Genomic DNA, 72,089 nt, shown 5'->3' with positions numbered 1-72,089 from the left:
ATTAGGCAGCTGTCACACAAAGCATAGGCTGCAAAATTATCCCCTGTCAAAAGAAAGAGCAGCTGCGGGTGCCAATTACAGCAACCTTTCAACCCTTTAGGTACTGGAAACTACACAGAAGTAAATGAAGTACAATTAGTGATAACAAATCGATGAATTAGGCCAGTAAATTAGAAATTACTAGAAGGTGAGCTTAGGTCTCCCGTAATATTAAGGGCACAGTACACCCCGGGCAAGGGCACGAATGTACAGATTTCACATAGCATATCAGTTTCCTCCTGGCCATTTTTCTTGTATGGAGCCTGTTTTCCTTCATTGTTTTCCTCTCACAAGTCTTGTGCCAGAGTGCTAGTGCAGGGAAAGGAAGAAAAGCAACCCAAAGAAGAAAGAAGTTGTATTGCCTGCTCTTGCCTCTTTATCCTGGCAAATGCAGCTTCTTCCTTTCTCATGAGGAGGGTCTAAGAGCCAGCACAACCTATCTGTAGTTAGGATACTTCATTTCAGCCTGACATTTGACGTACTCTGCTCACAGTCTGCCTGAAGAAGGTTTACCCAGGAAAATAAAACAAAAACCAGACCAACTCAAACAATAAACTCTCAGTACATTTTATGCCATTTACCTTTGAAACACTTTACATGGAGCTTTAAGTGCAAGACTTTTGACTACAGAGGGAAGACACATCTCTCTCCATGTTCCATTTCCCTTTGATGAATCATGCAGTAACACTCTTTGAGCACACATACAGTCATGTATTCCACGTCCGCTAGCCAGCAACATTTCTCATATCCTCCTCATTTATTAATTTACCTTGGTGAACAATTTCCAAATAACCTTTCCCCTCCCCCTCTTTTTTTTAAAACAGCCAACTCGAAAAGTTACAGTGTAGTAATAACAAAAGCGGGGTTCTACAGAATACAGTAAGTTCAGTTTCTCCTCCTCAACTGCTGCCAATGAGACAGGTGTTGGAGTAACACCCTTCCAGCAGGTGGAGTCAAGTTACGCACAGATCACCATCGGCCAGTGCACTGACTCATCAGGCTTTGGGCTCACAAGACAACCACAAAAGCGTGGTCAGCTTGTTAGCCGCAAGGAATTCACAAAAGAAAAAAAGAGAGTCTAGAAAAACAGACTAAGAAAAAATAGGGGAATAAGACTAGAAGCATGGATAACTAACATACAACACCTCAAACCAATACTTCTGTGTTTACTTGCTTTGAATCAAAGACATAACTCTGGAACAAAATTCAAATTCCAAGATGCTTTCTACAGTTAGTTTTTCCAGACAGCTCACAATAATTTAAAACTAACTGAAGCTGCCATTTATATTGTCATTTCTCTCCTCCTTTCAATCTCCATTCCATTTTCTCAAATCCACCTTATCCATCCACACATATTCCTTGCAATTGTTTTGAGTAGTGAGGATAGTACTCCAAATCCCTTCTAGTAACAGTTCTGAACACAATACCTGTGTACTGACACTGTAAGTCATACATGAACTCACACAAAAGAGTGTATTTACAATCATGCATTCACCAAAATACAAAATATTGTAGAAATTAACTCACTGAGCTCTAAAAAGCAATCTCCTAATCTCTTTTTCTCAAGCCAAGCTGGAATATTTCACTGCAAAAGAAAATAAAGTTCTGGCTTTCTTAACTCAGGTAAGAGAGAGCATAATAAAGTCTTAACTATAAATAGATGTAAAAATGCTCATTTAACAGCAGTTGCAATATTGCTCATGAAGTTTGGCATTTCCTTTTGAGTAGCATATGGAAACTGTAGAGTACTGAAAGAGTTAATGTGTTTAGAATTCAGTTTCCATCATACTTGGGTGACTATCTCTTTAAATAATTTAAATCCTCTCCATCAACTACAAAGCTGTTTTGAAGCCATTTAGCTTTGTTCTTTACATGTGTTCTAATTAAGAAATGACCTTGTCATCACACACACCAGAAATCCTGGATTATTTCCTGCAGCAAAAATCCACGAAGCCAAAAAAAAAAAAAAAAAAAAGAAGAAGAAAAAGAAAAAGAAAAAAATACACACTTCTTCCTTTAGTGAGAAACTAAGGAAGTTGTTGGTTGGCTGAATGCTGAAGCAGTTTCACCGCATAATTTTTTTTTGTTGTTGTTGAATGTCACAGGGCGGGTTAGCGTGACCTTGAGCTGCATCAGCAGCACAGCAAGGGTCGAGATGCCTGCAGGCGCCCTTGTACTGGATTTGCAAGACAAAAACCTTCAAACTGGCTGAAGGACATCTTAAATCTCTTCAAAGGTTTTCCGAACTAATCTGGGCTGCTCTTAGCCGGATCTGTGCCAGTGTGAGAGGCAAAATTAAAAACAAGGTCTTTGACAGGATGTTGTCTCCTCTTAACCCTTCTCATGCAGAAGGCAGTATATCACAGGCACTCTGAAGGGACACTTTAATAAGCGAAAGACATGCATACAGTTCAACCAGCAGCATTCTTTCATAACAAAATTATGTAAGCAGCCATTTACTAAGAATGGTACTGTTATTAATACTGAGCATTCAGCAGGCTCTCTACATAGCAATCGCCAGCCCTCTCCTCCCCCCAGCTTAAACTGTCATTTTCCAACTGGTTTTACATTTTGTAACAGAGCACTGCAGTAACCCACTCAGGCTCTGCAGGCTCACTCCTAAGAATTCAGATGGAAGAGACTACTCTGCACCTCATAGTTTTAGGCCCTCACTAAATATACTGGGTGAAGACTTTTTGTCAGAGTGACAGTGGTAGCACCTACCAGAGTATGCTGTGTGCTTAGACACAGCAGGTTAGAGGAGAGTAAAGAACACCATGAGGATTGCTTCGCCAAGCATCGGACGTGTATTTTATGAGAAGATAAGAAATTAAGAAGCATTCACTTCTCACGTTAGCCTGTTTATTTCCCTCTCAGTCACCCGGAACTGAGAAGAAAGTAGAGAAGATGGTAATTACATGCGATGGGCCTACCAAGAGTTTGAGATCATGAGTGCATGTACTGGGAAAGAAAAAAAACAAACAGACAGCTAGCCTGTCTGCTGCTGACAAGTGACACAGTGGCTTTCTAAACACTTGAGCAAATGCACAGAGATAACCACTAGGAAAGGCCCTGGGAACACATGGTCACTCTGTGAAACCACAAATTTACCCAATGGATTTGGCAGTGCCATTTGAAAGCAACCATCAACACACTTAGGAAACGGACACCGTTTCTTCAGAACCATGGTTGCATGCAGAATCTCCAATTCACTTTCAAATTTCAGTAGCAAAGAATTTCCCAATGGAGGGTAGCTTTCTGCACTCTCAGTTAGCAAATAACAGGGATTTCCATATCTGAAAGTGGAGAAAAGACCTCACTGCCTTATCCTCCTGTTTTAGCTGCACTATTACTGACCAGATTAAACTATCAAACTTCTGCAAGAAAAAAACCCCACAGTCATAAAAATGGGTTAATATAGTCTCAGCTTAATTAAGAGAAACTAGCATCACACTTCAGAACGATCTTTTACTATTTCTAGGATAGACACCAGACAAATCCTTGAGGAAGGAAAAGGAGCCATTCATACCAGCAGAGGGTGCTCTAATCCCTCTCTGGTTAGGCACTATGGGTTTAATTTAGTCTGGTTTCATACAGCCATTTTTAAAGTACTATATTCTATTAAGCAAGAACAAAACATATTTAAGTTTACTGAAGGAAGATACAGCTTTGGCAGTTATATCACAACTGTTAGAACACTATCCTCTGTCTACCACTAAAATAGATTCGCTTTGTCATTCCTGAGAACTGCAGCTCTTCTCACAAAATATCCTGCTGCTACAAGACTTTAAGAATTTTAAGCATTAGTTTTCAAGTAACATCAGCGATGGTGCCTTTATATCAGCAGAGAAGGAACTTATACAATAGAAAGGCTTTTCCACAGATCTACCAAGGTTTCTAAGGCGTTTATTATGCTTGGACGAAGGGTCACTGTGTTCCAGCGGTGCCTGGCTGTCAGAGCATCCTCTGCGATTACTCAGAGCACCTCAAGGCTTGCTTCACGCTAAGGCACTGGCCATAAGCATCTGCTTCACAGTCACGTGTGAAGGAAAGGCTAAAGGTGGCATAACTCAAAGCACGTGTTCTCCTCCATTTTGGGGCCAAGGGAGATTGATCAGATCATGCGGTCCATTGATCTTCCTGCACAAATGTGCTCTTTTTGTGTTCTTTGGATAACAGAACACCATACAGGCAGCCAACTATGGTTAAAAAAAGTTTGATCATTTAGCCTATTACACGGTTACTGCAGTACCGGGTCCTACACTGCATTTCCTAGAAATCTTTCTAGTTCAGCCCAGAGTTATCAGGAAGAGGGATGAGGAGAGACCAATTTTAGTAGTCAGCATGTTACATATTAGTCTAACATAAAATACTAAGAAGCATCTTCAGGGCAACGCACAGCTGAAAATTGCAATGTCAGTGGTTTCTTAAGTTTTTCCAACACATAACAAAAGGGGAAAATACATTATGGGGGTCTTAAAACATTAAGTGTTGTGAAAACCCCCAAAACAAAAACGAAGAACTCATGTTGCAATGTTCCAGCTGAACAGGGTGATTTAAAGATGCAATGAAAGCTTTCAAGCCAGGCACTAGTTGCTGCCAAGTATGGGACAGATTGTGTGGCCTTGCCAAAAGCAGAAGCCAAAACCCAAAAATACAAGTTAGCAGCTTTATTCTAGGGATGCAAGAGTCCGGTGACAACTTTTGAAATTACGGTGTCTTAAGAACCTCACACAAAAGGCAGTGCATGTGTGACCACATCTAATCTACCCCCACTTCAAAAGCCACAGCAGCACCCTGTTGCCCATTCGCCTAGAATTCAACCATGATGACATCATAAGATCTGTGAGATCAGACAGTCTATCATTTCTAACTATCTGATAAAAATGGTCTTTGTTGCTACAATTTCTCATGGCTGGCCACTGCACAGAGGCATGTTATTCTCGGAAGTAAGGCTATCCACTTGGCTCCCTACGCAGGCATGCACACACAAACGCACATAATCCCTATATTGGACGAGACTAGCATTTTACAAGAGATCCAAGTTCAGGTTGTTCAACCTTAATTCTGCCATTTTCTAACTGCTGATTCTGACTGTACAGTCTTAGCATTTTTTAAACATAAAGCACCTGTTTTGTACGCAGTGTACCTCCACGCAGCAGAAAAGGATAAAGATGGTGGAGCATATTATAATGTGCTCTCTTCCCAGCTGGACCCCATTATTAAGAAAAACAGTATCTGCTAAAGCAAAGATGCTACTGATAAAAGCATTCCCTTGGGAGCAAATGCAGATACTCTCCTTTGGTGTTAGTATTAACAATGAGCAGCTGAAAAATTGTCCTATGACCATGTCACAATGTTGCTGACCTGTATTCCTAGCAGTATCAAAAGCAGCTCTTGGTCTAGCGCTGCGCATAAGAATTCCCTACAGAGGCAAGAGTTGTAAATTATGATTCTCATTATTATACATTCTGGTACACTGTGTAAGAGCTAGCTGTAGCCTAAAACAGTCTGACAAATTTTTAAATGCGAATTGGGTAAGAAGGGGCTACTTATTTTAAGTAATCTCATTAAATAGAAAAGTTGATAAATTGGCCTTTATAGTACTAGTACTATAAAGTAGTACTAACATAGTACTAATAGGTGTGCTTTCATGAAAATGGAAATATCACCAAATATGAACTAAGTACTGAAAAAACAGATAAAATATTGTCACAGATTAATCTTAGAATTGAAGACAGATACAAAGAAGCAAAGATGGATGAGGCTTATCATTAGTGCAGATATTAGTTTTAAGTATACTTAATATAGCTAGTATTCTAATACTAAGTATAACTAGTACATTAAGTTAATAACATAATCATTATTTAAGAATTACAGATAAAGTCAAGAAGTACTGAACAATGTAGATCAAGAGAATCAAAAACAGCGATCCTTTCAAAGTCCAGAGAAAGAAAATCGTAAGAGCTTATCAGTGTTTATACTTTAAGGAAGGAAGGAACCTTATTCTGCAAAGATCTTGCTTAATGCTCAGGCAACTTCCCTTCCAAGTCATTTTCCACAACTTCCCCTTTCATCTGCCCCTAGCTAGTAAAACCAGACATTAAGTTTAGGTCTCCCAACAACTCTCAAATAGTCACAGCAACAATCTTCTGCAGGTGTTTTGCCAAAAGCAGTAACTTACAGATCTGCAGATAGCTCTCCATAATACTTTTAGACACGGATATCTCAAACAAGTAAGGTTGACTACTTGCACAGACAGCAACTACTCATTTGGGGGATTTTGTTGTCTGCTTGAGACATCTCAGATACCCATCTAAGAATATCATCATCACTTTGTATTATATACATTCATGAATGTGGTTTATACTAGTACTTAGCTTGTGTACTGATCAGAAAGTACATCAGCACTCACAGAAGAGTAAGGACTGTATCCGTGTCTAAAAGTGTGTTTTGCTAAATCAGTGCTCTGAACCTTATTGCAGGTTTTTCCACACTGCTGTGCCAGTTTATTTTATTCAGTACAAAACCACCAACCACCTTTGAGTTCTACTGCTCAAGGTCATTTTTAACATTCACAAGCACAGCTTTTTGGCTGTCTCCAGAGCAGAGAATTTTTTTTTTTTTTTAAGTGCATTTAAGAGCAAAGTGATGTCTGGAAACATCTTCAAATGGTGAAAAACATCTTTTAAAATTGCCTTAATCAGTTGTCTGTTAATAATTCAGTTGGCTACCTTCATTAACTGCAGGTTCTAATTCAGCCCTCAGACTCTGCAGCCACCCCTATCTAGAAGGTATAAACATGATGTAAAATCAGTTTCACCTCCTTCAATCTCACAAATCTAAGTTACACCTCCCACCCTAGGTCTTTGAAGACATCCTGTACAGAATCAGGTCCTTGAGTTCCTCTCCCTGTTCTGCCAAAAACAACTTTTTCTAAATTTGCAGTTAAAAGTGGGGCGTGGGATAGCAGCTGCCTCCATCCAACAGTAATTTGCAATATAAATAATCTGAAAGTTTCTCTATATTATGATTTTAGAAACTTAAGACTGACACGAGTGGTCCCTGATCCTTTTCCTTCACCACCCCAACCAACCTCCTTAGACTTCTCTATCACTTCTACCACTACTTCCTTCTTATATTTAGGGATGTGCAACTGAGAAAAAAGAAACACACGCTTATTTTAAACATTTGATTGGAATACATTAGCCATTTTTAATATTTTGTCAGTATCTGACTGCCAAATATATATCAAAAGCCCAGGGGAAAAATTGTTGTTTTTTAAACAGCATTCACAACAACTATGTTTTAGAAGCACAGACTAAAACTTCTATGGCTGAAGAAGCTTGACATGCTCCTATTATATGTATATCCATAATGCAGAGACCCATCAGTCTCTCTATAATCACAGAAACGTTAGATTGTCAATATCCACCTTCAAATATTCCTGTTTAAACACTTTTCTGTTGTCTTTGGAAGTGTCAGATATCTTTCAAATCAAGAAGCAGCATAACGATTTCAGAAAAAAATATAGTTATGGAAAGTGAAAAACTGTAAGCATGTAGCAGTCAACCATGTTTTGTACATACGCTATTTGTTTCCACGTGCATGCTTATCTGTTACATGTGCATACTTCATACTGGTACTCCAGGTCATTTTAAAAAAAGAGAGCAAGAAGCTGACAACCAGGTAAGCCCAACAAAAGAATGAAGTATACTTGCACAGTTCCAGCAACAAACACAGTAATACTGTTACCATGGGTCCAACAGCCACAGCCAAAGCCAATATTAGTCAGCAGTGACTTCTGGTTATCAAGCTTATTTGGGTACTCGGTTGCCAATTCGTTTTCCTTCTCCCAAACATGCTTCAGCTTATCTTCAATGATACCAATTCCTAGGTCATACAGCAATTCAAACCTCTTCTGTTCTCCACAGAGCAGAATGCCAGAAATCCAATGGAACTGATGCATTCTCTTACCTCTTGTTATTTCACTTTACAAAATCTTACTCTTAAATTTAGATTGCAGATTCTTTGCCTTAACCACACTCAACCAGGCATTCCCCATTTTACTGCATACATCTAAACTTTCTGCAGCCTTAAAAACTCATGTGTTTATAAATCTCTAGTGTCTTTGTCAATTATAGACCTCTAAACTCTATTTCCTACTATATAACTTAGCAGTGGTATTCATTCTCACATTAAGGTCAATAGAAGCTTTAGTAGGAGCAGGTGAGATTTATACTGTTTCTAGTCAAAGCTAATACAATAAGCTCAGGTATGGACTGAGTCATCAGAATCAATAATGTTTTTAAATAAAAATAAAATTAAAAGGGAAAGGAGAGAAAAAAGTTCATAAGCAATTACCTTGAGCTATTCTCTCTTCCCTTCCTGAGAAACCCTAGACAGACCTCTTCAGAAACAAGAATTCTCAGTCCTTTTATAATAAACATCATCGCAAGTAATTAACATACAGCCTCCATAAAATGATCACACAACAACTCTATACTCATTACAAATTTTTAACCTACAGCAGATTTTAACAAACTACTGGCTTATGAAAACATAGAGCATTCTAAAATTGTTCTTCTTTTTCAGAAGACACACAAAGTGTGTATGTAGTTGCACACCCCAAACCACAACTCCAGTTTCTCAAAGTGCAAAATGGTCAGTTCAAGTTTTGTTAATTCTTAATATTTTGACAATAATAAAGTTGTCTTCATGGCTGATTCATTTAAAGAATTGGAAATACAAAGCTTTCACAAATTTTTTTTTTAACGCACACAAAGATTTCAAAATATTTACAAGAGCTTTGTCACTTTCCAATTACTTTCATTTATGGATGACTAACAATATTCAGTGCCAAACACAGACATAAAATGCATTCTTCAAGAGGCATGAGGCTACATAAAAACACAGATTTGCTAAATGAAAATTCTGTGAGAACAATTATTTTCTCAAATAAAAACAAAATGAAGCAACTTAAGATAATTTTTTCTGCTTTCTAATTTTGCATTAACAATACAAAAACAGTCTGAGCTATTAGATGTATACACTGCCAAGTCCCTAAAAATGGAAAAACTCTCTCACATTATTTCATCTTTCCCACTGCACTACTGAACTACTATTGAGAAATCATGGATAAGCAGAAGTTACAATACTGGGAAAAAGCAAACAGTACTAATATTCAAAAAAGATACAGGAGGTGAAATACACCAGTTACTACTCGAAATGTAACTTATATCCTTTTAAAATAATTGTATAAATGAGTATCAAATATCATCCTGCAGGTTGTTTCAGCTTTCAGTAGTTAATGGATCAGCCCTATTATGGAAAGAAAAAAAACAGCACTGGACCATAAACCTTTCCTCATTGCAACAGAGTATTAGCCTTAAAAAAAGAAAAAGAAAAAAGAAAAAAAAAAGCAACCCCAAAACTCTAATTTATTTGCTCACAAGAGCAAAATTAAGCATTATGATACCCTCTAAGAAGACCAACAAATCTAACACCTACACAGAGTGCACCTACGCAGATGGCCCTACACTGCAGCGAAACTCTCTAGATTCCAGACACTACCCAAAGGAACTGTGAGGCTCATGAAACAGCCTTGTCCTCTCAACTCCCACATTCACCAGCTGAATATGAAGAACTGGCAAGAAACATCTGTGAGAAGAACCTCTTAGAAAATTTCCTTCCCTTAATCCTCATCCTGTGAGGTTTTCCACAGCAGGGGCAATTTGGCTCTAGAATATTCATGCTCACTACCACCTGACATCAAGGTTCATTTATCTGTGAAAGAGTCTCCAAAGGATAATAAAGTGAAAGCCCTAAGACAGAGCATTTCAAAGCTAGACCAAAAAAAAAAAAAAAAAAAAAAAATGCAGAAAAGCAGTAAGGATTACTCCTGCACTAAGCAGAGACAATAAACAGATAATCATTAGAAAACTACTAAAATCTTCCAAAAAAACATTTCCCACTTAAAAAACGGAAAAAGAACCTGGTCTCTAGATATGACAAATTTCAGCATCTAATGTAGTACCTACATTTCAGGGAAGCTGGGTCAGAAATTCATATAAAACCTCCCATCGTATTTTGTAATCCAAACTGGAATGCCCAAACTGCAGCTTGCAGGCGAGATCCAATCCACCGTAACAATTCATCTGGCCTGCAGCCCACTCCCCGCTGTCTTCTTCCCCAACAGCTAATTAGATATGGGAAGAGAGCAGGCGAGGGCTGGAGGAATTATTCTCGCATCTTATTTCTCACTGTAGTCTTCCACAAGAGCCCTGCAGCCCCCTCTCTATTGAAAAAATGGGCATAAATATCATGCAGTAGTAGTGGTGGTCACAGTGCTGCTACATGGGGCAAAGCTCACATGCATCGGTAACTCTATATTGCCCATACAGACAATATTTCTGCTACAACATATACACAGTCCATCCTTATGCAGTTATCCATATGGTTATAGAGGTTGTCATCTGTGGTCCAGATACTCTGTAAGAAATTTTGCTCCCTAGACAGGTTGGGTACTACTACTACTCCAAATCAACAGGTTTCATCTCAATCCAGGCAACAAAAGCCTTAAATTCAAACTTTTTTTTTCCTTTCAAAATAGGTACAGTTCACTGAGGAAGGCTCTCCAAGCTGACTGAATAACATTTAGCTGTAAGTTGAGAGTGACTGCTAGCTGCCATCACAGCTAGATCAGGGCATGCATACTAATGTTCTTGGACTGCTGCCATATTATCCATATATGTTTTATTATAGCTCATCTCCTTAATGTGCAAGAAATTTATCTTTGATTCTTTCAAAATTAGGGGGGAAAAAAAAGAGTTGATACTGTAGAACTGGTTTTAGCATAGTTCAGATTATTTATACTGGGTCACTGTAAGCTCTTTTACCAGATTTTTCTCTTTGTCATCAGACACAAGTAACCAGTAAATTATTTTCCCTTCTGAAACACAAGGTCTAGAATTTCTTAATAATCATGTAATCTTCTAGTTACAATTCTTCCTTTTGTAGTCAGGAGGTTTCCATATTAAAAATACAGAAAAGAATTTTGCCTAAGGAACCATCTTTGCTATTTTACCAAACCTTACTACAAACATGTCGATCAGTAAGTTAAAAAAAAAAAAAAAAAGTGGCAGAACCTGAGCAGAAGATATATATCCACATGAATAAACTCACTAGTTTCGATAGAAAATAAAAATGTGCAGAATTGATCCCATAAATTCAAAAGCAAATTAGTGACAATTTCACAAGAAAAAACACCCAACATTAATCACAAGAAATATGGAGATCTCCTCACTCTTTAGGTAGACAGGGAAATCAAGGAATGCAAATAAGAAAAAACTTTATTTCAAGGACAATGAAGGCTCTTTGATATGTACTTTTGGAATGAAGCTACTAGATTCTTTTTGGTTATTTAAAAAAATAAAATATAAACAATGCTGGCCCAAAATGTTGCTTTGAGGATGAACTATCAGATGTCCTGTGAGAACATAATTAACTCTAAAAATTGGAATATTACAATGGTATGAAACAACTACAACCCAACCAATTACTCAGAATTTACCAACCCACATGCAAACTAGATTTACCAATCTTTTATAATGGTTTAGAATACACAGAAAATCCTTTAATCCACCCATCGAGAAAGCATCTTTTTTGTCGTTGTTGTTTGCTTTATTAGATTTATTTCCGATTTCACTTTAAATGTAAGCAACTTTTAAAGTCATACTTTGTTACAATCACTTGCAGATATCATATAGTAACATTCACCAACAGAGAAATACTTATTACATGTTTCAGGGATTATACATGCCACCCCACCAACTGCCATAAGCAAAACTGCAAGAAAGGGCCAAAAATTCTGATTAGTGTTCTTTTGCCGTTATATAGCTGAACTCCTCCATCACAGAAGTTCAAGTTTCAGTTTTAAGTAGTACAGTCTGCACGGTTCATTAAAAGCACAGGACAATCTTCAACATTTATCTGAAATCTGGTTTCTGGGTCTACCACTGTATGGCAGCTGTATGTGTTATATTATATATGTGTGTACGTGTGTGTGTGCATATTATATATATATATATAAATAAAAATGCATACACAACAGTATGCTTTATGCACTGTATGCATGTTACCCATGTTTCCTCATTTTACAACTAGCCTGAAGATCCACTTATAATAGAGCATAATGAGACTACCCTGAAATGTAACAAAAACTTTGTGTCCCCCATAGGATTTGGGATTTGAAGTGCCGTTACTGTCCCGTACGTCACCACAAAGAAATCATGCCACTGCTGCACAACATAGACTGCCTTATTTTATCCACAGAAGGGGGAGCTCTTTTCCTCTATCAGTTGTGTGTGGCCTTCATACTCCTGTACCTTGTTCTGCATTCCTGTTCTACCTTCCAAATTTGCTGCAAAAAGCATAAAGGTCTAAACATTTCTATGGTCCTTTTAAAATAAAAATTTTAAAGTTTTATCAAGTCAAGCTTGCAACCTGCTGAACTTGATAATGTCCCTTTAAATTATTTTTTCCCTTTAATCAGATGTTAAGACCAATAGTTCTAGCCTACCTGCATCATGGTAGTAGATTATCCTCCTTATTTAAAAAAAAAAAAAGCGCAAGTTTAAGACTGTGTTACTGTTACAATTTACAAAACAAACTGTGGAAAAAGAGAATGATTTAAGTGTTTAAGTATCATCCCACTCTGGTAATCACCACTTCAAGTTTGTAGGATCATAGACCCATGCTCCAACATAAGTGCAACTATACTGCATGTTTAGATGCAGTAAAATAAAAAGCAAAGTTCCTTAGTAGATCTTAAAGTTATACCTAAATAATTGAAACAAATGCTGTTCAACACTTTGGTGGATGCAAACAAAATATTTCCCTTAGTGAGGATGAACTAAACTAAAGATGAACAGGCAGTCTTCTATCACAAATTTTAAAGATATGACTCCTTTGGAGGGAAAAAAAGAAAAGTTCTTTTAAGCATGTGGCTTGATATATGTATGACAGGTCGATGTAGAGGAAATGCAGAAAAATATTAACTATTTCTAATAGGGATGTTGTTTGGTCAGAATGTTTTCACTCTTCTGCATGATGCCTGTGACAGGCTCAGAGTGTAAAACAAGCCGTACGGTGTTGTTGCCCTGAGAAGGGAAGGAGCCGTTCCCCGGAGAGGGAAGCAGCTCTGGACAAGCAGGCTGCCTCCCACATGGGCTGGCTGAAGAGGAAAGGGCTGGGCTGGGCCAGCCCCCTGACTCCAGCGCAGCTGAGCACCTGCCCTGGCTCAGCCGCTCTCTTCTAGTCTAAAGGCCATAGGAAAAAAAAGCAGAAACCAAACAGCAAAGGTACGGTTTTTGACCGAGTTTTGTCTTGCATTACAAAATTTTTGCAATGGGCAAATGTAGGTGCAAACTCTCTATCAAAATTGATTTCTCCAACCAGAACTTGGCTTTTCTTCACCCAATTACTACAGTAATTCTTTTGTTTCCGGAAAAGTTTACTATGGGAGAGGATAAGAAAAAGAGTATGTTCCAATTAATCCATACTGAAGTTTAAAAAATAACTGAAGAACAATACAGCTGTAGAAGGGTAAACAAAAGAAAAATTATTGTGAAGTTTCAAGATGGTTGTTGCTTCTTAATTTTGAAGGATGAAGAAGGATATAAATGTCAAGAGAAGGCAGAAAAAAAGCTGATAAATTATCTCAGAAATTTTTAATGAAAAGTTTAAAGGATCCAGGTTTAGTTCTTACCAGGAGAGAGGATATTTGAGACAACTTATTAAAGGTTTTCAAAGCTACATAAAGCAACTGATTGAAAATACAAGTAAATACAAGTCAGGCAGAATTTTTTTTAAAGCTAAGGGTAGTGGAATAAACTCCTAGAGTTTAAATGAGTTCTAGGAACACCCAAATTAGTTTGAATTAGCAATGGACCAGCAGCTTCAAGAATTTTTTTTTCCCTTTGTAGAAGCCAAGTCCTTAATATAACATGCCATCTTTTTAGTGCATCTTTTAGGTGATCTTTGGTATTGTACAGTATTTTTGTCTTTATTTAAAAAGTAGGTTGTACATACATTTTACTGAAACATTTACAGAGATTCATCTCAGAAACAATAAAAATAAAAAACGACACCACAATAACACATAAACCAAACACACAATTCTCATGCATGGACCGGACTTAACCCTGCCCCCCCCCCCAAATTGATATATGAACAGAGGCCACACAATGATTCAGATACCTCCATCCCATAAGAGGTTTTGACCTAAAAGCTAGAATGGCCTTCATTCCCCAAACCAAGGCTGCTGGAATTACAGAAGCTTGGAAACCTGTGTGCCTGGCCGGGTCTGCGGCTGACAAGCAGCTTTCCCTCCTCAGCTTCCTCCCATCTACTACGAGGATCATTAGAGCAGTCCAAGGCTGAGAGACTATTTTGGCTTTAATCCATGCCTGTAAAAAGGCATGGATACAGACTCCAAGGGCTATGCTGAGCTTACGCAGTCTCAGAAATTTGTCCTAATTTCTCAGAACATTTGAAACTGCTCTTAATTTCAAGACTGAACTCAATGGAAGACCTGTCCCCACCATATGCCTTGAAAAAGATGCAAAAGATAGACAGGAAAGCAAGCAGTGCTCAGTAATACTGTTCGGCCAAGTAGCATAAATAGCGGCAAAAATGTAAAAGAAAAAGGCAAAGATTCTGAAAAAATAGACAAAACCATGAAGAAAAAACACTGTCCATTAGAAAAGAAAAAAGTAAGGAATAACTAAATGAAGAGCAGGGAAAGTAAGAAAAAAAATGTTGTAACATAACACAACCGTTGTGTCATTTCCTACACTTCAAACAACATACATGCATGCCCTGAATAGTTTTATCTTAATCCACGTCAGCTTGTTAGTTTGTTTTTGCTACTCAGCTCAAGATTACATCCTTCTGTTTCCCAGCACCGAGAACCTTTATTAGGGGTATGTCAGATGGCAGGGCTCTCCACCCTGACCATTTTCTGGAGTAACACAGCTGCTTTCTCTTAAAGCTCTCCAACCTTCTCAGTAGCATCATCTTCAAACACTTTTGAGTTATTGCCTAGGTCACTTACAGCTCCAATGCAAGAGCAATGCTAGCGTAAGCCTGCACTGCAATACTTTAAGGGCCAAAGGTCAGAACACATACATGAGCGTGGGCAAGAGACACATGGCTGGGGGAGATGCACACAGAAGGGGAAAAATGCAGTGAAGGAAGAAGAGAGAGAAAAAAAAAAAGGTGTTTCCAAATATGAGCACCAACTAGAAAATGAGAACCACATATTTAAAAATAAGTTTAGTCTTTAAAAATATACTAGTTGAAGAATTAGCTTTACCAGTCCCTTAGCTAGTGTTACTGGCTGTTAGTGTTACTTGACCACCCCCACTCCCCCACCCCGTCAGAGTTTCATTTTGAAAGAACTTAGATATCTTCATTACCAGGTGAACACAAACAAACTGAGCTTGTACAGAGAAGATGAGCACTTTGTAAGAAAATAGGGTTGATAATTAGAACAGTATGCTTATTCTTTGCAATAAAAATTGAAGAGATTCCCTACCATAAGGCCAACTTAAAAAAAAAAAGCTTTAATAAAGGAAATCCATAATAGGCATAAAAGACTAAAACTGACATCCCCAGACCCTAAGGTTTTTGTTGTTGTTGTTGTTGTTGTTGTTTTGAAGGATTGCTTCAGTGCCTGGGCTTTTAACACAACTTGAATAAAAATCTGCTTTGAGTTTATCCCTATCAAAATTTCCTTAAGAAATTTAACTTGAATGCATTTAACAAGAACACAATTCTAAAAGATTTTTTTCAATTAATTCTAGAGACATCCATTATACTATGCACGCAGAGAATACTGTATCAACTGTACAATATGCTGGTATTCCAATTAAAGTGCAGGAAAATTTGTGAGGAAAAAAATTAAATTGTGTTTGTAAGTGAAATAGATACATATATTTATTTATTTAGGAACTCACCAGCATAACAAATAAACAAAAACCTCTAAGCCCTAAAGTTATAAAAGTAGATTTGTATGGATATAATATCAACCCAGAATTTTTTTTATTTATTTTTTAAAGTTACCTCCATATATTCCTTAGAGCCCAAACAAGATTCAAATTACAGATTTCTTTCTTCTCATTAACAGCAAAACACCAGTTCTTGTGTTTTCTGTGGCTCTGCTTAATGATGCACTGCAACACTCCTATTTTGCCCAGGAACGAGCTTAAATAAATCATTTACTTTTCACGGTCCACCAAACATGTGCTGGGTGATTTACAGGTAAATACTAAGCCTGTCACTAAAACGTACACTCTACTCTCTAGTAATGCTGTCCCTATGGAGCTCGCGGTCTGACCACTTGTCACATCTGTGCACACTCACCTGTAAATCAATCACCGCTATATGAGGGCAATGCAACAGGCTACTGCCTCTAGCTCTTTGAAGGAGGTTCCTGCTCCCAGCACAGAGTTGGTAGAACCATATGCGTGGTCGCTACTTGCCAGTGATGCTGCAGAACCCAACCTCGTAGCTCCAACCACCGCTGGTGTCCCCGTACACTGACACAAGAGGAGTGAGGAATCCGAACCCATTTACTTCTGCTGCCCCTGCTTCATTTCCTTGGGGGTCCGAGGGGACAGCAGGGGGACGATGCCCACGCCATACTTCAGCATGAATTGTTAGCCCTACCCAGGCAGATCTCAGGAGACCTTGGCATGCCAACTTCCATTTTGAAAAAGGTGTTGAGTCTTTACTCAGCTGGGACTGAGGGCATTTGACAGTTAACCACAAGCTGTAATAACAGAGCACCCTTGCATTTCCATTCTTAGATGTGGCTGCCAAGCCAGAATTCACCAGACCAAAAAAAGATGTTTACAATGCAGGTGTCTGTATCTGAGCAGGTCATGTTAGTCTCCTTTTACAGTCAGTGGAGAAAACTAGGCTCTTCTACAGGTGGAACTGATCTCATCCTATAATATGTGTCTAAAGGAGGTCAAATGAATCACACCCTAGAAATCCCTACTTGTCTCCATTGCCTGTTAGAGTTGCACAAGGTTCCTATTTCTTCTCACTGTGTATGAATAGGGCTCCCCCCTACACCAACTCAGAGGTAGACTTTTATAACATAGGTAAGAAAAATCCTGCTCTTTATGTCCTAGCTCCAGCATAACCTTCTCCCTCATTCTGATCCATTCTGATCATTTAAGTATTCATAGTTTTCCACCCTATACAACGAATGCCTGCTAGCACGTAACACTAATCCTTCACCTAAACACACTACTTCATGTCAGGTAAATAAAAGCAGTTATTTCAACATGCTTAGCAACTTGCACTTATTCCTTCAGCATTTTTCTTCACACGTCAAAAAACTGCCTAACCCTGGTAGCAACTCTTTGCACTAGCATATAAAATTCCTCTCTTCATACTAGCCTTCAAAAAAGACTTACCAATAGATCTCTCCCTTTAGGTATGACCTATATATTTCTTCTTGTCTATTTCCTTTTAGTTTTCCATTTCTTAACCCTTTTTCCTTTTATTTTTATTTTTTAAAGTAGAATCCAAAATCTACTGAAATCAGTGAGCCTTCAGTGGACTTTGTATCAAGTCATCTGATGAGTTTTACCTAAATTACCCCATATTTCTTATTCTTATTCTTAGAATGTCCTTGCTTTTATTTGGATAATTGAGAACGAAAATTTGAGAATATTCTCAAATTCTCTAATTCCACTTCTGTATTTCCTAATCTTTTCCAGTGACAAGTAATTTCTTTCTCCATTTCTAACTTCTTTCTTCCCTTTTCTTCTCCTAAAGGCTTTGTTCCAGAAATTCTCCAGAAGTGAGACTGACTGAAAAGGATCAAAACATTTTCAAAGAGGAAGGTGGTTAGACTTTCCTTTCTCTGCTGCCCAAAGCAGACATGCAAGCTGCACTCTGTCAGCCTGCAGGACTAGGCAGTCTCCCTGAGAAAATGATGCACAAATATAGCTGTGCTATTAGAAATTGGTCCCAACTCCCTGAACAGGGAGGTTCAGGGCTTTAGATCAAATTTATCCCCCCCCTTCTCTCTCCCTATTCCTTCTATATTCATTGTCACTTCGGTTGGCTATTGGGCATTTGCCAATAAATGCTCAGATGTCTCAGTAGTTGCAGGAGAAGATAGTTTTTCCAGGTCAAAGTTATCAATGTATTTATATTCCAACAGTTCACTCTGAAATTAGCATTGCAGTTGTTGCACAGCACTTGAAATAGTAGCTGTCCTTCTCAAAATTGCTTTTGTTCCTGAGCATTTTTCTTTACTTAATTGACCAACTGCCTCAGAAACGGCATGGCTAGGAAAGAGCATCAAACATCATCTTGTAGGGCAAAGTGGGCCTTATTACATTATTTTCACCAATGAGCCTTGGGGCTACTTAAAGAACTTAGCGATGGTTTTAATGGTTTGACAAACCTCCTTTCCCAGAAGGAAGGAGGTTTTCCGTGACTGGCAGTGAGCTGCAATGTTTTCCACAAAGCTGAAAAAAAACACTGTGTACCTAAATTTAACTTACTATACTTTCAAACTGGTCTCTGGGAGGAAAAGTTCATGCACAGCATTCAAAGTTCAAAAAACAGCCCTTTTGTGTATATACGCACATATGCTATTTTTCTTTAAAGTGCATTTCACATGTCTTCCCTCATGGCTCAAGTATAAGATCTGAATGTAACGATTATAAACCCATATTAATCTTCCTTTCTTCAGAGGCAAAAGAGAACAGGAGAAGCACTGAACAATTCCTCGTCTCCATAGGCAAAGAAATAAGATAGGCCTGGCACTGAGCCCTCGCAGCAAGCCGACTCCATCAGACCAGGTTGGGGAGCGCATTCCAAAGTCAAAAGTCCTTCTCAAAGAACTTCCTGCCAATGGCTACTTGACATTAAAAACTAGGATGATCTAGGCCAAGTATTCCAGTTGACATTAATTGCTATGTTGGATCAAAAAAGCAGGCAGTCTCTCAGCCAGAGCTCAAGTCACGTTAGGCTTAAAAGCAATCAAGGCCAAAACCTTGAATTGCACCCAGAAGCCAAAAGGAAGCCAAGGCAGCTGCTGTAGAACTGCCCGAGCGTGTTCTTGCCACCCATGCCCTCCACACAGACATGCAGCTGCCTACTTCACAGGCTGAAACTTCGTAGCCACAGTCAAGTTCAGGCTCAGGAACAGGCTACCCAGTAGCCTCATGTGGAAGTCAAAGTCAGAGATCATTACAATGAAATCAAGACGCCAAAGACAATCATTTTGTCCAGATGCAGGAGACAGTCTGCTGGCTCTAAATACTTAGGAAAAACAGCAAATTACAAAACCCTTGTAAAAAAGAGTAGATGAAACACTACTTGCAGAAACTAATACCCTCCTGCACTTAGTGCTTTACCTCTGTTTTCTGCTATTTTTATCTCAATTTTATCTACATACTGCAAGGGGAAAGCCTGTGCAACATCTGGTTAGAAAGGAAACATGATCTGGAAATGCAGATCACCTTTATATTGACAAGAGTATGAGATAAACTGACTCTCAGTTATCCATAAGAGAAAACAAGTGCTTCAGTACACCATGCACAGGTTAGTTGGAAACAAAACAGTCACTCCCAAAGAAAAGATCCTAAGCAGGAATATCCAACAGCATTTTTTGTTTTGTTTTTTTAAAAACAAAACAATCCTGTTCAACTATCACATGAAATAAAAATGATTGCAGGCCGACTTTTTGAAGGTGAAGTAGATAACAGTTCTGAGGAAGAACCTGGTGAAAGAAAAGTAACAGCAAGATAGATCAGTACAGGGACGAAAGTCAAAGAAATGTATATAAGTCCTAGAGGAAGGGGGGGGGGGAAAGGTACTCAATGCTATCACTGTTGATGAGGCAAAGACCAGAATAAAGGATAAAAAAACCCAACTCTGAAACATTCATCTGATACCTTTAAATTGTTTTTAATGGAAGAAAATTAGAGAGAGTCATAATTTAGAGAATTATCAATGCAAACACAAGAAAACAGAATTCAATTCACAGTTCTGCTCCCAGAGTTCTGCTGCTGGCTGATGCCAAGGGTGGGCAGATTCTGGAACTACTCATTTTGAAGAGGACATCTCTCTGCATATTATTCCAGTGGTTTCTAAGACATTAGCTACAGAACAAGAAGAAAATTTCAAGCTACATAGTGAGTTTATACAAAGAAGACCCAGAACTCCATGAGCCCCTTGCCATCAACATATTCTCCAAAGCTGCTACTTGAACAGAAAACCAGGAGGCTCCCCTTGAGCCTCCAGCTTGCATAACACAGCCTTTTAAACCACAGAGATAAAAGGAATGGATTAATTTTTAAAGAATAAAAGATGAAAATTTATAACAGTACTCCATAACTAATAGCAGGTTTCCAAATAATGATCAATATTTTCCTTTGTATTTAAGTATTACTGAATCTTAATGCTTTTTACATGCCCAAATGCCAGAAAAATAAATTTCAATATGCTAGATAACTATATTAGAGTGTGACTGTATTTTTTGAAGCTCCTTGCACACCCAGTATGGGTTAACTGTCCATTTGTACTGTTACAAAGAACTTCTTTTAGCACTGTAACACAATAGCCTAAGCGAAGATCCGAGCTAATATTTAGCATACAGCCTGATAGCTACATGTCTGCAAAGAATAGGCTGATTCAGACAGCGTAGACCCAAACACAGTTGGAAAACCAAAGTCCACAGTAAGTCTAACAATATTTGTATTATTTAATTCAAAAGATTAAGAATACAGTTATTTTTCAAAGCAGAAACAATATCTGAAAGAAATGATTTAGCCAGCCAGAACAGCTATTTGGTAATTACAGCACACGCAGTACTGTGGACCACTGGGTAGCTCAGCTTGTCCAATGACAAGTCAAAAAGACCTTTTTTGAAGTAAGAGTTACTTATCCAGTACAGATATTCAACACATCATATAAATATTCAAATACTGAATTATTTACAATTCCAAGTTTAGCCCAAAATTGTTTGTGTCAAGTATAGCTTTCTAAAATTCTAGCCAGAGCCATACAAAATCCCCAAATATTAACATAATGTTATATTAAGCATAAAGTTTTTTGTTGTTTTTTTTCCTGTTCTATAATGTGCATAGTGTTCCAGACCCAGATAAGGCAAAAAAATGTTCAAATATGGCAACATGTCATCAAAAGCAGCTCCAGAAGTACTTGTAATACACATTTCTTGATGTAAACCAACAGGAATCATTATAGTCCGAGTATATTACAGGGAGTAAAAGTCAGCTGAATCTCCCCAATGGTTACATTTTACAAACTAGAGTGGCTCTCATCCATGATATTTACAGTCAGCATAAAATGCTGCTGATCTATTAATACTTTAAGAGGGGTTTTTTTGAATTTGAAAAAACAGTCATTCCTTTTCTGTTGATTCATATACTGAAGAACATCAATACTTTATGATAGGTCTCCTACAGTCTTCATAGCTAAGCTTGGGAACATTGCATGTTGTATATTACACGTACAAACTCTTAGTGCAAAAGGCTTTAGACAGCTGCATAAATTAAAAACTGATAACTGAATGAAGGATTGCTACGGTACCAAAAGGTATTGTATACCAGCAAGTCCAGCATCTGCGTCACCAAGGGCAAAATGCCTCCAGAACTGCAGATCTGGGTGCCCTTTGCCCAATCCTGTTGTGTGTCGCAGCCGGCTAAACCCTACCAATTTACAGGGGGGACAGGCCAAGGTTTCATTCTGCCTTTGCACAGCCTCCAATTGCCAGATCTTTCTGCCTTGAGCAGAGAATCCAAACACTAGGACTATCCAGAGCCTCTTAAGATGACTACAAAAGGAGAAAGCTAGAAAGGCCTTCTTGAATTAAATGTTAACATTGCATATGTACACAATATACACAACTCCACTTCTCCCTTTGGGATATACAGCTTTGGAACTGCCCATTTCAGCATGAAGGTTTATTAGTTCGCACAATCTAATCCCACAGCCCCTTCTTTTCCCCCCAGCTCTCTTCCACTGCTGTCACCAACGTTTCCATATCACAAAGTAATACAGGAGAGTGTTTCTTGTCACAAAACAGCTGTAAAAAACATAAGAGAAATTTATTTTATTTTGATTCAGGATAGTGTTGTAATGAGTTATAAGTAATATGTTAAGAGGCTAAAACCCCCCCCCACAAACAAACAAAAAAAGTGCTAGTATTTTCAGCAGCAACAGTGAAACTACAGTGTTTCAAACCACTTGTCAACAAATGCACCACCAGCATTTCTAACCAGATTTAACAACTAAGAATTTCTGTACAAAGCATTATAAGTCACTTTGACAAAAGCAAGCAGTGTTCGTTTTTCAAACCCTACTCACTAAACTTATTTTGGCTAAAACACCATATGTCTTATAAATATAAAATAGATTGATATATTCTAACATTAGAAACAAAAGACTATAGACTTATCTGTTTAATGCAAGACCTGCAAAGCGGTAAACTGAAGAGCTTATTTCCATTTTGTCTACTTCATTTTTTCAGTTTGGCTATTACCTATGGGAAGTTTTCATGTTCCCGAGTCAGAAAATAGTTTCATGAACCCTGGAACTTATGAAACTTGATCTGCTTCTCCTGATCTACGCCTTCTTATCAGAAGTATACTAACATTTTCATGTTGATCTAGCATTTCTGCCTAGAGAGTATTTTTGATGACAGGATTGCTTGCTTGTTGGAACAGCAATTTTGTAAACTAGCCTACAGGCTAAAAAAAGTGCAACAAACTCATAAATAACTTAAAGCCTGTCCTCTTCACTTGTTATTAAAAAGCTTACACGAAATGAGTGGTCTTCATAAATTCTTTTCTGTCTAAATTAGTTTAGCCAATTAACCAATGCATTTAGAAGTTATGAAGTTACTGTAAGTTCACACGCCTTTTCATAGAAAATTGGGCTAGAACAGTCACTTGTTAACAACCACGTTAAGGATTTGCATTCTACACGGAAAGAGTGCAACAATTAAAGAGTCGGTCACTGCAGTTCACATTTAGACACTTTTCTATACAAATAGCATCAGAAACAAAATTTGTCATTCCGCTTGTCTTTTGATTTAAGTCAATTTCCTTTGGCAAATACAAGCTAGAACAGAATATCCCATCAGCCTGACTCAAAAACAGTCTCTGTTAAGCACCTGATTATACTTCTTTCCTCTTTGCTTCGGAGAAAAAAAGATTGGAAAAGGAGAACAAAATAAAAAGAAGCTTACAATATTGATGCAGCCTCCTGGAATGAGGCAACACTCTTTGCTCAGAAAGTCACCTCACACTTATAAGACCTTGTATTTTCTTTATCCGTCTCTTGCTACTGCTCTGTCATCTGACCCATAGGCTCAGGTCACGATGAGCACTACTGGACAGGAAAAACAAAAGCAGTTGCAGTCCCCGTTTTCCTTCACTCGCATTTGTGTCCTTACACAAATCTTTGCCCAGACATCATTAACTGGATCAGTGAACTTGTGCCAACACTCTCCAGGGGACACCTAGTTGTGGCAACACACAATTAGGTAAGGAGCACGAGGGACTGTTATTTCCCAGCTGCTGTACAATATAACAACACACATCCAAATATAGCCCAGGCTGCTGTTAAGCGTTACTTCTAAGCCAATATAACAGCAACCTGACAGCAAAATGGGAAAGCCCACCGTTCCTTATCCCTGCTACTTCCACCATTAGACATTCTCCCTGCCCCTTTGATCCATAAAAAGCACTTTCCTTCCTGAGCCTGTGATAAAGCCATTCAGGGTGCTAAAACAGCATTAAAACATTTACATTTTTAATAGGTCAATTTATTTTCTTAAACTGGCTCCCCACAGGTAGTGACACTGTCCATCACAGTGAAGTGGCAAGATTGCTGAGCCAGGGGTAGGACTGCCCTGGTCAGAGAAACCTACCTGGAATGTCAATCTATGTCCTCAGTCTTTATAGGTGAGGATTCACTCTCATTCCTCTGTGGTATTTTCATATCTAATTAAGTGAATATGCCCAAGATTTCCTTCACGTATGTAACATCACCCTTTCCATGTAAGCAAAGTTTCATATTATTCGTTAACACTGGCTTAAAATTAAAATTAATTAGCAGAGGTTAGACAACCTCCATTGATGAGAGAGAGAGAGAAAGAAAGAAAGAGAATGAATGAATAGGGATATTTCTCCCAAATGTATGCATTTTCCACTTGAATTTGATGTTCTCACATTCATTGTTGAAGCAATGAAAGTGAACCAAGACAGGTTTCCTTCATAAAAGGAACGAATACCATGGAATTTTAAAGTGTTAAGCGTGTCCATTTTTGCATGTTGGAAGAAACACATACAGCTATCCCTTTAAAAAGACTCTTTCAGGACCAGAATCTTTTCTTATATTCTCTCTCTCTCAGGTACATGTTTATATGCTATAATTACTTTGAGGATGCCTTTCCTAGATTAGTTGTTAAACCAAACTCTGGGAACTCCCTATTCTCCTCCCTTCATGGAGCCTCTCTCTGCACAGATAACCTTGTTGAGCCTGTCTGGTCCACTACTGAAAGCAGCAAGGATGTGGAAGTCAGTCTCCCAGGGGTTTGCATCCCATCCTTTCACACTAAGAACAGAAAAAAACAAACAGAGGAGTCAACCTTGTATACAAAAGCAGGACACAGCATATACAGGCCAAGGCCCATAACTTCCTATAGCAAATGTGGGCTGTTGCGTACCATCACACATGTGGACCATGCAGTCGCTTGTTGCAAAGCCCAAAGCTTGTTGCAATCCCCAAACAAAAGAACATCCCCCCCCCCCCAAAAAAAAACCACCCACATGTATATAAAGAAAAGAGACTACATAAGCATTCATGCCTTCACTTACAAGCCAGCCCAGGCTTAGGCTCGACAATATCTTTGTAACAGAATAAACCCACCACAGACTTCATGGTATAAATATGTACCTAAACCTTCCGGAAGTTCTTGCCTTATGCTGTTTAAGTCTGATATGGCTCATAAAAGTGACAATTTTAATCATCAAAGTCTGTTTATATATGTTTATTTAGAAGGGTCTTGTACCTAAAAGCCCGTATACAGAACACAAATACTTCATATATCCAGTGAGGAGAGTACAAACTCTTCAAGGAAGATTTATGTTGCTTTGGACTAAGCCAGCTCTTCCCATTTCACTGGTAAACAGCTGAAAACACTGTAGGGGTGTTAAAAGTGTGGGGAGGGGGAAGGGGGAAGAGGAGTGTTATTTTATATCAGCACAAGCAATGAGCAATCCATGCAGACCAGAAGTCAAGCAGCTGCTGATCCAAGTCAAAGCCTCTCCCTAGAGGGGGGTAGTGCAACAGGGAACTGTTCATTTACTTTGCTGCCTAGGATAACTGCATTTTTTAATGACCCATCATGCTTTGCTAATTTTACATCTGTCAGAGTACATGGCCCAGATTGCCTACCAGGCTCAGAGCAGTACCATCACTTGATATATGCATAAAATATTTTATAAAAATACACTGTAAAGCTAATTCCTACAGAGATTCCTATCAAAGTACCAACAAAAAAATCTAGCAAAAGAATAGACTCTGCAAGTTCTGTGCAATGACAACAGAACATATAACAATCTAGAACGTCCAATTTTTAACCTGTTTTACAATATGTCAAAGTCAGATAACTTTCTCCACTGGTTCTCCACAGATGCACAACTTATGTTGTACCATTAGTCTGAATTTTGTCTCAAGACCACTAGCAGTCTCTACTTTCATGGATCAGAGCAGACCACACATTCAGAAGGGCCTTCAACAATGCTCCTACCAACCTCCTTTCTTCCACACGAGACAACCTCTGAGCATTAAACAAGCTTTGCATAGACTCCTATTACTCAAGTATGGTTCCCACAGTACCTTCCCTCTCCACACTACTGCTCTTCCCCTCCACACTTTCTCTTTCCTCTAAATTGTTAAATCAGTTGCAATATTAAAGGACACTGAAACTGGCCTAAAGGGATTATTTAAAACTCCTGCCATCCATGTACTGATAACATTTATTTTATGAAGAGCTTCCTTCCCTCCTCACCCCCCACCACACACACAAGAAAAACAACAAATCAAAGTTGCAGTGTAAAATTTTGGTGATCTCCATAATTCCCCAACCAGTGTTAAATCTAGCAATGCCAGTATCAAAGCCCCCAAGTTCCAAGTATTTAAGGCTAAGTCTTAACACTTCTATCGGATTCCCTTGAGTTTCCATTAGAGGGCTTTCCTAGGAACTAATGGTTTTTGGGTTTTTTTGAACACATCTCTAATGAATGTCCACTGCTAGATTCAACTCAGTTCTCCAGTTCATGGGTTAACCCCCCAGTAGCTCTCACTTACATTCACAGCAAATGCTGGATTGTTCCTTTGGACCGGGACAGCTCAGGTATTTTCCCCTTCACTAAATGCATTTAAGGCAGGCCCAACTTCTGTCCACATCTTTGCTTCCAACCAGTTTGCTACACTAGTACGCCTGCATGTTATCATTCCTTGCTCCCATGGAATATATTAAAACCTAATTTCACACACATATAGGGGCATGTAAGAAGGTATTATCACTTATGCACAAAAGGACTTGCGTGATGTTGTTTCTTTTTTAAACTAGAACAAAACATAAAACATTTTCTACTATATTTAGAGCATCCAAGACAAAAATATTTAAATAAGAGATGGCAAGCTTAAACTAAAGTCCTCCAGTAACTCCACAAAAGTAGTTGAGATTAGTTCAGACTTATTACCTATGCATGTATGACCAAACAGTGGCAAACAGTACTCATGTAAACTGAAAGGAGATGATGCTCACGAACCAAACAAAGTATCAAAATACTCAGTGCTGGCCATATACAATGGAAGACTCCTGTTTGTTCCACACTCACTGAACAACTGCACATAAACCATTTATGCTTTTGCTTTTCCAAAAGAAAATGTTTTATGCACATATTGCACATGAGCAAACTACAAAGAGTAAGTAGCACACGTATGGTAACCAAAAAGAGCTAATAAAAGCATGCAAAAGATGCTACTTTTTTCTTCTCCTCTGTAATCTTATTTTAGTAATTAACAGTTATTTCTATTTATCTTAAGGAGTTTACTTGTAAATAAGAAATACAAGAATACAGCGCTGGAGCACAACATTAGTCAGGGGGGTTGTCAGAATTCAGAAAAGTCAGTTTATGAATTATGTTTATAGATACACATTTGTGTACATAGTCTAGTGAATGAATAAAAAAAAGTGTGGGGATATCTACCCTTACTTTCATTAGTAAGGCTATCGATGCAGGCTGGAAGGTAAGCATGTGGTTTTTTCCTCCAACTCACTTTTATTTATTATTCCTGAAAAGCATTGCATTACTGGAGGCACTTCATGATTTGAGGAGAACAAAACTTGATTTTCACAGAAATGGTTTTAGAAGCGACAAGCATTCCATGCTTGATTATATCCAGAGCAAGCCCCATTTTACACAGGCTCTCATTCATCAAAAATATAAAAACAAACAAAAAAGTATATGAAACAATAACGATAAAGTCCTGCAGTATAAGCCATTTCATTTTTCCTAACATTTCTACAAGTAAGTTTTGCCATCACTATAATTTCAAATATGTCATGAGGTGGCTGTCTGCCCTAATTCTTCCTAATGAGAATGTATGAGGCCATTTGATAAAGGTTTTAAATACAGAATCTAAATTAGGATTAAAAAAAAAAAAAAAAAAAAAGCTGCGTGCTTCATCCCTGGAATAGTATGACAGGTGTTCAGGAACTGAAAAATGAACCCCATCCATTACTTCCCTCCCAGTCTTAAGAGCATTTGAAGTTCTCAGTCTCAGGAGCTCTAATATATATGTTGTCACACACACTTCTAAAAGCCTTTCTCCTATGTGTAATTTTGATACTGAAGCACAAAATCTACAACATTCAGCAATATTTCAATATTTTCCTTTACTTTTCTGAAGTATCTAAACAGACACTATTCTTTCCACAACCCAAGACATCTTTATTAGAGTTCTCTAAATCCCACAGATGCTCTCAGAATGACAAAGGTGAATTTAAGAAAAAGTTTTCTACGGAAGTTAACTGTATGCTCCGCACTGAACATCCGCATTTTAAAGTGAATGTAAGGTGCTCTCTTTGCTCAGTGGGGAATGGCAGCAAGCAAGGAGACAACAGACCATCAATTCTGCCATCTCACTACCACGGAGGGACCCTTTGGCAGAGGAATGGGATAGGTAACTGGGGTCAGTAGCACTGTCGCAGATAAATCTGACAAAGTCCATCTGCCAGAGCACCAAGTGATAAACTAACAAGAATTAGATCTGATAGCAGATCTACAAGTGTTTATAGCCCATGACTCAACTTTCCCTCCTGTACAATGACCTTTAAGGTGGACAGGAAACGGAGACCAGCATGTTTATATGTTAAATTCACACAGTGCGTTATCCAAAGAGTTACTGATATCTGAGGCTTTAAATCTACTTAAGAAGTAGAAGGGCAAAGGCCTATGAGATCCCCCAAAGGCTGCAGTAGAGGAAATTTGATCATTTCTGTGCTCCTCCTCCCTTGTAGAGCACAGACAGTTTTCTTCAAAAATTAATATCAAATATAAAGTTAAGAGGTAACAGCTGCCAATAGCCTGATCATCAGCACAAGGAGGATATTTTGAAAGCTGATTTAATGCTCAAGTTCAGTTCTGAAAAGACACCATACAGCTGGTATTTGCATAGGCAAGATTCTGAACACATCAGAACTATAGGATCATTATCTTTCAGCGTTGTAAGCCAAAACTGAGTCAAAAAGTAAATGTTGAAATACTGTTCATCCCCACCATTGCACATTATAGTACTTTGAAAACAAAGCCAGAGGAAGGTAATGGAAAAGTGAAATTGCTCACTGTTTGAAATCCTAAAGAGCACACTGAATAGACTTTCTGCATTAAGAGAATTCCCAGTAGAAAATGACTAATGATAGAACTAAGGCCCAGGAGATGAAGTCTGGGAAAATGATCATTTATATATTTCAGATCAAAAACCAATTCACGATCATAAACTATGGGCCCTAAGGTTGTCTTGGACATACGAGAAACTCTAGCTATTGTTAACTAAAATCACAAAAGAATTCTGAAGAATGGATTTAGGGGCCTCAATAAAATATTTTCAACAAACATACGCTCAGCCAATGAAATATCCTTCTTACACAGCCACTCAGCAAGAAGTCAGACTCGGTACAGGATTTCAGTAGGCTACAGAAGTCCCACGAGTGAAACAGACCAGTGAGCCTGAGCTAAGCATAAACTAAAATTTTGAGGGTCAGCCTATTTTACACAGATGTTAAACGGTCCAAGTTCACTTCCTACCAGGTAATCTCTGGATTAAAGAGTCTGCGGTACTTCCAGTATACTACTCAAAAACCCAGACAAATCTGAAAAATACAAGGTAGAGCACTTGCAAAATGATTACTCTTCAACCCATTTGAAAGGCTGAAACAGAGATGCAAGAACAAAGCCTTTGCAGGGGCTACTTTGAGGAGACGGAGGAAGGAACATACGTGCATGTGGGAGGAGGGGAAATGTACTCATATCCCTTCTCTTGGCATTGACCGTTCCTACCAGCAAGCTTAAGGAAACAGAAGTAGGGCTCTCTGAAGTAAGTGTAACATCCTGTAAAATCATTTCACAGAAAGTTTGTGAGCAAAAACTTAAGACAGCTACGTTCAAGAGCTATACCCAAAAGACACCATCAAACTTTCATGCTTGATACTGCAATCCAAAGACAAACCAGAGTTCAGTAAATGTGATTCTGCACAGCCCTGTTATCTTTTCATCTCTACAGTTAAATCTACGTGGGGGAATGGAAAGAGGTTACAAAAAAACTATCAACATAGTTCATTAGTGTTGCTTTTGCATCTACTTTGTAATAGAATAAAGCTTAAGACAGCAGAGAATTAAATTCCAGTAAATTGAGAGGACCACTACTGATTCTTGAGAAATTACTTTATTCTCCAGTAGCAAGGAGGAATTTTTCTTCTAGAAGCGCTGCACTCTTACGTGACCACTTTTGAAGAGTTAAGAGCAAACTTGCTCTTAGTAATGTTAGCTAAGCAAAAAGAATGGTAAAGGTATAAGGATTCTTGCCTTATTCCCCATAAATAGGACCTGAAGCAACAGATACAGAACATTTTCTGCTAGTTGCTTTCCTCCCCATAACCATCCTCCTCCTCTACATTATTCAGCAAGGTCTAGGACTTTAACATGTGATCTTGGAATTAAGGTGAAACTTCGGCCTCACTGAAACCAACAGCACAACTCCTCCTAACTTCAACAGGTGAAGGATTTCATGCTTATTTGTTCCCCTGTCTAGTTTTAGATTATGTTCTAGTTTTGCGCTCTAGCTCCTGCTGCCATACGCAAGCGAGATTTTGTTTACCTGTCTTCAGAAACCACCTTTACAGCACTTCAAGTTATGACTGTTACGTACTAACGAAATCGCACATGTGGGAAGCGGGGACGAGAACCTGAAGCTTTCAGAACTTAATAAATAAATATTTTTAAAAAGGCAGCTCTTCCACATCACTTAGAGGGTAGCTCCAGAACCTAGGAACAGTCAGATCAGAATATTCATTGTGTTAATCAGCCTTTAAAGGCTATTCTTCTCATTGCTGCACAAACAGTTTATCACATAATATTCTAGTAAGCAGAAGAAAGCTTCCTCAAGAGTGAAGAGCCTAGGTAATACTTTGCTGCATGAGAAAGAAATGGTAAAAGTACTCTCCAGAATAAGGCTAACCTAACCAGTACTGGTTTTTGTCTGAATGACTCCAGAAAGAGAGCTGTGTAGAAAAAGGTGTTTTCAAGTTTCAGGTAGCTTGAGAGAAGTTCCTTATGGAGCTCAGCTCAATACAGGTCTGGCAGAACACATGCACTTGGACACCATCACTCACCAGGGAGGCCTGTTTTTATCAGCTGGGAACTGCATTTCTAGAAAAATGGCTGCAAGCAGAAAATGAAAAAAAAAATGTTTTATTGCAAAATGTTTGGGAAAAAGAGTTCTTTGTAATAACACTTGTCATGTCAGACTTGGATAACTACAAAAACTCTGAAATGACTGAAAAACACACTCAGGTACATAACCTTTTCTATAAACAATACACAAAACAACTATATTCAAATGAAGTTGAAGAGTACTGACAGAAAGAAGAGTCTTAGGCCCTGTTCCTTCTACTGCCTGAGAAACGGAAGGTAGACTGAAGGCAAAAAACAGTTACTGTTTCTGCCATTTTATACTTCTTTTCACCTTATTTTGGCAGCAGTAAGAATAAAGGCAAAGAAGTTACTGAAGAACAAAGTATGAATCCCATGCTTAGAAAAGAGAGAGGGGGGCAAAGAAAAGATACAAGAGGAAGTGGATGGACTATTTATACCAATTATTGTCCAATATTTGTGTAGTTTCTTCATTAACATGTCTTATGTAAAGGCCTACAGCTAAGCCTTATAGAGGGTCCCTTTACAGAATGAGGAGAAAGACAGTCTGCAATAATAGTGTGCAATGAAGATAAGTTTTCCCAATAATGCAAGCTACAGCAAATACACAGAGGTCAAATAAAACTATTATTTGCCTTTTCAAACATTACTTTCTTCAGCTGCTAAACAAAAACATTATGAAGCCATTTTACGCAGTAAAATTTAACCTTATATTAACCTTCCATATTAAGTAAACAAACCTTTCTAGCCAATAAGCATCTCTGTGAACTCTCCAAGATGATAAGCAATACCTTAATTACATTCATTTACATGACTTTGAAATTGTTCCAGACCAAAGTCGAAGACTGCAAGGTCAAAGAGTATGGAAAGCTAAAATAAGGAGAAATCTACAGTAAGCCAATTCACGCAAGCAGGATGCACCATCCCCTCTAACCAGTTGGTAAAGGCCAGGGAGACCAACCAGGTGCCTACCTTTTCATCAGTTACATGAAAGCAGCAAATCCTTCAAAATACGAAAGAGCACGAGACAATCTTTTCTTTTTTCGAATATGATTCAAGTTGGAAGCAACGGACAACTCAGAATTACTTCTGATGCCTAATGACCAAACAGTATGAATATCTTATAAAATATTTTATAATAGTCTAATTGAAAGGCACAATACAAAGTAAAAGAAGGGATGTTCAAAAAACCCACAGCAGATTATAGAATATTATATAATTGTTAGTGACAGTGCCCTGTTATATTCAGTAATGCAAAACTGAATGGTTTTGCACAAACTTATCTAATAATGAAAATGGAATCATAGTGGAAAAGCCACCATACCAATTTCACTACTTCATAAACTGTGGAGACTCAGAGAGTAGCCCTGGCCCAGTGAAAACACTGTCAACCTTCTGTCATCACCAACAGACCTAGGACTGCATCTTTAGGATACGGGGAAAAAAAAACATCCTGTGTTGTAGTCACAACTACAATCTTTATCATGTTACCTATAAACCTTTATTATTGAATCTGTGCTATACTTAGAGCAGGAAATGCTAATTACACACAATCAGCAATTATAAAGATTTTTAACAATGACCACTGCAAGAATACCAGTGAAGTATGTTCTATCCTGAAACAGCAGAAAAACAGGCACAACGTCCATCCCGTTCCCAAGATACTGGATAATGGCTCAGGTATGATCAATAGCAATTAAATTAGCTGAAATGTAATATACACAAAATATAATCCTGGAACTCTCCATTAGTGCAGTGTGCATGTATTATAAACATGAAAATATTACAGGTATGAATATATAGAAATCTAGTACTGCTTTTGGATTTAGGCAATCACATATCAATGCACTGCAGCTGACAACATTTTCTTAGTATTAAATTAGATAAATCTCTCTACACTCTCACTTTACTAGCCAAGCACTTTTTATACAACTCTCAAGCCAACAACCTTCTGCAATTTAAGTATGATTTAGTGCAAGAGAAGCAATGAGTATTATAAAATTTATGCTTGTCCACCTTCTCTCCCCACAGAGAAGGGCAAGATGTTTTTTCATGTAAATATGTATTAGATCCAAATCATTTAAATAGATATTATTCCATAGAGAACATGATGCTGCATATGCCCATTTCAGCTCCATGTTACTAAATAAACTGCAGGATAATGATGTTGCCTTCCTCCTCCAAAAGGAGGATGAAAATATTTCCAGGCTTTTCAAACATAAGGAACAGACTCACAAGAACAAAAGAAGAATTAAAGAGGTTCTTACAAAGCTAGGTAAGGTGAAAACAACTTTTCCAAAAGTCACAAATTAGCAAATCACCTCAGAAAACAGCCACAGCTGTTACAGCAAAAGTACAGATCAGGTGTGTGGAGCAGTCTTTAGCATATGAACATCAAATCATTACTATCTTCAATTTATTTATTTTTAAACTGAGAAAGGGTAAGAAAATCATGTTTGCTAGAAGAAAAACAAGAATTTTTAGACAACTGACTAAAGTTAAAGTAGGAAAATCAAATGCAAGGTGCCAAATGCTGTTTCATACAGTTTTATTTCTCAGCTGTATTTAGCCACAAGTGTCACTGCTTGACTGGAGGGGAGAAAAAGAACAGGGAAAGCTTAAACTGTCTTTTAAAAGTGACAGCTTTAAAAAGCATTAATTTTAAGTGAGCACATGAATATCATTAATTTTGTTTTTATTTTGTGGCAAACAATCAGCATCTTACCACAAAGTACACTCACAGTTAACAATTTAAATAAATATATGATTTGAGTTAAAGTAAGAAAGATTGTCATTGGTTGTGATGCTATTGCATATTATTTGGGCCAAAGTCAGTATCTTACACCACAGTCTGACCTCTGCTTGATTTTAAAATAGGATAATCACCTTCAACTATGTATGAACCTTGAACATTATCAAAAACAGTTTTATTGCATCAACGATTTATTAATAGTCTTATATTAATAGTAATGTTACTTTGACTTTACAAAGTCATAAAGATGGCAAGAAACACTGTCAAGACTTATTGTGCTACCTATTTTATTTTAGGCTTGTTAGGCAACCTCATGATTCTGTAAGAAAAACTATCCAGAGAATACTAGCTACAATGGAAAAACATCAACAAAAATATGCATGTATGCACGCTAGTTAAATAATGGAGTAGGAAGAATACAGAGAATGCAACCAAGCCAAGTATAAATACTGAACCATTTTAAGTAGTGAGGTTCTCTACTATCCAACTGGGTTGGAACTGAATCTATTACTACTGAGGCAAGTAGCTCCTAAACAAAGACATTTTAAAAAAGCAATGCTTATAAAGACAGGTTGTGAATCTTATGTAGAAACGTACCACGGTAGCTTTATGATGAAAGGTATTTCCCTTCCAAGTAAAGCATTACAAAAGCGGCCAAAACTTACAGGCCCAAATTCAAAACAAACCTGATGAGGAAACATTCCACTCAGACTTTTCCAGTTCAAAACACTTGCTTCAAAGTCCCTGCCATGATTTTCTTATTGTAAGGCCAATTTTATAGCAGTTATACTCATTACAAAATAGTTGACAGTTTAAACAAAGAACAACCAAGAAAGTACAATATTCTATAACTGGCATTTACAGCACTGGCCTTGGACTTCTAATCTTTACCAGACAGGCACACAAATCAATCTATCAGCTCATAAAGGTGTGCTTTTTTAACCTCTAAAACAGATGGGATTGGCCAGAAATGTCTGGCATGTCAAACTGCTAATCACTGTTGCCCTTTGCACAAAATAACCCACTTAAGTTGAGGCATGGTTGCACTGTAACAGACATTAGTCTGTGGGAAACCCATTTAACTGTCACATACTCCTGCCACTCCTGCTCTCCCTTAATTAAGCCTAATGCCTTATGCTTTGACCTTTTGTTCTAGCCTATTAACCCTATCTAGTACAAGTTCAAGTATGTTAAACTAAAAAGTTTGCTGTAAAATATTAAATGCCAAGCTACAGAAAAAAAATGAGGGCCATTTTTCTTATCCCACAAGTTACCAATCCCTTTACCTCTAATTTACTAGACCAACAAAATGGAAGCACTGCCTGTGTTAATTCCTAGAAGACAAACATAACCATACACTAATCCGCTTCACAGAAGTACAGTTTCCTTCACTTCCAAAGCATACCTTTTCCTCTTTAGAGAGGAAGAAAAAAAAGTGAAATTTTTGTTTGCAACTTCATATTCTCAGGCTTTTGTTTTTTCCCCTTGAACAAGAAAAGAATATACTATCAGTCAAGATCATAATACACCCATTTGTTGTTCTCTGAAACCTATCATTGAAAGTAAAACATAACTGTTTTACAATGTTCAATTCTTCTTCAGCTAGAGGCTGCCTCTGCTAGTCTTGCTCACACCGAGTTGTCACCTGGTTCCTTCAACAGCCTCACTGGCATCAGCCGGACTATCTGCAGAACTGAACACAAGTTTACCCTCCTCTTCCTTTCCATTTTCCCTGGAGGTTCCGGTCCCAACTTTCAAGAGCTTCCAAGTAGGAACTATGACCTTTTTTCAGTTATACTTCCTATTTCCAATTGGAACCATACAAGTTTCCTTTTCATTTTCATGACAGCTTTCTCCCTCCACCTCTTATTCTAATACCTTAGGCAATGACCTGCAGTCTGAAAACTGCAATTTTAAATAGGAACTTATGATCAGGTTTGCAAGACGGAAACTCTTCCCATACACTATACCCAATCATTTTTATAACGGAGTTCAAAATATTTCATTATTCATTTTCATAGAAAAACTCCGTACAAATGATTGGGACTTCAGTGTACAAGAAGCATAGTTACCATTGCTGTAGTTCTCACCTGTATCTTTTCGTGAGCTGCATCTTTGGGAGTTTCATGTAAAAAAAATGTTAGACTTAAATTTAAAACTCACGGACATGATTTATAGTTTTTACCCTAATGCTACAGGCTTTTCATGGACGTATGCTCAGTTTTAGACAGCCTGACTACCTTCCAATCTTGTAACTCTTACCCCTCAAAGGTTAAGGTCACAGCATCAAACAGAGCAACAATTATGTCTGCAAAGCAGTACTCTCTGGAGTACTAAATGGTCCAAAATTCTGATTTGAAACAAGAAATCCAAATCCAGTGAGAAAAACAAATCTCTGTATTGCACTCTGCATTAAAACTATTTATAACGGTACACAGTTCAGATTTGTATACAGAGCCAGGTATTCTACAATTAATGCTCATAACCAATAAAGCTATCCTCTTCCCCTCTCCCCTGCAAAAAACACAACACAGCACAATTGTTTTATTATGCTGGTTAGAAGTGGAAAAAGGAATGCAAACTGTCATAATTTGCAGCCATGTCTACACTGATAAATACATATTCTCAAATCTTAAGCTTAATCACCTGACAAGCTGACATCCTTGGTGCAAGACACTTATTTACAGCTCACACTTTTAGAGGCCAGGCTGCATAAAATACCTTTTAAATGAAGGTGAGGGAATCTTAAAACAAAGCTTTCAATCACTTATAACTACTTTTGAAGACATGACATCTCAAAAAGCTTGTTTCCACAAAAGCCACTGTCTATTAAGTTCTATTATGGCTGTATAAGTGACCATCTGCTGCTGACCACAACTACAAAGTTTGAAATGGCTAATTAAGTGCTTATCTTGCTGATTCCAAGATCAGCAAGTAGTCATAAAATTAACTTTCCAGTAAATACAATTGCCCAGAAACACTGTAGCAAGGCTAGAGGGTTTTTTTTGTTTGTTTGTTTGTTTTGTTTTTTTTGAGTAGTCAAACAGCAAGCAGTATCGGGGGGGGGGGGGGCGGGGGGAAGATTCCTCATCTTGATTTTCCTTCATTTCCAAAACACTGATTCTGGATGAATCCAAATCTCCCAAATTTTAAAAAGGAATGTATATTTTCTAATGATTTCACTTTACTGCATGCTATTGTGTCAGAGATGCTCAAGTTTCAGGACATCTACCACTGTCATATGAGAATGAAGTCAAGCACCACATGAATTTATTAGAGGAAAATATCCATTTTAACTACACAGATTGCAGATATAAGGATATATACTAGGAATTTTTCAGGCTGGGATTTGACATGATTGCCTTCAGCGTTCTAGAGCTTCCCTACTAATGCTCGCAAAACTTGCCACTGGAGGCAATGCAAATGAGTCCTAAGAGAGACCAGAAACAAAACAACAACTGCTTGTCAACCATTACATGCCCAAATTGTATTCTTTATGCTCATCAGCATTCTCGAGTTCTTAGGCATGCACGTAGGCCCACTGAGTACAGCAGGGCTACTCAAGTGAATAAAATTACTCACAAACCAAAGCGAGTATACATAAGCAATCACTGGACAACACTTGGAGAATTATCCCCTGGTATCAAAGAAAAATAGGATTTAGGAAATGGGAACCAAGGGAGCACATCCAAACAAACTGACAGTGATGCTGAATGTCTACAAGCTACTGTAACGTAATATCTAATAATGATTTTACTGTGACAGTCCCTTGCCACAGAAGCTCAAGTCGGACTACTTTATTAATAATAATAATAATAAAAAAAGAGAGAGAGAGCTGTAACAGGGTAAATTTTATTTAATCTCCTCTTTCACCCTGAAATTATATGTGAATCAGGTTCTTCTCTATTTAGTAACTACTCCCCAAACAAGTAGACCAAATCTTCAGGACTTACCAGGCAATTCCATACAAAAAAAATTCAAACACTACAAAAATCCTTATTTCTGTTTAATCAGCACATATTAAAAAGAACTCTTACACCAGAAGAGAGAAAAATTAACTTGAAAATTTATCATTTTAAAACATACTGTAATCCTAGAAGAATTTATATAGGGCAGAAAATTGTATTATGGATTTGGTAAGGTAAGAGAAGACCCCAAACCAAAAAGACAAGGTAAATATAATACAAATGAATTCATTTACCTTGAAAGTGGTCCCATTGGGAAGGCTCTTCCTTCAGGAGTCCAAGGATGTGTTAATTTTCTTCCTAAACACTTCCATGCTTGATCTGTAAGGAATAGCAAAAATGACCCCATGAACATCTGTGTACCAATTTCTCCTATTCTGATTTTTATATATATATATATATATACACACACACACAGATTACTTATTGTTAGTCTAATACAAAGTGATGCTTCATTTTGTACATTAAGTTCTCCAAATATAATTTTTCTATTTCAGAAGAAAAATATAACTCTGAACTCCAGAAAGCAAAATCTTCCAAACAGAATCATTAGCAAAGCAAGTGCAAATAACTTGTACTCTCTAGCTAACTGGACAATATTTAAGAACAAAACTCTTGTCCAACTTTGATTCAAAGAGAGTCCTGTTTTCTTTGATTTCATTTAAAAAGCTCCCCCTTCTGTGTAGTGATTACTACTTAATACTTGAGGTTTGCATCTATGAATATCTAAATCATATTTTTAAAGAGCCCTCATTAATTTTAGTATACATACAAGGAAAACATAAGGCCACAGTAAAATTGCAAAATGTAATGCTACATAGCCTCAAAATTAATTAGTAAAAAACCTAAACCAATAGAAATGTAAATACTTGCTTTTGAGAAATTGAAGAATGAAGTAGTTTTGGAAACTACACTTAGATCATGTTATCCACCACAAGCATCATCTTAAAAATTCTTCTCAGCTCTTTTCTATTATTCCTAAATGAACTTGTGCTAAAAGACGCAAATTTACAGGTAGCCCAGATCAATTTTGTGATTTGTACAGTTTGAATGTTGTTCTTGTGACAAGCCTCATTATGAAAGTTTATGTTAAATCCTCTGTCACCAAGTTATCACCCTTTGTCATATTAAAGTAGCAAGTTTGTACACTTAAAATAGTCAAATTTAACTACAATAAAAATATAAACAAGACAAAAATAGACATTCCCCCTCCTCCTTGCTTGGCTGAACTCTGATCTTCTCTTGCTTAGCGTATGGAGAGTTTCTCTCCTTTTTTTACTCACCTTTAACTTCTACCCTCACAGAAACTATATACTGAATTTTTTTAAACGCAAAATTTCTCCAGCATGGAGAAGAGGACTCCCCACTCTCAGGGAGTGGGGGAGGCAGGGCAGGTAGAGAGGGAGGGGAATGGGGTGAAGAGAGGTGGAGTGGGAAATATGTACATTGGGGGCAGCTCATAGCATTTCCTCCTTCTGCAAAACCGCTTGGGCCAAAGTCAACTTAGAGAATCAACTCTGACCAATGTAATGCACTAGCTAGGAAAAAGATACAGGTGTTGATACAAGGATCAGCATCCAAAAAAGACCTATTCAAAGCTTTCAGGTCAGTTAGAGATAACAGAAGCTTGCTGGACTACTGCCAGCATCAGAAGGCAACAGTGGATCCATTAAGCTGAAAAATAAGTAAATACCCTTAAATACTACATTCAGAGACTATTTCAGATCCTTCCCCTGTATTCTTCACAAAATAAAATGTCGATTTGCACCACAGAACAGTAGCAAGCCTCAACATTTGAATTCAATTAGGAAAAAAAGAGATTAAGTTATCACTGCAGTCAAAATAAACAAAGAAATGGCAGGAGTATAGTCAGTAGCGACAATAAGTAGTAATAAACATACTTCAGAGGTCTTTCCAATTTTGTTTCAAAGAGCAAATAAGCAAGATGATAGAATCTTCTGTGACCAAAGGAAAGAAGGGAAGGGAGACCCCTTAGAGGAGAAGGAAGCAGCACTTTTTAAAAGTATATTCATTTGTTCATATCATCTTAAACTGAGGAAAAAAAAGTTCTCTCCAGTATTTCTGTTCTGTATTATAGATATAGACAAAATTTTGTCTATATCTACTCCACTGATGAGTATTTTATTTAAATGCTACCACTTCCACGAGAAGGCAGCTTTCTACCTGACTGAAAAAAACCTTATGTCCCCATCAAGGTTCAATGTATACACAGGATTTCCTTTAGGTCAGCATTAAACAATTCCTTTGCATTGTTCCAAGCAACTACATACAGTTTATAAGAGTTCAAAAAAAAAAAAACAAAAAAACAAAAAAACCCCCACAAAACACGAGTCCTTTGTTATTTCTGGGGAAAGTTAATTACACCTCTTTCAATAATGTTTTTAAAAAAAAAGATGCAAAAACGCTGTTCAATACTAATATTTTATCCCCAAAAACTTAGTTGGCGCACTAGGTGTGTACACCTTAGAGTGTTGTTTTTTTTTTTTGAGCGTCTATTTGTTTGCTATCATAGGTTGATGAAAAACTACAGTTTAAGCCTGACTGTGGCGACATTAACAATGGGAATAAGACAATCTCCTGGGACAAGAATGAAAAATTATTTCTACCTTTGCAGAAAGCAGAGCTCACTTCAACACTTAAAAAAAAGTCTTTTTTCAATTTCCTTTACAACTCCATTTTCGTAATGCAGGTGGGCAGCAGCAGTGAATCCTAAAGTTCACCATAAAACAATCGGCATCACAGCAACAAGCATCAGCCTGATGTCATGTAAAACAAAAACACTCCAGATTTTCCGTGAGCAAGACATACTTCTTAGACACAGTTCAACACAAATTCACTGAGTGCTTTTTGAGGCCAATTAAATATTCCCATATTTGCTTTTAAATAATAAAAAATTGTTTTTAAACAATAGTTGCAGTCAAGGCTCATAAGCACTTTTTACATCTACCAGCCGATCTCTTCTGACTGCTCTCTCAATTTTCTTTCTCAAGATGAGAAAGAACAGGCCAGAATTCTTTGCCCAATGGAGTAGAAGTTTTTCTACAGTAAACTCAATCTCTTAAAAACTGGTGACTAACAGAAGACATGCAATTTCTGCTTTTAATCTGATTTAGTCTGTAACTGAAATTTTGTTTTTTCCTCTGTTGAAGACACAGCAATATTTAGAAATAAAAGGTACAGAACAGAGAAAACAGAATTTCTTTCAAGACATAGTAATTAAACAGGAGAAATGAGTTCCAGTAACAATTTAAGTAAGAGAAGACTATGTCAGGAGGGCTTGACCATAAGGTGGTTAACTACTGCTTCTTCCACTTTCTGCACTTGGAATGTTTACATGAGACTCAGTTCCTATTCTCCTTCTTTAAACATCAAGTTAAGTGACCTGCAACAGACACAGCCAAACAAATTACCAAATTAATTCTTCCAAGTGCAATACAGTCTGTTCACATTTCAGAGTGGATTTCAAATAAATAATCCAGAAACATTAAAATGTATACATTCACCTTTACCAAGAGACCTCCTCCACCCATTTTTCTTGAGGCACACCTTCCCTCCGAGAATTCAAGGAAGTTTTTTTTATGCAATCACAAATGTCTACTCAAAATATTGCTTGCTAATCTTAGCGCATCATTTTCTAATTCAGTATTTTCAAATGTAACTATCAAAACCCTAACATCATAATATCCCCCCCAAAAGTCACATACCATTTAAAGCTTTCCTCAGATTTTCTACAGGCAGACCAATACTGTTCAGTCAGTGTTATCATTTTGGTCTAGTAGCAGGAAGAGAGAGCAAGCCACAAATGCTGTTACCATAAAACTTTTTATTTAGTTTAAGACTGTTTAGACTGCCTATTTATATTTGTATCTTTTCATACAACTGTGCAAAATTTCTTTGCACATTTTCCTTCTGTTAGACTTCATTCTCTACTTATGTCTGTCTTTCCACTTGCCTGTCATTATACCTCTGCTGAGCAATAATAATTTATATTTCAAAATTTGCACTTATTGTTCCAAAAGGATATTTATTCTTTTTATCCACAGGACATTTTTCCTATTTATCCCATCTATTGGCGTGTGTCAGCCAGTGGTTAGAAAGTTTGCCCAGCTTCCAGGCTGGGCAGAGCCTCTCCGACCTGCAGGCCTCGCACCTGCAGGGGTGGCCACTACTCTTGCGCAGAACCAAAAAACACCCCCCACAGGAGTTTTTGTCCCCATGCCAGCGCTCGGCTGGAAACCCCACACCTTCCTGTTCCAGACCCTCCCCACTCCATGTACGTTCACATAGAGGAAAAACACGAGCCATTTTGTTCAGGCGAGTTCTTAACAGCTAATCTAAAATTAACAAATTATTAGAGTCTTTGTGGCTTCTCTGAGAGCCCTGCAATGAGGCGTCAAGCACAACCATTGAGCAAGACAGCTGACTGTGGGAAATGCAACTCCCTAACTGCCTTGGGCAAGTTTATACATGTGTTCCACACAATGCAAAACACAGTTTATCTTTTAATATAGTAACGTCCTGCACTGTCACTGGTAAAGTTAACAGTGCTCTCACTGCTAACAATAATATAGTTGGTATTACAGAAACCTTTTGTCAATGTTAAAAAACAGGGGAAGAAGTTGGCTCTGAAAAGACAAGAAAATAAACTTTTAAGCAGTCAACCCTATGTCTGTTCTTTTAAGCCAATCCCATGTTAAGCAAAACCTACAGGCAAATATGATCACCGCTAAGTTAATTCCTGTTTGAGTTCTAATATCTTTACTCAGCCACTGCTCTGCTTTGTTTCACTGTCATCCTTTACAGGATAATAGATTAAACCTAAACATAGCTGACTATGAAACACTTCAGGTGATAGAGTCAACATTTAAAACAGCCATTTAGGTTTATGACATAAAATATTAGCTCACTTATCTAGTTCTCATTACTGTAGTAAGTTTTGCTTATTTTTTCCTCCAATTTTGATTAGTATGCTTTCAACTTTAGAAAAATAAACAAGTACAGGGAGCAGAAGGGAAACAGCACATTTCTATCTGATACTTTTTAACCCTAAGACTACTAGAAAAATCAGTCCAGTCTGGTTATGCTAAGCATTTGACAGCATCTTGTGTTCTGTGCACGTATGCGCTACAAAATCTTAAGGGGGGGGGGGGGGGGACGACAAAAAAACTAGTAGATCTCACTTCCATTAGGTAACTCAGAATTGCAGGCCAGCCCAAGAGGATGTCAGTTTTCACATCTACCTAAAACACGCACAATTACTACTTTTTACCTCTCCTGTCCTGCTCAACAAAAGCATACGCTCATATACGTGCATTCGACTTACGAACAACTTGCTGTCTTGCTTAATGGTCAATGTCAACTCTATCTCAGGCTGCATGAAGGAATGTTGATAAGTTAAGAAGACCTTCTCAAGCACAAGTTTGGGAACACAACTGCTCTGGATAGCAAAAGTCCCAAATCTGCCTGCACGTAGCTCTGTACAAGTACTTTCACTCTCCGAGATGTCAACTCTTGTTGCTATTACAGCAACAATAACTCAGATACTATTAAATCAGATTTTAACCACAAAACTTCCTCACCTCAGAAAAACTTTTCTTTGTCGGATGGCTTATTAATGTGTCACTTTCCAGCGCCAAGTCCAAACAACACATTCACATTTGAATGTTAAAGAAAGTCTTCGTACCGTTCACTCAGGGATGCACCACCTCCTTTCAGAAGCGACTATACTTCCTCCTCACGGGCAGATGAGATCCTCACTCTTTGTCAAATAAAGCTCTGTAGTACCTGAACATTTATAGTGCCATGACTCAGTTAAATTCTAACTGGCCCGTGAGCTATCAAACACTGCAGCCAGGTCCCCTCAAAATACTCCCGGAATCAAATCATCCCAATGAAACAAGGAAAAACACAGTTTCTGGATTCCAGGAAGATGAGGCAGCAGGGGACAACTTCCACTTCAGCTTCCCTAACATCAACACATTCCCAAACCAGAAATGCCACCTTTATAAGTAAATATTAAAAAAAAAAAATTCAACACATGCCCACCATTTCTAGCCTAATTCTTCAAGTTAAAAACCTCATAAACAATCAGAATCCACAATACTGTCTACAGAAGAGCAGAAGTAGCACAGAACTGTATCCGCGTTATGAAGCCATACCTCATTTCATCCACGTTCAATTACGGTATGTGTTTAGGTTTCACTTTGTTTCAACTTAATTCCCGACCGAGACTTGTGAAAAACGGCTCCAAACAACGCGTTTGGTAGGCAGAAGGGGAGGGGGAGAGTCACCTTTGAAGGGCTGCAGGGACACAGAACAGGTCTGGAAATACAGCCTCCGGCCCAGGAGGGGAAGCGCGGGGCCCCCAAGGAGCCCGTACCACGCAACTTAAAATGATGAGACGGCATCTTTCGGGGAGGCCGGGAGGCGAGCATGTGCCACACGCAAGAGGAAATGGAAAACACACCTAGGCAGAGGTGGAGCAAGGGCTAATAAACCACCGGGGAGGAGGCGAGAAGAGGGAAGCGCGGCCCTGCCCGCAGCCGCCAGGCCGGCGGGGCCGCAAGGCCGCGGCTCCCCCGGCCCCGCAGCGCCACGGGCACTGCGGCCGCTGCGCACCCGCTTTGCTGCTCCCTAGATAATTCACACGCACACAGGGAGGAGGAGGAGGAGGAGGAGGGGAGCGCCTCTCCGAAACGGGCGCCCAGGGCTGCAGCTAGCGCTCAGGCGGGCAGAAGCGGGTCGCGGGGGCAGAAACTCCCAACTTTCCGCCCCTCCGGCTCCCCCCAGACCCATCGTGGCCAGCCAAACTTTCAGGGGGGGTCGGGGAATTTGGGGGGGGTCGGTCATCGGAAACACCCCCGGACCCCCCCCCCCCGGTGCCGAGGCTCACCCCGGCATTGTTCCCCGCCGCCGCCGCCCGCTGACTGCCGCGCTGCAGCGCGGCCCCGGCCTCGCTGCCCGCCGCCTCCCGCCGCCCCGCTCGGCCATTTCCCCCGCCCGCCAGCACGGCTCCCGGCGGCGCAGCGCCGCACACTCACCCCGCCGGTCCCCGCCGCGCACCGGCGGGCTGCTGCCGGGCGGCCTCGGCAGCGGCTCCCGCGGCCCCTGCGCGCACCCCGCCGCGCCGCTCGCCAGCCACACAGCCAGAGCCGCAGGCGGCTCCAGCGATCGGCCCCGCGCAGGGCTCCACGGAGCGGTGGCCCTGAGCGCAGAGGTGGGTGCGCGGGGGGCTCCTGGCTGCAGGGCAGGACAAGCCGCGCCGCCGCCTTCCCCCGCCCGCCCGGCCCCCGCACACGTACACGGAGAGCTCCGCGCCGCTCCCCTCCGCGGTTCGGGGCTCTGCTGCAATGCCTGTGAGGCTGACTTTCAAAGCCTAACCCGCAGCCGTGATCCTCCCCTCCTTCCCCCTCGCCTGGCGCGGCGCAGCCCGGCCCCTCCCCGCTCCGCGCCGTGCCATTCATCTCTTCAGCCAAGTTTCTTAACCCTTTTTTTACCCCCTTCCCTCCCCCCCTTCCCCGGCGGCGGCAGCAGCCAGGCGAGGAGGCAGAGGCGAAGCGCCCCGCCCTCCCTGCTTCCCCCCCCCCGCGCCTTGCGCGCGCCCCGGACTGTTTGGGGAAGGGAGGCTTTGAAACAGGTTACCGTTAAACGTGCTGCACGTACGCGGACCCCGCCGCCTTCTGCCCTTTCTAATTAATCTAACTAAAGGCAAGGAGCCCCCGGGAAACAAACTTAGGAATGGTAGCACCGGAGGCCCCATGTTTAATGGAAACAGCCGCAGCTTAAAAATAACATCTCTTTTTTCGGCTATCTTAGAATAATATTGGGGGGCGGGGGGGACACGCTTCCTGTGGCTTCCATTGCTCGTCATTTTAGAGCTTGAGAGGCTTCAGCTTTTTTTCTCTGAAAAACACGAACTAGAAACTTTTTTGTTAAAAAAAACATTTTTTTTTTTTAACAAAACGCCGAGAGCCTGACGCCAGCACACTGGCGGCCGTGCCGGGGGAGGGCAGCGGGAGCCCCGCGGCACCTGCGGCTGCCCCGGGAGAGCCCGGGCGGGGGAAGGGAGGAGGAGGCGGCCCTTCTTCCTTCCCTTCTCTTCCCCTTCCCTTCCCTCCGCCGCTTCTGCTGCCTGAGCCAGCCCTGCCTTCACAGCCCGAAACACGCTTCGTTAGCCCTCCCTCGCTCCCCGCCTTCCCCTCCTGGCGTCGTGAGGGTGGTGATGACGCCCACTGCAGGCCGGGTGGAGGGGGGGGGGGGGTTCCAGTTAATTTTAGTCAGGGCCCCCCGCCGTCCCTGTGCGTGGAAGCCGCTGCGGGCAGGTGTGAAACCCCTGTGACTGCAGAGGGCCGTGGGGCAGAAGTAAACAGCTGCCCACATGGAAGAGTTTCGGGAAGCGGGGCCAAAATGTCTCATCAAAACCGTGTTATTTGCCCACGTACCAGTACATGCAAACAATTCGGGGGAAGTTCAGCCTCGGACAGAGCCGCCAAGAAGCATCAGTCCTCCATTTTGGTAGGTGGTATCCACACCAGCATAAAGACAACCTCTCTTCTGGAAAATTGCATCTTATGTTTAGTCTTTATACATCATTCCCATTAAAGAACAGAGCTCAAGAGTCCAGATATACACTGAATTTGTCTGAATACACCAAACTACAAAAAGTGTGTGACCTTAGTCACATTTTATGCACACATATGCAGTGTCTATGTTTAAAAAAATCCCACACATTGCAAATTGTTTGACAAATGCTTTACAGAACACTTAATGATACTTTTTTCTGGAATTTAAACATTGACAGGGGAGAAACAAATTCGTTTATAAATGGCTTATAAACTGTGGAATAATATCTGCATTAACATGTTCCAATATCTCAGTTTTAAAACCCAAGATAATTGTAAATGGCATATTCAAACATCTTTTTAGTAAAATATAATTAAAGAGCATATGAATTTCGACTTTAAAGAAAACAAAAGGGAGTCACACTTGTGGAAAGCTAAATATTTTAACCTACAGATATGAATGAAAGTAGAGGTAGGACTGTTGAGCAAAATCTCTTGTACTTTGGGATGTACGGATTGTGTACTGGCTTACAGCAGAGCTAGCAATGTATTATTTGACCTATTTTTGTAAGCCAATGAAAGATTTAGGTTAACTTCATCATCATGTGTTTTTAACCACATTTTTCCAGAAAAGCAGCAGCATTTTCTAAAGAAACTGCACATCAGAATATCTATAGAACACAGTCTCTCTTTATTTAAGAGCATAAGTCTCATTTTATGGTCTGATCTTGCTTCCGTTAATACAACAAGAGTTATGCTCTTCGTTTCCATAGAAGCCTTGTTAGCAAATTCTGATTGTAAAGAAATTATCTTTAATTTTTTAGTTCTCTAAAAATCTTTATCTCAAAAATGTTTCAGTGCTAAGCAATTGAATTATCCAGGGTAAAGGAAATTTTCTCATTACTGCAGCAGTTTAGCTGCTCTTTCAATCACGTATGTCTGTAGTAGAGACCTCTTTCATTCTTAACCTTAGGGAACATACTGCATAGACAAGAGACCTACAAAATGAGGAATCTTGAAAAAGCAACAGAAATGTGAAATATTCGTTAAAAAGATTTTGGGAAAATGCAGATATACTTGGCTGAGGAAGCAAGTTTCTATATGATGCGATCACCTGAGATTATATTAAACAAAATAATCTATGGATTTAACAGATTATTTTCAACAATATTCCTATCATGCTGAATTGTGATACTTGCTCATATTACTTAAACTATGAAACGAGAATTCAAACAATTTAACTAATAAATAGACAAGCAAAGGAAAAATTCTAGCACACAGTGAAATCAGTCTCTCAAGTAGCATCAAAGTATTGATGTGTATTTATTGTTCTTCCTGTGCATCTGTCAATATACCTACCTACACCACCATCCATAGGTGATGTAAAAAGTTTCTTTCATTATTGTCAATACAAAAGGAGACGTTTTTTCATTTTTTCTTTAAGGGGATTTCTTCACTATAAGATCACTTGTAAATGTAAGGCTAATTATGATGGCAAAAAGTATATTATTTTTGGATTGATCTTGAAAGAAAGAAACATTTATAGAGGTTATTCTAGAATTGATTGCCAGAATTGCAAGCATTTCTTGAACAGTTGTTGGTACTCTACTTTGTGCAGCATAAACTCACATTTGCTAATACCAGTGAACCATTTCTTTGTATGTATACCTCAAAAAATATAATAATACACACATATATAAATACACAATTTTTCTTTACAATTTCTAACCAGGAACCTCAAGGTAGAAAGGCATGTTTTCGCTCTACTAGGAATTCTGTCAAAATCAAAATGTAATTCTTACATTCTTGAAGGACAAAATTAGTATACTTGACTGTTTCAGAAATGGTTAAATTGTTGGTTTACCCACAACTTTTTGTTTGATCACTTGTGTGGTTAAATTAATGCATTTAAAAATAATGAATGAAGCTCCAGTTCCAGTAACAAAACTATTGTCTTCATTTTTCTAAAATAAAACACGTAGACCCATGCTGTGTAGTAACAAGAACCGTATTATTTTTAAAAAGAAAACAAACACATTATTACATGACTCCCAAACATTTTTAGCTAATGCTAACCTAAATTTAAATCACATAAAATGCTCTTTGAAGAGTTTGGTTGAACTACAATCACTTTTATTTTTTGATTTTTTTTTTTTAGGCTGTTTCAGCCTCTCAAAAAAATAACAGCTCTGAAAATACCTTTTTCAATCAATCAGAATAATTAAGGCCTTGCCTTATGGCATCCAATCACGATATGAAAGGCTTGGGACAGGGTTGGGAAGCTAGCTAGCTTTACAGAAATACATTTACACACTAAATCTTATTCTAAAATAGTTTGTCAGCCTTACACAGACAAATAATGAAATTCCATCCTTGACTCAGCCTAGTTCAATTCATGTAATATGTCAGATTGCCCACTGTTTGGAGGGTCCCTTCACAGAGGATTAAATCACTCAATATTGCAGACCTTATGTAGGCATACAAAATAATAATAAAAAACACTCTCATTCTTAATAATTGACTTCAAATGAGGTTTGCCTAAATAAATAATATTACCACTTTGCTCTACTGTAACAGCGTTCATCCATAAAACTGGAGTAGGTGAGCATGGAAAAGTCTACCTTTTTTTCAGTGGTAATGTCAGGATTAACCGAAATCAATGGGAACTATACTAGTGTTATCAGAGGAAAAACTGGTACAGAATGATTTCTATAGGGCATACCATAGTCCATATCCTGTTTTGTTCGTGATAGCAGCAAGATGGCAATTGTTGGAGGTGGAGTTTAAATAGATAATTACATAGTAACATATAAAGAGGAAAGTAATATAATCCTCATATAAATGAAAGATATCAAAAGTACATACCCCTGTATCAAAAAGTTAATTTATCCACCTATATTTAAAGTGATAAAGCTGTTTGTATGTTTACATAATTCATATCGTTCTCTACTGCAGTTTTTTGCTTTACAAATACTCTGAAGCAGACCATTTGAAAAAATATACCCTCCATGCCTCAAGTTCTTTTTTTTTCTGCATTATTAAAAAAGTAGACATCAGATCATGACTATTTGATCTAAGAGTAATAAGCAAAGGACCAGATGCTAGAGCCTTTTCAATTACAAAAACAGTTAAAGACAGCTGTACCATATAAACTCTCATGGATGAATCATTTGCTTGCAGAATCTGGTTAGTTTTGGCCATGCCTCTAGCATACAGTATCTGTTCTGAGGCATGAACTAAGGTTAAGCTTGCTTTCCTATATATACATGTGCATTTCTTGACCATAAACAGGAACTAACACTTTGGGTCTTATATTTTGTGGCAGGAAATAAAGAATACTTAGAGCCTCTGTAACACCTGTAATGGAAGAATCAAAGTGGTGTATGCTAAGTTTATATGACTAGGTTACACTAACCATTATTATTTTACCAGAATAAGATACTTCTGTCTTTAGCCAGAAAAACACATCCTGTACTTGTGAATTTTCTGCAATTTCATCCCACTCACACAAAAAAAACACGAAAAATATACTTCCAAGAATGTTACCCTGATAAGTCACATTACTGATAGTCTGAAGGCATGTCCAGAAAATAAATAGCCTGCTGACACCAGGAAGTATCAGTAGAGCAGGTGTAAGAGTCAGTGTGAGAATACTGTTATTACTTGTGGGTCAATAGTATTGCAAAGATAAAATTTGAGAAAGATATATACATGTAGCTGAAATATTTCTAAATATGCATGTTCTTTCAGATTTTGTATTTTCCTGCTTTTCTCTCCTCTTTTCTTAGATGAAGATGTTCCTCATGTCAGGAAGAACAAATTGAGTAAGGACTGAAGTACCTAGCCTTCTCTTAGGCTCAGCATTTAGAAGTTACTCTCAAGACAATATGGTTTCACAGCATCATTTTTCTGGCTGGCTATCATAAGATCTGGATAACCCTTTGCAGTTGTTCTCATGATGACACAAGCCATGTTGTTGAAACAGTATGTTCTAAAATAAAATGAACAGTATGTACCAATTATACATACAGAGAACTGGCAGCCAGTACCAAACCGTAAATGAATAAAGTTCTAGAACTGACCATTAGGAAGCAGCTAAAAAAAGAGAAGCTAAAGCGTTCTGTGTTCACCCTTAAAAATCATACAGGTACTGGACAAATATTTCACAATATATGCACACTTTAATTACTTATTAAAATAATACACTTCAGTATAAACTATCTTAAGTGCTCTGACTCAAGGAAGTGACACTGCTGTGGTAAGCTAAACTGCATATCTTGTATGTTTTTATCATATATATTTACCTATTCACATAGTTTATGAATAAGTGAACCTTTAATGGGAAAAACAAAAAAATAAAATACAGTGTATTTTGATACACTTAAGCTATGGTTTTACCCTTCCACTAACTAGGAACTCAAGTAACATTAAGTCAAAGTTTTTGATTATTTTTTCTTTTTCTCCTTTTATAAGAAAAACAATAAATAAGTTTATTTGTGTTTATCAGCAAAAAAAGGAAAAGAAGCAAGTACAGGTTTATTTTATATGAGCTCAGTTACTTGATAAGTAACAGGCTTTTTTGAGTGAGATAGTGACTGCTTTCACTTTTGCTCTGGAGACAGAAGAAGGACTGATGGGTGGGATATGGTTATCTAAATTTGGGCATCCATTGCCATTTTACACACACTTTGGTAGCCTGGCCTCCAGCTGCCTCCCCAGCAGTGCATGTCTCCAAGCTGCCACAGAATATCTAGAATGGCATGTGGTGTTTTACTTAAACCAGCTCAGTCCCACCCCTTGTATGTCAGAAGAGTGGACCTTTTATTGATGAAATAACACAATGCTAATGTTTTAGGACAAGGTCTTATACCATTAAGAATGCTCAAAATAAAGCCAAAGTAGCATCTTATCTTTTCCATTTGCCTGTAATGTTTTTGTTCTAAGCTGCTGGTTGTTTTTCTTTCTGTTTTTTTTTTTTTGTGGGTGTTGAAGGGAGAGGTGAAGGAACAAGAAAGAGGTTGGCCTCAGAGGATAACTGGAATTCAAAAGTACTGAAGATCTTTATGATTTTCTTGTTTTTATAGTGAATAAGGAAAAGAACATTTTAAAAACTCTACAATTTACAACTTTCACAAATGCAGAAAAACAAAATGGAAGTAGAAAGAAGATGGACTACTGTTCAGCATTTGATGATGTCACTCATAAAAGCCTTCAGAAAAGTAATATGTAAGAAATTCTGAAAAAATCTGGCTTCCTAGTTTAGGTACCTAAAAGCTGACTGTTTTGAAAACATGATCTCAGTTCTAATGGTTAACTATTCTCAAAAAAGTTGATGCTCACCTATCTAACATCACAGTTTCACAAGTGATTACTGGTTCTGGTTATCTTCATATGCTTAACAGAGAAGATCTGTTTAAATTGTGTATCCAAAAACTTAAGGAACTCACTGGACCATATAAACATGTAGGCATATATTTGTTTTGCTAGATTGTATTTTATATTATTTATCAGAATCAAATTCACTATGCTTTTAATACTGATCCAACTATATATCTTTGTGTAGTTTTATTAGCACACAAATATCTAAGTTTTATTAGGAGAACATTGGCTTCACTAAATGTTATATATGTAACAAATCCAGCTTTGATGCTGTTGGTCATCAGACTAATATTCTGTATGTGACATAAAGCTGGCAAAGCCATAGGAGTGATTTGACTCACCAAAAACCAGACAGCAACAGTTATATTCACATAAGTTACATCCCTCTCCTACAGGTGGGGAAATTTCTCTTGCTACTTTTTGTACTTTATATGTTTCAAAGAACTGCCTTCTCAAGATTACTTTAAAAAACAGAGTAAGAACATGGGATACACTCTCATGCGAACAGCAGCTGTCATAGGCTGTTTCTATGTTTATAAACATAGTTTTGCATCTTTTTTTTTTTCTCCTAATAGGTAATAAAACAAAGCACACATGAAAATGTTTTCAGTAGGAAAAAAATTAATTCTGAGTTTTGATTTCTTAGTACGGAGAATCCTCTAGGTTACATTCTTCAATTGAATGGCATCCATTTCGTTGCACTGCAATAGCAGGAACAACTTTTTCAATGTAAAAGCTGGAGCGGAGAAACACAATTACATTTTCCAAATCATTTGAAAGTTTTATTTCATGTTTATTTGGGCTGAGAAGCAATATTTTAAATCCTCCAGTATATGGAATTATTATCCACTGTACAATTCTGCTGGGAACCCAGGATGATTGTAGCTGTCCTGATAAATTACTCCAAAGCCTGAACCTGGAAACCCATATTACAAAGGAACAAGGAGTCTGTACTCCTAGGAATTCCTGCTTCTCACTTCCTCCACAGCCTGCCAGATGCATCCCTGAGATGGTCAAGCAACAGGAAAAAGAATTATTTCAAATGTTCGTAAGCTGAATTTCATCTAACCTAATGCTATTATTACCTTTAATTTGCTTAATTAGAATACTCTTATACACAAAGCACATCCATGCTTTTCTGATAAACTCTATTTAAAATTACTCCTCTCCCTCAAATCCATTTTGTAATGTAAATGACATCTAAACCCTTGACATATCAATTCATTAGGGCTATTGCTAATTTTCTTTAGAAGAGTAAGGACTTAACCATGACTCCTTACAGATACCACCTAAAATACATTGCATTTTAAATCCTAACAACTTTTTAATATTTTTTTGACCAGTAGCATTGTCTAGCTGTAGAAATGTACAAAAAAAGTTTAGTTGAAAAAAATACTTGCAAAAAAATTGTGTATGTAGTTTAGCTAGAGCAGGTTTCAACTCTTGAAAATTTAATCACTATTCACAATTATTTAACAAAAGATTAATAAGCAGTTAAATTTGCCAGATTAATACATGACTAAATTAATTAAATCCATAAACATTTCCTGCACTCCAAAGTCACTTTAAGTATTAGTTATTTGTAATTTTATACTCATGCTGATTGATCACCTGTTATATATTATTATTACTTTTTCCAAATTAAATAAAAAGCAAATTTGCAAAGAAGTTTCATGACGGCCACATCAACTAGAAATATTTATTGTGTGTGTATATATATATATTACATACGTATTTAGAAATTTCTTTGTTGCTCGTATGAATGCTTGAAGAAAGCTAGTAAAAGAACCAACAGTTTAGATGAATTCCTGTTCTTTTTGAAAGTGTTATGTGTTTTCCAGAGTTATTCTTCCAGTTGTAAATAGATTTCACATATTTCTTTTTAAAAAAAGAAACAGATTACTATATGACCCTCACCCTTGCTGTACTGAAATCCTCTTTCCCAGTATCACAGACTCTCCTGTGATTTCAGTAATAGACTGTTCTTGGATTTATGAATAAAACACAGTGTAAATCATGATGTGAAGACATGTAATTCTGTTTCCTATGATTCTCCAGCTTTTTCCCTGTTCCCACCTTCACATCCCCCCCAATTTTTTTTAATCGTAGGGCAGATTTTGTATAGCCCACACCGTGCAAAAAAGGAGGAAATTCCACCTTTGCTTCTTTTGTACAGCTGTTCTCTTACATACAAGTTTTCCTTTCTTCCCCCCCCCCCCATCTCTTCACTGAGAGTTGAAATGTCAATGAACATTTTCAACTTTCTCCACTTCTGCTAGAATCACTTCTGGTAGAAAAGAAAAAAAACTGTAAACCAGAAGAAAAAAAGTACCCTGCTGAAAGTTTTCTCAAATTTTTAATAACTGATGAAAACCAAAGTTGCAGAACTTGTCACCTAATTATAATGAATAATTGTGTTTTTTCTGTCTGTTTGGAGCTAAATGAAAAACAGTAACACTAAGCATTATTTAGCTGCTGGAATCAAAATAAAGCAAGAGATGCAACAGCATGCACAAATTCTTTTTGTTATATTGAAAAAAGAACTATATTGATATATAACACAAAGCATAAAATCCCTCAGTGAATAATATCTTATTTTTCATCACCGTAATCCTGCAACACCAAAATAATTCATTGGTTTCAGTGAGCACAGAATAAAATTCTGTTTTAGGTGTTTTTTTTCCTGTTTAAAATTTTCAGCAACACAGCAATGAGACGTAACCTTCTTCTAAAGACAGGTTCTCATTCTCCAGCTATTCTCATTTTGCTAGATCTCAATGTTCTTCTTTAATGCCTGAGGGACTTTATCTTCCTGTTTGGCACAGTTCTAAATTGGCTTAAATCATATTTATCCAACAGTTACCTGCATTATGTTTTCAAGGGTAATTTGTGTCCTTCTCCTAGTGCATTTATTTCTTGTGCTCTGTAGGGTTCCATTTTGGCCCTGCTCTTATTCAGCATTCCAAAGCTGCCTGTACATAGGATTATTCATTGGCATGATACTGGTTTTCATTTCTATGCCGACAAGATAGAGATCTATTTGTCAACCAAACCAGCAATTTCCAACTATCCTATTACCATATTGACAAGCTGGTGACTATAAAAGTTGCTGTGAGCATCAATTTTATTCAGTTAAAATCAAACAAACCAGAGCTGTTCATGGCTGGCTCTTGCCATCAACTCAAACCCAGTTGAACTTCTATCCTATCTTTAAAATGCAGCCCAGGTTCATTGGTTAAAAAATGTATGTGGTTTTTAATTGTAAGCTCCCCTTTCAGTACTGCAAAAGATTAACGCTTCCTATTATTAGTTGAAATACATGTGCTTATTGCTTATTCATGCTTTTATGTTCCGCAGACTAGATTATTTTAATGCCTAGCTTGTTGATCCGCCAATGAGACCGATTATCAGATTTCATCTTACAGCAAGTTCTGCTTTCAGGGCAGTGTATTGTGCAGAGTAATGCATGCTTCATACCTGGTATTCTCTCATGGTGGCTACTGATACACTACAAAATCTATTTGAACTATTATTGCTGTTGACCTACCAAGTTTTTCAGTAACTTTGACTTTTATTAAGATATATTCATCACGGAGCTGATCCTACCACGCTAAGTTAATGGGGGCTTTATCACTGCCAGCTATAAACCCATATAGCCTCTACTCATGTTCTTAAAGCTGTGAAATGAATACTGGGTGATAGCTTTTCAACTATATCCTCTGACATGAGAATACAATAAATTATATATTTAGTCAATTTTTTTTTTAATACCCTTTTTGTTTTCCTCCCTAAATTGCAAGTCTCTACTTTCTGTATGTTTTTCAGAAAGAGTAGGTGTATCTAAACTGGCAGATTCAAAAGTGGTTTTCAGCTCCTGAATCCGGGTGTTTGCGTACTCTGGCTATGTCCTGCATATTGAAATGAAACCTAGGTATAAATACCATGTCTTTGCGAACTCTGATTTTCTGTGGAAGGAAATCTTCCTGTGTGTCCCGATAGGGCCTCATGTCAGGTGATCAGAGGACCAGGACTGACAGATGCAGTTTAGCTGTGTTTGGTGATGGTTTGAATATACCACAAGCTGCATCTGATTTGCACTGTTATCTGACAAGTTCTGGTTTGTGAAGGTGTTTGGTCTAGTCAGCTGCCAAGGATTAAGCTGTTAAATTTTATTTTGGTTCTTGTAGTCCCTTGTAGGAATCTGAACTAAGCACTCTTTATTATTAACCAATAAAACAACAAGAAAAAAAGCAAACCCCACCTCAGCAAATAAACAGTAGTTCTAGCAGCCCAATTTTTCAGGCTGCCTTATTCTAAGAAGTACCCTGCTTCTTCGATGATGCTACTGAACTCAATAAAAATTCTCCATAAAAAAAAAGAAAATATCATAACCAAGTCCTATCCTAACCTAAGAAAAGGGTTTTCATGGCAGACTTGCTAGCCCACTTCATTGGCCTTGTGATGGCATGCATTTCTGCTAAAGAGCTGATTGCTGTTTTTTGTAGTTAGTCAGGTTTGCACACTCAGTTACAGTTGCGCTGATTTGAGGAGGGGTCTACCTTTAACACCAAGGTTTTTCATTATTTAGTTTTACATCCAACATTTTCTTATCAGCTAGAAAAAAATAAAAATTGTGTAATTTTTGTCCCCCTGAACTTTTTTTTTCAAATGATCAGAAAATTAAACCTACCGGAATAATGTTATGAGAACATAGTTCCTGAGAATACAGGAAGTATGAGGTGATTACTGGAGAAAGGGAGGATTTATGACTATTTAGCTATTGATAATCAAGATGATCTCCTGTATTTCATTCAGAACAGACTGCAAAACTTACTTGTTTATAAAAGTCCTTAGATGGGGAAGATTTGCTGTACAAGTGAGTGCCACTTTTTAAAAGAAAAAGACCAGTTGTAGAACCCCTAAAGTTGCAGCTAAGAATACGGTCCTATAGGGATTATGCTGAAGATTAAAATACTTTGGCTCTAGTGACTGCTGTAATGAGAGTACATATAGAGATAAACTGACAGAACTGAAAAGTATTTAATTTAGATGACAGCCTACAAAAATTAATGTGAAAATGAGAATTGCTTAGGGGTAATAGATTGAGGGTACAAGATTCATTTTTTTAAGTGTTAACCTCTTATATTACAGTGTGATACTGTAATTAAAATGGCAACATTCTTTGTTTTGGGAATATATTTTAAATTTCTAATTGCTTGTTAGTTCCTAGGTTAGAAAGATCTGTAAAGCCATTTCTGAATGACAGAAGTCAAGGATTTTTCACAGCAATACAATGGAATGAATGAGCTTCATTGCACTGAGCAAAAGATTAAGCAGCAACTTGTTTCAATTGTTGTGATTAAATTAAAATGTTTTTGATTATTAAGATCTGTTCTGGTCCATGTTGAATATGAACATAGAAATTCAATGAATTTCTTTCTAGTAACCCAATCCTTAAAAACTTGCCCCAAACTTTGAGCATCTTTGATGTTCAAAGACTTTGGCTGAGATCAGAGACAAGGAAAAGAATGTGGACCCCTTCACAATATTTTTGTCTTTGAAGTCTCAGGTTAAAAGGATGATTACTGTTTGCTTAAACAATTGAAAGAACGAAGGATAAGATCATGAATTATAACAACAGACAAATGACAAATGTTTTGCATGAATACATTTTCCTATCAGGAGAAAGAATGCTTCTCTAGTGCATTTCCAAAGAGATTGGCAATTTGTAGGGAGTCAGTTTTAGGGAAAAATAAATTTATATTTTGTTTTTAACCATTTAAGTGGGAAGGAATAAAGAATTCATTTGTAATTTTCCCCTTTGTTCTTCTCTACGTTTCATACCGCAGCATAGCAAGCACGCACATTATCCAACTGTCAACATATCCCCTAGACTCAAGCCTGGTACAGTACATCCGACATCTCCCCCATGCAAGTCTTTCATGAAAGCTTCTCTGTCATTCAAGATCATACTATTCCCTCCTCTATTTATTTCTAAGTGTCACTCAGCTCCATTCCTCCAGCTTGGAAAAACGTCAAGAGCTTTTATCTTCAGAGTCAGTTGCCAGTTCTGTTTAGTGAACAAGCCAGCAGGGACCTCTGGTGCCATCAGTGCAGTTCAGTCAGCACCCCTCTCTTTAGGGATGGAGTATATCATTATCCCAATGGCTGGACAGAAGAAGATGCATTTTTAGAACAGTTCTCTGGGAGCAGTTACTGGAAATCTCCTCTCTCGAGACAGTCTATTGGCAACAATTTTTGCTGCTATGACATGAGGTATTGCATCAAGGCCCAATCCTGTCACTAATAAAGTTAGTGGGAAACATGCCATTCTTTTCAAGTGAAGTCAACAGCATTATTATGGCAAATAAGAGCTAAAGAATATACCTTGTGATCTCCAAATGCAAGTCGTGTCACAAGTGGGTATGCCACTTCATTTATGTTTTCAAAATTTGGCTTTGTTTTAAATCAGAATTAGCCCCTTCAACAAATTTAAAATTCACAGTGAAGAAAAAGGAAGTTTGACTTATTTCAACTGCTATTTTCATAATATAACATTTCCATTTTTGTTTTTGGGGGTGTTTATTTAGGTTTGCTTCTTAAAAAGAAAAAAGCGAAGAACAGGCTGTTTCAATGTTGACAATTTTTTGTTCTAAATAAAACACAGTTTTTAGTTTCCTCTGAAACAAAACATAGACATTGTAGAGAGTCTAACTTTTAACAAAACTATTTTCTGATGGAGAACAGTTTTCTAGAAGCTTTTCCTTAACCAGCTCTATTAGCCCTTTTAATTGCCAATAGAAATGTTACACAGCTGTGCTAGAAAATATTATCTAACCTGCTCTGCTTGAATGGAGAATTTCTGTTGATTTTGCTTGTCAGACCTACAGGTTCTTGAATGCAGTAACACGTAACAGCTAGTCTCACTACTGACAAGTGAAACTTTCCTATACAGAAATAACACCAAGCTGGGATTTTTATTTTTTTTTATGTTGGTTCATTTTTTCCTAGGATATTATCATACTTGGCAATACTGGGTTTAATTCCACTTAAAATGACAGAACTGAATTGTCATCATTTTTAATGGGTTGAATCTATGCAGTTTGTCAGAGGTGCTGTTAAATCTAATCAGAAATTAGACTGTAAAATTAATAGGCCTATATTCTATACAGTGTTTTTTTATAAATTTGGAACTGCAGCAGGTTTTGAGTTTCATATACAGTGCAATTAAGTGGTGCTGTAATCTTCAGTTTAAACAAATAACCAGTATAATAACTGGTAGGCTGTGCTAAAACATTTAGTGGCTATATTTTACTTTAAATTGGGGGTGGGGGGGAAGGTATGGTACCAAATCCATTAATTTCATCCCTGTGCTTTAACTTTAGTGTAAATGCTGTGGCTAAAAGCCATGGGATAACTTTCGCTGGTTTATTTTTATGTACCAAACGTACCTTTGGTTTTGAGCATCTGTGCGCCCACTAGTCGTTGTCGGTGAGCGCATATCTACATGCACGTACACCCAGAGTCTGGGCCCTGTGTGTCAGCCAAAGTTTCCCATACCTGGAAGCAATGCAGGAATATCCCAAGCAGGACTCTTCAGGATTTTCCTCCTACTTACAACAGAAGCAAGGGCATGCTCATTGCCCCCCCACCAGAAGCAGGCAATCTGGCTAAACGTATGTAACATTATGTAATGCTGCGAGAGCTACTGCTGTTGACAGTGAACGATGAAAAGGCTGTAATAAGCAGATAGCTAACCTTACTTCCCTATACTGAAATGACTCACTTCTAATGGTAATTTGCTCCATTTTAACTCTGAGTACCTCCCACGTAATCATTATACAGTGTTACTATAAAACCTCAGGGTTCATCTGCAGAAACATTTCTTATGCTGAAGTTCTCTGTGGAGACACACTTATAAAAATTTGTATGAAAGGAAGATTAAATAGATAAGAGCATAAAAACAAATTATAGAATAAATGCAGTTTTGTAGTTCAGCCCTTCAGCTGGGAGGCAGGAGCTTAAATTCCTGATTCTCCTACCGACTTCTCTCATACTGGACAAGTTGTTTAGTCTCTTGCACCTCAGTTGCCCAGATTTGAAATCTGGGTAACACTTTTTTCAATCCATTCTGTATTTTATATAAACACACTGTAATATAACAAGAATATCCTCACTAGAAACACTGGCATTGTGTCTAGCTGACAGAATCTGGATCTCAGCTTAGGCTTCTAACAAAAAATTAACAACATACACACACTTTTCCTCTTGGTTCTGATTTCTATTCTATTTTCTTACAGATCCTGCTATTCATTCCATCTCTATCTCCATCCCCAGAGAAAAAGAACAGTGTTTGCCAATAGCAAAAGAGCAAAATCAGTAGGGAAGTCTTCCCCCCATGCCCCCCCCTTTTTTAACTATTTTATAGAGAATACAAGACAGTGAAAAAGAGAATTTTTAAAAGCAATTTTTTTAAAAAACTGCTTAGTGGTATCTCCTTACATTAATAAAGCCATTCACTGAAGTAATCTTGCTCTATACCATTAGTGCATGGCAATGCAAAACAAGGTGAAAACCTTTGAAAAAGTACTTAAAGGAATAAATCTGCACAAGGAATACACTTTCTCTCTATCATAATTGCACATTTAAGAGGCCTCTGCTTTACTGGCGGCAATTCAGAGTGACAGTGCTTAGATTAATGCTGTCATCTTGTAGCTACTATTATAGAAATCATAGTTGTACAATTTTCAAAGTGAGCAATTTTACAAAGTTAATTATATAATATTGTTTATAAATTTAAACCACACAATTAATGTATTATTCAGACATGCATAATGGAGTCTTTGTGTTGAATGATGCCTTAAGAAAAAAATCTGATTTTGGAGCTGAAATGATTGATTTATGAGGTAAAATTAAAAGTGCTAAATATGTATTACTTGGCTACTCACCAGCTAAGTGGATGGGGGTGGTATGAGAAATGCCTATATATAACTAACTGCAGTGTATGAATATAAAAGAATCAGAGAAATTATTTAAAGAGAAGCAAGGGGATTAACCTACAAGTAAATGGTGAAGATTTAAGAAAGTCCACTGGCTATCAAGGGAAACTAGACAAGAATTAGATCTTCCTGCCTATAAACATCTTCTCTGACACAAAGTAATGGAAGTTTTATTTTCTGAAAATTTAAAATGGTTGCACAGAACACTATCAAATTCAAAGACAACAATTCCAGTAACTTCTCTCATTAATATCTTACTTTCTAAGTAGGTGGTGGGACTTTAAACTAAATGCTACCCAATATGAAAATGAGCAACTACCTGCTTCTAATGAAGAAAGGACCTCTGCAGCACCAAGGGATCTGACTTCTTGGTGCATACACTTCCTAATTTTGATTCATTTGAAAAAAAAACGATGCCATTACATGTGGTGAATATCACACTGATTCATAGGCAGTTCCATTAAACAGTAAGGCTTTACACCAAGTAGAAATCCATCCTTAGTTTAAATAAAAGCTAGACCCTAGTGTTCTGCTCCAGCTTTGATGCTAACAAATTTTAACTGAACAATTGAAGTTGCTTATTTTATCTCATCAAATCTATTCACTAATAAGTTTAAGAAAATTATATGAAATTATGTTTATGTACGTAATGGATTTTGAAGAAAAACACCAAAGCAATACACTGAACTTTTTTTTTTTCCAAACATCTTTTTCAATTATATTCAACAAAGGAGAGTTTCACTGAGTCACTATCAGCTGAATCCCACAGACATCCCAGTAACTCTTATTCAAGCTAGCCTCCTTCAGGAGAAACAAACAAACAAACATGTTCATGGAAATTACTCCAATAACGGACAGTTCCTGTTCTCAAAGAACAGAAGGAGATGTGTTTAGCAAGCATGTTTGTATAATTTAATATAAAGCTAGAGCCAGAAGCCTCCATATAAGTAAGTCTTGAATTAAGCCCTAAAATTAAGGAAGTACCACATTTCTATAAAGCAGTCATGAAGAGTGGACTGTATTTTGCTTTTAGGCTATAAGAAACAAACAAAATGACAAATATTTTCCTAGATTGACAGCTGTCACATATTTTGAAATAGAAACAGGACAGGATGGATCATCAGATATCTTACTTTGAACTTAGATATCTAGATCCATCAAAAAAGTAACAAAGCAAAACCACTGCATCAACACTGAGTTTTTCATCCTTGAATTGCTGATGAGCAAAAATAAATAAAATCCACACAGATCTTGTAATTTTTTGTTAAGTGTATGTATATAAATATCTATATTACACATTCTTTGTGTATAAACAATATATATCATATATACTATTTATAAAAGCAATCTTATTTTCACTCGGATCCACATTAGTGCCTATTCCATACCATCTTCTAGCTGATTAAGTAGCAACTGTAAGTTCATTTTAGGACTCAGCTTTGCATTTGTGATCCATTAATTCTCTTGTCAAAGCAACTTGGCCCTTCACCCACCTAAACGTTGACATACAGTATAGACTTCATTTCTTCCTCTTTCATCTTTAAATTTTCCTTCATACTTTGATTGTCAACTTTATATCTCATTTTTTCATCCACTGAGTTTCAGCCACAGAACTATAACCAACATTACTTCCTGCATTTGAGTGCGTGTTTACACTCTTATGCCATGTGTGATGAAATGACATTATGAACTTCCAGAAGAAGTATATAAATAATGTTTATAGCATCTCAGATACAAACTGAAATAGAAGTTCATAACAATCTGACAATATCATTTTACTTGCACACATTATTGGACCTGTAGCCAGCAATATGAAATTTGTGCTCACAGTTCTGTTCACGCGCTCCACTGGCTGAAATATGATTATATTCTCTCAAAAGACAAACAGGCCATTAGGCACAACATGGTAACCAACAGAAAGGGAAAGTCAGACAGCAATCTAGCAAAATACTTATAGAAATCCAGGTTACAAACTAATAGCTGACAGTTTTCATAAAAAATGCTGGCCTAAAATAACGTATCTGCTGTTTTAGATTTTATTTATTATTTAACAAATTAGAGTACAGTCTATTGCAGATGACCTGGTGGCCTTCTAGGATTACAGACTAGAGCACAGGCTATGCAGCCCAAAGGTTAGGGCCAGTGTCCAGAACTGGGAAAGGAGCCAAACGTTCATGGCCAAAAATCAGGAACCAGAAAGTCAAACCAAGGGTCAGCAGCCAGAGATGGGTATACACATCTACCCAGGAATCACAAGCTGAAATCAGAAACCTTCAAGAAGAATTACAATTGCAGGGCACAATGCAGACATGGTTCTCAAAATGTCCAGTACCACATGTGAAAGGATGTCCTCGGCCTTTGAGAGCTGCTTATGAGTCGTTGGCTCACGTGCTCTAGCTAAGCCCTTAAAAACAGGTCCAAACTGCGAGAACCTGACTTACTACTAGAGAAGAAGGTCTTATCCCAAATTAGCAATACAGAGGATGCTATGAAAATCAGGCATTCAGTATAGCTGCGTGAATGGCATAGGCAGTATATTTTTGCCTCAGTCACGCTGCAGACTGGCCAGACATCTATCTACCAGCTCAATGCTGGTAGGTACATAGTTTGTGTTAACTAATGGACATAGTTAACAGAGATAGTTCCCCCCCTAGATTCTCACAAACAGCACAGCCAGCTGTAGTAGACATATTCTCACAGTCTTTAGGTAAAGAGGATGAGTTCCACCTAAAAATCTCTTCTAAGCCTTACTTCTGCATCACAGTTGTGACTTGTCTTACAACAGATTGAGGGTTAAATGAGTTTCTCTTTGGCCCTTGTGATTTTGAGAGGAGGTATTGAGGACCTGAGAGTGAGGGAGAAAAGCTTAAAGGACTCTTGGAATAAGAAAGATTAATATTCACATACCTTATGCATATCTGCAAGAATACTCAAATGGACAGTAAAACAAGTGATGTGCCAATAGAAGACATTATCTTGTTGCATCAAAATACGTGCAGCCACAGAAAAATTTTCCAGGAAGAACATTGCAAATGAACTATCTTTCTATCCTTCCAAAGCGATTGGGCATTGAGAGAGTTGGAAACTCTTTTCTCAGTATTATAACTGTTATATAGATTAATAGAAGACTATTTCTACTACTGCTGATCCAGCAACTTCAGAAGTATTACATCCATGTACCACTTCTAAATTTGTTACTAACATGCACCTTCCGAATCTGTAAAAAGCAAGAGTGAATTAAAACAAACAGATTATTGTTGCACTAGTATGAAAAGTTTAGACTTTTGATAAGCCTTTGACCTTCCTGTGTCTTTTTCATTGTATCACTTCAGAGAATGGTGCCACATTGTCAGACTGAACTTCCACCTGTAATTCTGTATGCACAAAGCAGCAGTGGATGAATGTTGAATGCAACAGGACTCAGCATGAAAAATACAGATTAAAGAAAAAGGAAAAATCCTGGTCCCTTGGATTTCCCCAGTGGAAAGTTTGCTTTACCTTGGACTCACATCTTCATCATGCTAAGCCTTTATTCTACTAGACTGCTAGCACACAAGGGAGGGCAGCTCTCCATCCTTGTACGGTTTGTACAAGGACTACAAGAAGCCAAGGTCCTTCATGCTCAGGGACACAGTAGCTTTGACTCCTTAAAACCGCACTTGTCTCAAGGAAAGCAGCTCATTCTTTGTGGGACAAAAATGGATCAGGATTAGAAAAGTTTGAAAGAAAATGAGTGCCTGGCTTCTTGGACTGCATCAGGTTCGGGAGAAAGAGTAGGTACTTTATCTATTCCTGGACAGTGCATGCACAGTGTTTTCCCAGTTCAGGTGGCTGAAGTATGGAAATGAACTCGCTACAGATGAAAAAGTAAATCTAAGGCAAGCAAGGAAGGGATTAGCTGGGACTAGAGCCAGAGAGGTTCGTGTGCAGAAGTACAGGCTACTGCATAGCAGCCTGAAGGATAGCTTGTTTGAGGTCTGGTGTAGACACCAGCATGAGGGTTACTGCCTGCGTGCACAAATGGGGCTGGGGGATGGGGAGCCCCTTGCTGCCAGGAGCAAGCAGCAGGGCAGCAGAGTGAGACAGGGACTGTGTTGAACCCTTTTGTCCAACAACAAAGGCCCAGGTTCACATTCCTTCCTGCCCCATCTCCAAAATTCAAGAACTTCTAACTGAGACAACTTGAGAAGGACTAGTCACAGCCTCGCTATGGCCTTGCTCCTCGGGATAGGTGCCTCACACCCCACTAAACAACAGTCCCTTCTCATCTGGGCTCACTGTATGCGTGTGTGTGGGCATGAGGTTATTATGGATGTAGGACATACGTATTTGGTTTGTGCATGGGTGTGGGCCAAGAGTTATTGTGTGCAGTACATTAGCATGAGTGTGTGCAAGTGATACACACACATGGAGTTTGGTATGTGCGTAAAGGAACAACGAGGGACAGATACTGCGTATACTACCTGGGCTTGCAGTTCTTGTTGAAAGTAGCATCAAAATGAGAAGAAAGGGTGGAATGAGACATACGAGCTTCTCCCTACCCACACATATAACCCAGTATATGTTTATGCTCAAGCAAGTTTTGGAGCCACTGCTTCAGAAGAGCTGCATATCCCTCAGCTAGTGTTCTTCACTACAGTAGTGCAGCTCCTTACCCAAACAGTGCTCATTAAGCTATTCTCAATTGTTAAATCTAGCTTAGGTACCAATGTAGCTTAAATACATAAAAATACATAGAAATTAAATATGCAAATATTGCACAGTTGGTCAGAACACCAACATTTTTCTTAGCAAAAATCTTGTTGAGGATTCATTGTGACCTCACTCTATTTTTATTTCTGTATGAGAGCAAAATATTGTCTGCCTTCCTCTTTCCTTCATAGCATATTTTACCTCTTATTGACAAATCACTTATGACACTAATTTATTAGCATAAAAATATTACTACACTCAAGACAGCCTTCTTTGATTTACTGCACCAGGGCTTTTCATTTGCCAAGGTCCTATCACCTCTGCTTGATCATTAAAAGTCTCATGGCTTTTTACTCTACTCCCCTCCAAGGAAGGAGATTTGCCCTGTTGCCTTGGCTAAAATCCTAAATTTGAGAATTGCTTTGCAGTTTGAAGGAGGATTCACTGAACTGATGGTTAAGAAATACAGGATGGGTTTTTCAAAACCAGCTTCTTTACATTACTCTTGCTACTAAAGTCAATGGCAAAGTAGGTAGAAAAGGAGGTATATAAACAGAGAAAAGTAAAATGTAAGGAAAATTAGAGCAAAGAACCTCAAACTGCAACACTCTTTTTATCCTTTTTATGTGAAAATTACCTTTATTATGTGGCAAGAAGGGAAATGAAATACACATATCCTTTTTGCATACATGTAGTACTTCAGGGGTTCATTTATGTCTAGCTTTGTGAAAATGTTAATATCCACTTCATATAAATGGGACCCACTGACTATACCTGGAAACACCTGCTGAATTCCACAGCAGACAGAGACATGGTAAAATGTCGGAATGCAAGCTTTTTTTTTTTGTCAGCATCATTTTATTACAAGGGAGATGGCAGCTTAATTTGGTAAGTTACTGTTTCAGTATTTCTTTCCCTCCACAGCTCTCCCTCTCCCTTGCTGTATCAGTCATGCACAGCTAGTGACTGTCTACTGATACTAGTCAAAGTAAGCAAGCCCTGCATCACCGTAATATTCCAGATTACAAGAATCCATTCACATATTAAATATAGAACTGAGGCCAAAATTCCAAACCTAAACTGCATCCTTCAAATAATCGATCGGATATTTTGAAAAAGAAACCAAAGTTTTATTGACCTAAAGGTTGTGGCTCAGATGGAATCCATGAAAAATCAATTGGCTTATATTTAATTCAAAGTTTTTTTCTGGAAAAAGAAAAAAAATACATCTTAACACGTAACTTAGGATAATAAATTGTTGTATCATGTCTCCAGTTTCTCAGCCAATAATAACTCAAACAAAACAAGCCAAAACAATTTTGCTATTATTTAAAAGTTATATGCTGTCTAAATGAGATATGAATAAAACAAATTTACAAACATTTTTAAATCTTTCATGCAGAGACTTTTATATACATGTTCGGCAAATGCTATGTTAGCCACAGTAATAAATTTAAACATCCATTATTTGTGTTATGTGTACCTACCAGTCTCTCAGCCAGATCAAATCATGCTACAATTTATTTCCAAAGGGTCTTTTCTTATTTGTCATCTACTTACATAGAAAGAAGCTTGATTTTGAACACAGGAAAAAAAATACAGTGAAGGTATACATTCAGCATAAAAAAAGTAAGTTGAATTTGAGATACAAATAAATATTGTATCAAAATACAATTAGGTCTAAGTTCAATTCACATAAACAAGCACAAGCTAATTAGCTAGTGATAGTTTAAGTCATATTAAGGGACTTACCCTACACACACAAACACACACTTTAAAAGCGTTAAGGAGTAAAATTTGCTCATTCTTTTTCTTCTTCACACTGCCTATTGACATGGCTGATAACATACTGAAATGCCCTAATGTTTCCCCTTCCATCTCCAAGAGATATTAAAGCACAGTATATGCCCAGCTACATCAAACTCTCATTCTGAAACAAAATCTTTAATAGGAACTTTGTACACATATATATCAAAAAGTCAGCACATCTCATTGTCACATAGTCCATGCATTAGGGAGCTTATTCTGTCCTACGACTGCTGGGATATTTGGCAAGACAGACAGTCAGTCTCTCTGTCTCCGTGATGGCGTCTGCATTGCTGCAGATTTGTCATGTAATTCATTGGGTTGAACTTAGCACATAAATTTTCAGTTATGACTAAAAAGTTAGAAAATTCTCCACAGACAAAAACTACATAGCTGTACTGATACTTGAGCAATAAGCACTTTGGGGAACAAAAACAGGAGCAAAGGAGCAATCCCAGAGTGCAAAAGTGACTTAAAGAAGGAAAGAATAAGCTAAAAGAAACAGTGGCTAGAAAGACATTCTGTTTTAACTCTAAAAGATCCATCTATTTCAGTTCACTTTCCATGAAAAATATCATTTAGTACTTTAAATCACTCCCAGATTAGATAGCATTTTATTAAGCTTTTTTTTGAAAATTTTAAGCTCCCAGTAAACTCAAAGCTTCCACCAAAATCTGAGCTCTGAAATTAAACCCAGCATCTCCACAGTAAACTACAGAGCTCCATCTTTAAATATGTCACATCAATAATTATGGCAAATCAGAACCCAGATCCTGACAACAAACAAGTTTATATAGAAATGTCCCTTTAAAACAGAAGTAATACAAAACCGTTTTTGTATGAAATTTCATGTCATTCAGAGATATCAAAAGGAACAAGGCCTTTTCATAATACAGGTTTGAACCTTTGGCCAATATTATGCCATAATTAACACATTATAGGCAAGCTTAGCTATTTTATGTAGATTAAAAAAAAAAAAAACAGACATGTCAGTCATTATTTCACATAGAGTAGGCTATGTTATAGGGCTCAAGCAGAAACGATTGAGGTTCTTGCCAGTGAAGTATTTAATCTGGATGGAATGCAAAAAACAACGCTACTGTTTGAACAACTCTTTTGAAGAAGTTTGGCAAAGTTCTTACAAAGCAAACATCTGTATACCTATAAAAATAATTTCATTTTAATTCACTCTTCTCCCGTTATTTTGTAGTAATGCGTCCCCCCACTCAACATGATGATACAATGTATTGTTCATTTCTATCAACTTATAAAGTAGTGAGCTATCCAGAGATCTCTTCTGCTCTTAACGTTTAACCAGTAGAGGGTTTTGGGGGTTTGAAATATGATTTTTAAAACCAAATAATTATATAACTAAAAGTCTTAGTGCAGGAGCAGTTTTATTGCATAAATATGACATCAAATAATAGATGTCATTTCACTTTACAGAGCATTATAAATATCTGTACAAGCACCTTCTCACTGATATAACACCATCTGTATTAGGAAAGGGCAAGAGGTGGTGGAGAGTTTGCCTTGGTAACCACACCAGCAGAATAAAGCAGTAAAACTTTAGCTTGCAGACAAGCCCTCTTGCTCTACCACTGCAGTGTGGAGTGGACAAGACTGAATGCAGAAGGCTCGCTGAAAAGAAGGTTTCTAAACTGGAGAGAAGAGGAAAAAAAACCCCCCAAACTCAGCAAAAACCAAAAACTCCACCCCAAGAGCAGCTGTGCCAATCCTATTTTGTGCTAATCTTGTTTGTTTGCTTTCAGTATTTCTGCCAAAGGAAATTTCTTTGTAATTTCTCCAAGACATTTGAATTTGAATGAAGAAGGAAGCTAACTTGAAGGAGAGCTTTTTTGCTGGCCTTTTTCCTTGAAAGGGTGAGAAAGCAGAAGCAGGGAAATGTGTAACCTAAAAAAACAATTCATAGGCACAGATTCTCAGGGGGAAAGATACTCATTTCAAGATAAAACTCGGCAAGCATGTGCATACCCTTTACTGAGATTTTTCTTCAAAGAAGGGCAGGTGGCCATACTACTCCTCTCAAGTCTCAAGTCCCTTAGGTAGCATCTCCAACTTCCACTTACCTTTTGGGTCTCTCTCAACACTAGGACTCCAGTAGAGCTGCAGCCAACTAGTACCAGCACAGTCCTGCTCCCGGGTCTGGTTCTTATTGCAGTTAGAGAACAGGTGAGCTGGTGCCTGAACTATCTGCTGAGAAAGTAAACAAGCAATTTTAAACAAAAGCAGATTAAACAGAGACAAAAAGATAAAACATGTTAAAAATAGAATTGCACTGCAAATGATTTTCCTGGTTTATTATTATTTTTCAGCTCAAGCCTTTCCTTCAAGTCAATTCACATGGGCACAGAACAGTGTTGTGAAAATGAGGAAGGGCAGAAGGGAGGAAACAAACATTCACCCACCTACTCCAGCAAAGCCGACAACCCGAATAGTTGCTAGCTTGTAAACCTGCTTTGCCTGATTTGGACTGCATACCTGAACTGCAGCTGGCCACCCTATCCCACACAACCGTAGTAACCATAGGGCTGTGCAGACTCTTCTTCCTCCCATTATCCCATCCCCTAGAAATATATTATATGTAAAATGTGGCCAACTCCAAGAGAAAAGAATGAGAGAAATCTACTCCACAGCAGGTAATAGCCTGACAGGGACATCTTTTTTGGATGAAGCAAGGCAAGGTTTAAATCTATAGTTACCATCTAGCAGAGTTACATAATCATACTTCCAATAGTGCAGTAAGCAATGCAACTATGTTTGACACCTGTTAATTCTATCGTCTTCTCCTCACCTTTTATATGTTTGCAGTAGCCTGTGTTGCTGGGGAGAGTAGTGACCCTAGTCAGAGTTTCTTAAGAAATGAAGATTTCAAGGCCAGGTATAATTGGTCTAGCAAAGAAATGCCAAAGACATGACAAACAGACTAGGGTGGAACTTGGGCAGCAGGAGCAACAGAAGTTATTACTCACAGATGCTACTATGTCAGGGATTTGCATCAGTGCAGACCAAGTTAACTAATTGTGGATATGTGCTGCCAGCTAAGATAGATAGCAGCATGGTTGCATGTTTTTTCACATGAACCTTGGCTTACTTCCATCCATCTATATCATCTCTGCTTTGCTTATGTTCTGGCCCACTACCTAGTCTCACTCAAACACAAGTGTACCCAATAGTAAAAGAGTAGCCATAACAAGAGATGAAGAGGTGGATCTGTATAACTACTTACTATTAGTCTCAGTGACTCAATCTGTTCATACAGTGGTTGCATGGAGACAGTAGAGTACTAGAAAGAAAACTGAATACTGCCGAGTTTCCACAGACCAGGAGTGGGACAGAATAGCAGAGGTCCAGTTCCTATCATTACTCCTTCTGCATGTCCTCCCAGGATGGGCTCAGCTATTATGTTACTTTGGACCCCCATTTCTTTAAGGCAAAAATGCACAGTCTCATTTTCAGTAGTATCAAAAGCTGAAGAAAGGTTCAGGAGAGGAGCTAATTTCTCAGCACCACTAAGTAGTTCAAGTTCCATATTCTCCTCTGAAACCTTACTGCACCAGGTCCAGAGTGTGAGCTGCAGCTCCATGGGCCCCAGCTTGGTCTCTGGTTAGCTTGTCAAGTAACTTGCTCAGAAGTGGAAGGTTGGGCATGGCGTAACAACCAAACGGCTAGGACTAATTCATCAGAGGAAGACTCCTTTGGTGTTTGCTGGACTTCTGAATGTTTGCAGGAATAGAAAAATTCATCATATCTAAACACATTCATCTTTTGGTCCAGGACAACCAATGTTTTTGGCTACTCTGGTCCTTGCTTGTGTCCCATTTATTAAATTTACTGAACTCAGAGAAACACAAGCTACGATACAAACAGAGTAAACTTCTGCTGTCTGAGAAAGTTTCCTGAACATCCATGTGCTTTTTGGTGAAGTGAGATGACAGCAGTCTGTGCTCAGACCTGCTGCACACTGTGGGCATTGAGGACTTATGACATGCTGTACAACTCATGGTTTACCTTCCCTTCCTCGAGAAAAGATGTGGCAACAGATAGGAAACTTTTCTGCATCTGCAACACAGCTATGGCATTGCCTGAAATATAAATTCCTTCAAGGCTCTTTGTACCAGCCTTTGCTCAGACAAGATTTGTGCAGCCATCAGTGCTGAGGTTTCCATTCTCACTCAGAATCCGTACTGGGGTGAAACAGCCTTTGATGCGACCACACCTAATCAAAAAAGCTGCACAAGTGGGTTTTGCAGGGAGGTATATCCAGACCTTCTGCATAAGAAAGCTGGGGTTAGCTTCATAAAAAGCCTTTGAAGGAGGAAAAAAAGGCAGATTTGAAAGCAAGATATTCTGATGCATTGCTGAGTTCTCTTCAGCCCCACAGTGTGAAACACAGTTATCGTGACACAAAGAAAACACACAAATTAGCTTTTTTCTTTTTAAAGGGTTCAGTTTTGCCTCTTTGTAGATGTGCAATTACTTCTCTTACTTCCTTTTTCCTCATTTAAATAAATCTCAGGAGGAAGGAACATGAAGACAGGCTTTATTTTCTGTATGCATCATTTTACTAGTATGTTCCTTCAGTGGGTTGTTTAGGTCAGTCTATTACAGAACACACAAACAGTTCAGTGACTCCATCTAAAATGCTCCTTCTTTAATGAAATCTGACACATAAGGAAACAGAATGGGAGGGGTTTCTTGTTTGTACTTATAATCTTAAAAGAACTATGGCTTATCCAAAACTTGTCTGATACCACAGTAGACAGAGCCAGCAAGCCTTCAGACACTGA

General features: G+C 38.1%; 1 long non-coding RNA gene across 1 annotated transcript; it reads right to left on the bottom strand.

The window, feature by feature from the left end:
- Window positions 1-20,028: 20,028 nt before the first annotated feature.
- Window positions 20,029-45,267, bottom strand: LOC106489399 (uncharacterized). Its single transcript, XR_001293388.2, has 3 exons — window positions 45,143-45,267; window positions 38,057-38,141; window positions 20,029-20,234 (listed from the first exon to the last, which is right to left on the bottom strand). It is a non-coding gene; the product is annotated as an uncharacterized lncRNA (long non-coding RNA).
- Window positions 45,268-72,089: the final 26,822 nt, after the last annotated feature.

The sequence above is a fragment of the Apteryx mantelli genome, chromosome 1 (genome assembly GCF_036417845.1).
Source record: "Apteryx mantelli isolate bAptMan1 chromosome 1, bAptMan1.hap1, whole genome shotgun sequence".
In the NCBI taxonomy this organism is placed as follows: domain Eukaryota; kingdom Metazoa; phylum Chordata; class Aves; order Apterygiformes; family Apterygidae; genus Apteryx; species Apteryx mantelli.
Note: the sequence above shows the minus strand (reverse complement) of the source record. Positions and strands in the feature narration are given on the sequence as shown.